The sequence below is a fragment of the Lytechinus variegatus genome, chromosome 2, assembly GCF_018143015.1.
Source record: "Lytechinus variegatus isolate NC3 chromosome 2, Lvar_3.0, whole genome shotgun sequence".
NCBI lineage: Eukaryota > Metazoa > Echinodermata > Echinoidea > Temnopleuroida > Toxopneustidae > Lytechinus > Lytechinus variegatus.
Genome location: NC_054741.1, coordinates 64,209,218 through 64,278,409, shown reverse-complemented (window position 1 = coordinate 64,278,409; position 69,192 = coordinate 64,209,218). Strand labels below are relative to the sequence as shown.

Genomic DNA, 69,192 nt, shown 5'->3' with positions numbered 1-69,192 from the left:
AAATCAAAGCTTGAGTTGGTAATAACAGACAACTGTTATTCAAGAAAGGCAAAACTTCAAAGTATATTTGGTGATATGCCAGTGATACCCGATCTGTTTCATGCATTTCAAAGGATCACTACTAAAATTAGCTAGCAGCATGAGTTCATTTACAGAACTGAGTTAGCGAACTCAGCAAAGTTTTTGTTATGTAAGTGGAGGAGGCAATAGAAAATTGACAACACAACCATCAGAGATAGTATGATCAGAAGTTCAGGAGTCAGCGTACCCGCAGCGCATGTCATAATGAGCGATCCGTGCGAACTTTATCTTCTGCATGCGGGAACTTTATTTAGTTCTCGGATGAGCGAGAAAACACGAAACTTCACGAGGAAAATGACAAAGCTTCGGATTTTGTAATACCACTTGAGAAACTTTTCAATTAAGTTGAAATGCTTGTTCTTCAGTTGTTGTGAGGATTTCAATCATACTGATGATGCTTTCTCCCTAGATGGATTACATAATTTAAATCATTTTGGAAAGTGTTTGTTCGTGAGTCATCTCAATGCATACCTAACCAAATTGACCACTCCAAAACCCAATTCAGATTTTAACAGCCATCCAAGAATTCCAAAGGAATTAAAACTGATCTACCCTCTGCCTTGGAGACAAAAAAAGGAGCCAAAGAAAGAATGGCAGATCGCAGATTTGGACTTGTACATTTAAAAGAGGTGAGAGAAATATGGATCACAAAGTACCTACACTAACAGTCGCAGAAAGAAGAACAAGTGGAATGCCTCTGGCCGTCTCACCTGCATCATGCGATTCCACATAGCAGCATTGCTGACTTTGAAAACTACTATAACTCGCACAAGATGTTCAGTGATACTTGGTTACTCTTATTTCCACGTTTTATGAACTAGACCAATACACTTACAGAGATAGGATGGTAATTCAACAAATACCCCCAACGTGGCCAAAATTCATTGACCTCACATGACCTTTGACCTTGATCATGTGACCTGAAACTTGCACAAGATGTTCAGTGATACTTGATTACTATTATGTCCAAGTTTCATGAATCAGATCCAAAAACTTTTAAAGTTTTGATCGTAATTCAATAGATACCCCCAAATCGGCCAAAGTTCATTGACCCCAAATGACCTTTGACCTTGGTCATGTGACGTGAAACTCATGCAGGATGTTTGGTGATACTTGATTAACCTTATGTCCAAGTTTAATGACCTAGGTCCATATATTTCCTAAGTTATGATGACATTTCAAAAACTTAACCTCAGGTTAAGATTTTGATGTTGATTCCCCCAACATGGTCTAAGTTCATTGACCCTAAATGACCTTTGTCATGTGACATGAAACTCTAATAGGATGTTCAGTAATACTTGATTAACCTTATGGCCAAGTCTCATGAACTAGGTCCATATACTTTCTAAGTTATGATGTCATTTCAAAAACTTAACCTCAGGTTAAGATTTGATGTTGACGCCGCCGCCGTCGGAAAAGCGGCGCCTATAGTCTCACCTGCTATGCAGGTGAGACAAAGAACAGAGGAAAAGAGCATCCATTACCGAATCTGAGGATGGATATTTCACCCCAAAGAAGGTCGCTCGCTGTTCAAAATCTCCTTTCCTGCCTCCATGTGCATGCAAAATAACCTACCGAAACATCAAGGAGGGGAGAAATTTATATCAACCCTCATCATGTCCCCTTCCTGGCATCAAGAAACCGTATGTTGTACACAAAGTGAAAAGGACGAGATTTAGAAGACAATGGTTGGCACAACGTAAAAGAAGAAGGAAAAGAAGGGTAAGGAATGCTTGTTTTACTTTTAAGTTAGAGATAATTTTTTAACTGTATCTTGCACTTCAATTTTGCAAGAAATATTTGACATTTCTTTTGATTCGTATATGGTGCTATATGAAAAGATGAGAATGAAACATGCAAGGTTGAGAAAAACGCATGAATAGACAAAATTTTAAACATAGTTTTCGGGTATCAATCATTCCTTCTTTTTTTAGTCGCATGCTATCAACATTTTTATTTTTTAGTTTGAAAGGAGTATGACAATTAATGAAGTCTGATGTACATGGAGATGTAGCAGACCTTTTAGGGAGGAAAATGCAAGGGAACCTTAAAGAAAGCAACTACATGAGTATCATGCATCAACTAATTGTAACACATGCAACTGAATGATAATTAATTTTTTTATTTCTTTTAATGAGTACAAGGACAATGGCAGCTTGCTTGTGCGAGTATTGTACAAACCTGGAATTGAAGCTCAGCATTCTAAATAAAATCAATAAAGCTGAACCAATCAAAAACATGTATGAACTGAATAAGCTGACATAATGCAAGAGACCCACTGACGTGAAATTCGATGCACCCAAGTGCTACAGAAGAGAATGTAGTGAATGTGGTGTCCAGCTTTTGAAGAACCATCTCCAGCCTCTGGAAGCCATGCTTGAGAAGACACTGGAATGGTCAAGATGGGAAATAATACCATCATCTACTGGTGATAAGAGGATGCAACTAGTCACCAAGAAGGGAACTGTGGGAGAATTGGTGGAAGAAATCCTGAAGGAAGCTCACCCACATGCTCGCCATCTACACAACTGGTGGGGGCAGCATCACCAGTACATGAAGCTAAGCAAAGACCCGCCTCCAGAATCTGTTGATGTCGTACTTGACTTTGCGGAAAACTATTCTTGCTTATCCAAGAATGAAGTACAAGTTGCTCACTGGTGGCATGACCAAGCGACAGTCCACCCCATTGTTGCCAACTACAGATGACCCTGCCATGACAGAGTAATCACGCACTCAATGGTCTATATAACAGACGACAAGAAGCACGATCAACATGCAGTCCAAGCCTTCTTTATGCACAGCTTAGAAAACCTAACTGTTAACCATGGTATAAACATTGGGAAAATCTACCGCTTCAGTGATGGATGTGCCCCGCAGTACAAATCAAAGGGGCCCTTTCTGGATGTGGCAAATTGTCACATCCCCACAGAGCACCACTTCTTTGGATCAAAACACGGAAAGGGTCCATCAGATGGGGAGTCTGCTGTGGTCAAGAAACATGCCACTGTGGCGGTGAAAAATGGCACTGCTGTCATCCCAACAACCGAGGTGCTCTTCCAGTATCTGAAAGAAGCAGTCACAAAGGGAGAGCAAGAATGTGTCCCTTTTTGAAGGGAAATATTCTATATAACAAAGGACAAAATCCAAAGAGAGAGACCTGTCCCCAAGAAGGCAGTGAAGGGCACACGGCTGCTGCTCCACTGCCTTAAAAGCTCAGGCATCGACTCACCAACCATCAGTTGGAAGTTCCTGTCGTGTTTATGCAATGCATGTCTTTCAACTGGACTCTGGAAGAGTGTGAAACTGGAATTCAAGGGGAGACCATGACAGGTAAGTGTAAAATTATATTTCATTGAATTGGGAAAAACATTCTTAAGATTCAGGGAACTTTCATACACACAGACATTTTTGTTTTATGAAATTATTTTTCTCTCAATTGACATGTCGTAGCATTTTGAAGGATGATATACCTGTTTTCACATTAGAATATGCAGACTTTCATTCAAGAGCATTTTTTTAAAGTGTTCTTGCTAATATCCTTTGGTGTACTTTTTGTTGTTAACATTAGCTTGTAAATAAATTATTTTATTGATTTCAGATCTCGATGTTCATCCAAGGCCAGGTTTCGAGGAAGAGAACTCTACACAAGCATCCGACGATGAGACGGAACACATTGATGAAGAGACAATGACAGGTAAAGAAAAAGTTTTGACTTTTATTAAGGAAAATTACAAGTAAGATGTATGCACACACAAACAATAACTCATATTGGTTCCCCTTTCCATAACTCCTCTTCCCCCTCCATGACTTCCTCATCATCATCATTCGATTTTCTTATTTTCTTTAATTCTGTATTTAAATGTTGTTCTTTTCAGCCTCCTGCATGTATTTTCCTATAATTCATTTGGAATTTTAATTGAATTATTAACTTATTGCAACCATAACAGTTGGATTATCATGATTATTGAGAATATAAAATAGATATTGTACAACTAAAATCACAATTATATATCAAATAAATACTGAAAGACTACTGGGAAATGCGTATTATCATATCAAGACAAACAGAAAAATGACAGAAGACCACCATCAAAGAGGAATTAAGGGCTCTATCAAAAAAAGATGGGAAGAATGAGCCAGTTTACCACAACATCGGAGACGATTTGATCTCCATTGGCTCTGATGAGCACAATTTGCTAATGTCAAAGGCATAGTATCTTGAAGCGTTTGATGTGTCGAAATGTGCTGAGGATTTAGTTCTGAAGCTTATGTCAATTCATTTCACCCTTAACCAATTGCATAAATGCAGTTTCAACGGTTCTGTAACAAAAGGAAAAGAAGCACTGAGGACAAACTACACGTTCAAGGCAATTGTTGCGCAAGCTCAAAATCAATTTTCTGGTATAACAACTGAGAAACAACAAAAAGAGCTGAGCCACTTCAAGGCACTTTTAAGCGCGCACTATGTAATCAGGATCCCGCAGCGAGCTGATTTTCCAGACAAGCGCGTATCTAGATCGGCGCCAGCGGGATCCCGCAGGCCATGATAATTTGGACGTCCTCCCTAAATGTAACAACAAAAGGTGTTGTATTAACACCTATAGGTGTAAAACTTTTAACAACGGTGTAAAATAACTGGTGTGGTCCTCTATGTATTACTCAAAGTATAAAATAACAGTAAAATTGTATATTTGGAATATGTTATCATTTAGCAGATATATTTCTAACTTGGACATGATTCTGAATTTTTCAGATGCTTGGTCTACTGCCCATGAACATAATTTCAAGCTAAGCTTTCTGTTGATTTGAAAATGATTGATTGGAATAGTTATTGTAAGTAGAGAGTATATTCCCGATATTCTTGTACAAGTTCTATACTCACAGAATGGGCAGAATTTTGTTTGGTTAGGGCAATTTTAAAACATTGGGTCTGCTGTCCAATCTTGTACTTCTTGTTCAAAATTCAACTTTGGAATGCTCCAAACAAAAAGAAGACTTTTCTTTCATTCTACATATGGTACTAACATGTAGACTGGATCCAGGGATTGACATGCTTGTCAAATAGGTCATTGATAATTTCTTTGAACAAATCAGATGTGATCTGGTATGGTGACCTCTAAGAATCAAGGTGCTCAGGACAAGAGATGTTCCAAAGCCTAAAAAATCTAAATCAATGATTAAATAGAAATCAAAATTCGCTACGCGTGATAGACTCCGTAGGAAAAAAAGAACAATGTAGCGAAATCCAATTCAATCACTTCATGTCAGAACCTGCCAGAACCTGACGATATATATAGAGGGAATTGGAATATTCCAGCCCCCTCTCACATCTAAGGCCGAGGAATGAGTACGTACCGAGACGTGCACCTCTTCCCCATGTGATTAACTCTAATCAGACCATGAAGAGCAAATTCATGTATCTCTAAAACAAAAATCCACTTTCCAGACGGGTGGAAAACCTGATTCAGCTTCTAAAATAAAGAGGGGTGGGAAAGGCAAGGTTAAGAAAAGCTATACCCCATCTAAACATAATTCCCCCAAAAGCCTAAATCAAAATTCGCTGCTCGTGATAGACTCCGTAGGAAAAAAAGAACTAGTAATGTAGCGAAATCCAATTCAATTTCTTTCTGTCAGAATCTGGCAATATCACAGGGAATTGGAATATTCCAGCCCCCTCTCACCATCTAGGGCCAAGGAATGAGTACCAAGACGTGCACCTCATCCCCATGTGAATTATTATCTCTCATCGGACGATGAAGAGCAAATTCATTCATCTCTAAAACAACAAGTGGAATGCCTCTGGCCGTCTCACCTGCATCACGCAGTTCAATATAGCAGCAGTGCTGACTTTGAAAACTACTGTAACTCGCACAAGATGTTCAGTGATACATGGTTACTCTTATGTCCACTTTTTATGAACTAGACCAATAAACTTACAGAGATATGATGGTTATTCAACAGATACACCCAATATGGCCAAAGTTCATTGACCTTTGACCTTGGTCATGTGACCTGAAATGCGCACAGGATGTTCAGTGATACTTGATTACTCTAATGTCCAAGTTTAACGAACTAGACCAATAAACTTTCAAAGTTATGATGGTAATTCAACAGATTTCCCCGATTCGGCCAAAGTTCATTGACCCTAAATGACCTTTGACCTTGATCATGTGACCTGAAACTCGAACATGATGTTCAGTGATACTTGATTACTCTTATGTACAAGTTTCATGAATCAGATCCATAAACTTTCAAAGTTATGATGGTAATTCAACAGATACACCCAATTCGGCCAAAGTTCATTGACCTTTGACCTTGGTCATGTGACCAGAAACGCGCACAGGATGTTCAGTGATACTTGATTACTCTAATGTCCAAGTTTAACGAACTAGACCAATAAACTTTTAAAGTTATGATGGTAATTCAACAGATACCCCCGATTCGGCCAAAGTTCATTGACCCTAAATGACCTTTGACCTTAATCATGAGACCTGAAACTTGCACAAAATTTTCAGTGATGCTTGATTACTATTATGTCTAAGTTTCATGAATCAGATCCATAAACTTTCAAAGTTATGATGGGAATTCAACAGATATCCCCAATTCGGCCAAAGTTCATTGACCCTAAATGACCTTTGACCTTGGTCATGTGACGTGAAACTCATGCAGGATGTTCAGTGATACTTGATTAACCTTATGTCCAAGTTTCATGAACTAGGTCCATATATTTTCTAAGTTATGATGACATTTCAAAAACTTAACCTCAGGTTAAGATTTCAATGTTGAATCCTCCAACATGGTCTAAGTTCATTGACCCTAAATGACCTTTGACCTTGGTCATGTGACATGAAACTCTAATAGGATGTTCAGTAATACTTGATTAACCTTATGGCCAAGTTTTATTAACTAGGTCCATATACCTTCTAAGTTATGACGTCATTTCAAAAACTTAACCTCAGGTTAAGATTTGATGTTGACGCCGTCGCCGCCGCCGCCTAGTCTCACTTTGCTTCGCAGGTGAGACAAAAATCCACTTTCCAGATGGGTGGAAAACCTGATCCAAATTCTAAAAGAAGAAAAGGTGGAAAGGAAAAATAAAGAAATCTAAAAACACACCATCAGATACAAACCAAGATGAGTCCCTCATTCCTGACTCTTCATCACCTTCCACTCCCCAGTTTACAGTGCCATATTCTGTACCTACTCTCTTTGTGACGAGGCAAAGATTCTCCATTCATCTGCCCCCATCATTCAAGAAGCCAGTGGTAAATCCCCCTATATGGAGAGGATAAGGTTTGAGTGGGCAATGGACTTCATCACAAGTAAGTTGGAAATGGAGGCCATTGTTACTGATGCAGTGATGCCCATCCTCAAATTGCTGCAATGATGAAAAGATCTGAGAAGTATGCAGGAATAAAACATCAGTGGGACATCTGGCACGGTAGCAAGAATTTCATGAAAAAAGTCAATGCTGCTAGCCAGCAGAAGAATTGTCAAGAACTCCAGCCATGGCTTCAAAAGATCAGTCACCATTTTTGGTTTTCAGCCCTGACCTGTGGTGGTGACAGTCATAAACTGACTGGGAATCTTGCATGGGTGCTCTATCATGTTGTCAACGAACATGACTGGCTTTTTACTCTGGATGGTAGGACTGGGGGTTGTTAACATGGTCCTCTGGAAGATCAGCAGGTAGCATGGCTTCTCAAGAGCAGCCCTGCTCATGAGAAGCCGGTTTCAACGTATCGTTAATTATCTGCTGCATGAGGGCGACAAATCATTTAAGAAGTCGAGGTCATCAACAATGATGAATACCATCCAAAATATTGAATTTCATGAAAACTTACCCCAGGACTTTTATACATTTACAGACAATGCAAACCCTACTCTGTTTGTAATCAATGATTTGATGGATGCTGCAGATGATAATAAAAGGGTGGCTGCTTTATTTACGAAGGGGTTAGTGTATTTTATATCACCCAGAACATATTTCATGATGTGAGATTCAAAAACTGTAGAGATAAAATACAAATATCATGATTAGCTGAAGCAGATGTATCCTGGCCGCGTTAAATATTTTCAAGAAGCTTACGCCGATGCAACCAAAGAAAATCATGGCTACCTTTTTATCGATCTGAAACTTGACACTCCCGGGGACTTCCATTTGAGAACGAATATTTTCTCCAGGGAAGGGCAATCTAGTTACTTCCCTAGAGTACAAATGAACATTCCACTTCAGAACCTGTTTTATTATCGAAAGATGTTTTGCTGTATCGGGACACACGCTGTCCTTCTCAAGATTCTGGCCTAGTGTGCAGGCAAGCAAAAAAACGTTATTGAAAGCAGCCGACAACGGACTTACAGACGCCATTTGCAAATACATCGTCAACCTGGTCAATGACAAAATCAAAATTTTCCCAGCTTATAAACTCTCCCTCGCAAAGCATAAACATAGACTGAGAAAGCTCTCTGATCATCAAACTTCACTGAAGCAAAAATAAAAAAGACTGCTGAATCAACGTGGAGGTTTCATCTTACCCCTCGTAATGAGACTTGTTGTTCCCGCTGTGGGAGCCATCGCCAAGTGTTAATAGGCTGGTTTACTAATGTATGCATACATGTAGATCTTTAATTTAAAGCCAATTTTGGTTTCATGTATGTATCATTTTGAAGTTTTCAGTCAATACATGTAGGTGTATTTCTGTTTTTTTTCTTCACATATACCACAGGGTGGTCTTTCTCTTTGCGATATTGGAAGGGAGCAAGTACCCCCACAACCCTCTCCAGCTAAAGATGATGTACGTATTAACATTGATAAATTTTAATTTCATTTTTAAAATTTCAAAAATTCACAATGAAGAGAAGATTGCACAATTATATTTTTTCTGAAATATATCAATATATTATCTTTCTGATTATATATCCTGCACAAAATACAATGAAATCACAACATTCCTGATGTATCCAAGATAAATCTGCTCGTCTTTGCTCTAATTTTTTTGGTATTCTACCCTGATATTATAACAAGATTCCTAAGATGTACCTCATGTACATTGATTTTTTACATGTATATCTGTTTATCTATTTATTTATTTGTTGTTTGTGTTTCAGGACAATGGTCCCTGGGTGCTAACCTTATCTGAAGAGTTCCTTTTAACACTGGTTCGGCCGCGGCGGGAATGGACAACACGGGCAACAGCAGATGCCTTTGGGATTACAAAGAGTCATGCCAGCAACATCTTCACCACTTGGATAAATTTCCTAGATCTTGAACTCAAACCTCTTCTCATCAGATGGCCAAGTCGGGAACAGGTGTTGAAACACTTGCCCAAAAGCTTTAAGCATTTCAAGAATACGTGTGCAATCATTGACTGCATCGGTACCTAGTCCACAACAAATTACTTGGTCCAATTACAAACATCACAACACTCTGAAGCTTCTTGTTGCATCATCTCCCAGGGGTTAGCGTTATCATTATTTATATCACTCAAAACTTATTTCATAAAGGGAGAGAATCAAGGGAGATTTCAATCAACATACAATATTGTTTATTCAAAAACTGTAGAGATAAAATACAAATATCATGCTTAGCTAAGCAGATGTATCCTGGCCGCGTTAAATACTTTCAAGAAGCTTACGCCGATGCAACCAAAGAAAATCATGGCTACCTTTTTATTGATCTGAAACTGGATACCCCCGAGGAATTCCGTTTGAGAACAAATATTTTCCCCACGGAAAGGCAATTTAGTTATGTCCCTAGAGTACAAATGAACATTCCACTTCAGAACCTGTTTTATTATCGAAAGATGTTTCGCCGTATCAGGACACACGCGGTCCTTCTCAAGACTCTGGCCCACTATTGAAAGCAGCTGACAAAGGACTTACAGACCCCATTTGCAAATGCATCGTCAACGTGGTCAATGGCAAAATCAAAATTTTCCCAGCCAATTATGATGAGCTGGCACAAAAAATGGCCGAGTGTGGAGTAAAGAAGACAAGCCAGCAAGTCGGATATAAACTCAAGTCTGAGAGCCAAATGGCAAAAAATTGTCCAGAACAATAACAAAAGAGGGGCACTTCCTTCAGGCAAACGGATAAAGCGAGCAAAAAAAAAATTCTATAAACTCAATGATTTTTGTAAATAGCTGCAAGAGAGAAAAAATGTATTGCCCCTTTTTTTCTCTTGAAAGTCAGACAACCGCAAAATTGAACAAAACGACTGAATTATAGTCCATCGCAAATAGCGCTAACTCGTCGAAAATAGAGAACGCCGAAATTCTGTAGAGCACAGAAATTCTGTAGAGCTGAGAAATAAAGTACAGCATGTCAAACAAACTGGAAATGAGAGGGCAATAGAGGGCGTAATAATAATAATAGATTTTATACGCACAAATTAACTACCACGCACGTGTATGATGCATACATGCGAGCGCGATCGAGCATGTGGTATGGCTGGCCGGCCTGGTACGGCATACGCAACGCTGTATCATAGGTGCCAGGCAGGACATCTAGATTCAGTTTTAATTGAATTGCTAACATTTAGTAATAAGATGTCTAATCTACGATGAAGTGAGGAGATGGCCAGGAACTTGTTAGGGGCACTACACGCCGTTCTTGACATGTTAGACCGAGGCCGAGAAGCAGAACCTCCAGCTTCTTCTTCTTCCTCTGTTAGCTTCGCCTTCGGAGATCAGCAGAGAGCTCCTGCACCCAAGCAGGCTCTGGTCGACAAAACGCTGCGGCGAACCCCGCTGCGGCCTCCGCCTAACCCATATCAGCTGGTCAACGACATGCTGCGGCGAACCCCATTGCGGCCTCTGCCTCACCCATGTCAGCTGGTCGACGACATGCTGCGGCGAACCCGCTGCGGCCTCCGCCTCACCCATGTCAGCTGGTCGACCCACTGCTAGATCTACTGGATTGAAGTAAGTAGAAACTAGAATCTCGAGTTCAAGTTTATATTTATTCTTTAAACAATAGGTAGACCAAAAGCTTCAGTCTCTGTATTTTGGTCGTTCCGCTGAACTGCGTTGGCTCTGCACTCACCAATAGTAGGATGATAGTAGTGTCACAAATTGTGAAATAAATCCCTAGAACGACGGTTATTCCCGTCTAAACAGCTGTCAGCTGTCTGTTTTGAGGAGTTTTTTAAACATTTTTTTATTTTTGTCTCGCCTGCATAGCAGAGCGAGACTATAGGCGCCGCTTTTCCGACGGCGGCGGCAACATCAAATCTTAACCTAATTCTGAGTTTGTCCTCATGACTGCATTTCTTTTAATTTCAAAGTTTTCTTTAATTATGTTGTACGTTTTTCTTATATTTCCGCAGATATCTCTATTTCCGAAGTTGCCTTTATTTCTGTTTTAGTTTTTAGATTTCTGAAGTTTTCTTTAGTTCTGAGGTTGTTATATTTATGAGGTTGTCTTTATTTCTCTGGCTGTGTATATTTTTGAAAATGTCTTTATTTCTGTGGAGTCTATTTTTCCTCAAGTTGTCTTCATTTCTGCGGTTGTCTATATTTCTGAAGTTGTATTTAATTCTATGAATGTCTTTACATTTCTCAAACTTTCTCTATAGATTTCTGTATGAACCTATATTTCTGTGATTGTGTTCAATTATATGGTTATCTATGTATTTTTTTATCATTTTTTATTTTTTTGCAATTGTCTTGTTTTTGTGTTTGTCCTTATTTCTGCACTAATGTTTGATTCTGTGAATTTCTATATTTTTTGTTATCTTTATTTCTAAAATGTCTTTATTTTTAGATATATTTCTGCATTTTAGTTTATTTTTAACAGTATATATATATATATTTCTCAAACTGTTAATTTTGGCCCTTTTTGCCGCCCATATATGAGGCCTATGGAAGCAGAACAAGATTATACGTCTTTACAAAAAAGAAGGTAAAAAAAATTAAGAGCCTTTATACTTTTCATTCATTAGCATTCCTGTCTTCCTTGAGCTAGAATAGAAATTCGAAACACATTTAGATAAAAACTTTATTTCTTTTTTGTTTAACATCATTGTTATAAAATGCCATTCTCAAATGCAAAGAAGGTGCACTGCTCAAAATGCAGAATTAGAATTATGAACATGTTTGAACGACATCATATAAACAACTTCCTGGTTCACCGGGAATGTCATGAGTGCTTTTTGCAACAATCCATATTCAATATATGCTATTATCTCCTTGCCTGTGGATTGGTGCATTGCTCTCACTGGAGCTTTCTTTTATTTGTTTCTCTTACTGTATTTTTTATTCAAACATATTGTGAGATTACAAGATTCTAATATTTTTTGAAAGTTAAGAAAGGTTGAAGGCAGACGTATTGGGGCTGTCTGTTTTCTTCTTATAATTGTTGTTAAAGGACCTGTATGCCATTCAAATACAAGTCGACTTTCTTTGATTTACAATACACTGTCATCACTTATGTGGCCAATCAAATAATATGTGCCCTATATTTAAAAGAGAGAGTATGAGAGACTGCTTTATTTCTGAAAGACTACATGTATTTCTGAAATACTACATTTATTTCTGAGAGTTTCTTCATTTTTTGAGATTGTTAATTTTGGCCCTTTTGTCTGCAGCCAAAAGGATCAAAATTCAAAATCTCAGAAATGAATTATTTTTGTGATAATAAATATTCCTGCAAAAGCATACAAATCTGTAATTGTGTTTATTTGAAGAAATGTTACTCCAAATTCGGTCAGAGGAGGCTGTGATGGCGGCAATGGACAATCCATCAGCAAAGCTTTACGCCGAAGTTGTTGGTAACCTTTGGGAAAAGGGAATTACTAAAGACAAAAAAACATGTGATACAAAAACCGAAATACTTGAAAAGAAAGTATCATGCGATGAACGAACATAACAACAAAAGTGGCAACGATAAGAAAAACTATTCCCAATTCTGATCTTATGGAGTCCATCTGGGTCACGAGGGCGACCACAAAACCCTGGAACATTGTTTCCAGCAGTAGGCGGAAATCTGAGCCCGAGGTTGAACTGACAGATCCTACCCACTCAGGGTTTCCCAACTTCCTTCAAACTGTGGAAATTATCCTTGTCTTGCCTCTTTCCACTGCGGCCTGTGAAAGGGGCTTCTCTCTCATGAAACGTGTCAAAACTGACTGGAGGTCATCCCTAGCAGTGCCAATGCTTCTTCGTCTAATGTGCCTTTCTCTTAATGCTCCAACGATTCAGGACTTTCAGTGCTGTGGAGTAGGAACTGTTGGCTCTACATGAGAGGATTCAGCATCAGGAAATCAAAGCTTGAGTTGGTAATAACAGACAACTGTTATTCAAGAAAGGCAAAACTTCAAAGTATATTTGGTGATATGCCAGTGATACCCGATTTGTTTCATGCATTTCAAAGGATCACTACTAAAATTAGCTAGCAGCATGAGTTCATTTACAGAACTGAGTTAGCGAACTCAGCAAAGTTTTTGTTATGTAAGTGGAGGAGGCAATAGAAAATTGACAACACAACCATCAGAGATAGTATGATCAGAAGTTCAGGAGTCAGCGTACCCGCAGCGCATGTCATAATGAGCGATCCGTGCGAACTTTATCTTCTGCATGCGGGAACTTTATTTAGTTCTCGGATGAGCGAGGGAAAATGACAAAGCTTCGGATTTTGTAATACCACTTGAGAAACTTTTCAATTAAGTTGAAGTGCTTGTTCTTCAGTTGTTGTGAGGATTTCAATCATACTGATGATGCTTTCTCCCTAGATGGATTACATAATATAAATCATATTGGAAAGTGTTTGTTCGCGAGTCATCTCAATGCATACCTAACCAAATTGACCACTCCAAAAACCCAATTCAGATTGTAACAGCCATCCAAGAATTCCAAAGGAATTAAAACTGATCTACCCTCCGGCTTGGAGACAAAAAAGGGAGCCAAAGAAAGAATGGCAGAACACAGATTTGGACTTAGACATCTACAAGAGGCGAGAGAAATATGGATCACAGAGTACCTACACTAACAGTCGCAGAAAGACGAAAAAACAGTGGAAAAGAGCGTCCATTACCGAATCTGAGGATGGATATTTCACCCCAAAGAAGGTCACTCGCCATTCAAAATCTCCTTTCCTGCCTCCATGTGCATGCAAAATAACCTACCGAAACATCAAGGAGGGGAAAAAATTTATATCAACCCTCATCATGTCCCCTTCCTGGCATCAGGAAACCGTATGTTGTACACAAAGTGAAAAGGAAGAGGTTTAGAAGAAGAAAACGGTTGGCACAACGTAAAAGAAGGAAAAGCGTAAGGAATGCTTGTTTTACTTTTAAGTTAGAGATAATTTTTGAACTGTATCTTGCACTTTAATTTTGCAAGAAAAATTTGACATTATTTTTTGCTTCGTATAAGGTGCCATATGGAAAGATGAGAATGAAACGTGCAAGGTTGAGAAAAACACATGAAAAGACACAATTTTAAACATAGTTTTCGGGTATCAATCATTGCTTTTTTTTTTAGTTGCATGCTATCAACATTTTTATTTTTTTAGTTTGAAAGGAGTTTGACAATTAATGTAGTCTGATGTACATGGAGATGTAGCAGACCTTTTAGGGAGGAAAATGCAAGGGAAACTAAATAAGAAAGCAACTACATGAGTATCATGCATCAATTAATTGTAACACATGCAACTGAATGATAATTAATTTTTTTGCAACTTAATGATAATTAATTTTTTTCTTTCTCTTATTTGATTCTTGTATTATCATAATTTAATTTTCAATTACAATTGATTCAAAATTGCAAATGTTAGATGATGGCCAGCTACACTACGAGTGACCTTCTTTAGAGTGCAGTAAAGTCTCCCGGACCCTCTGCTGGAAAGGAGCCACCCTCGAGTTCCGGCGATCACACTACTCCCCTCCCTGTGGCAACAGACCATCCATCTGATTGCCGTGAGATCCTCCCTGAATCTGTAAGTCTTAGCCTTTTTCTTTCTGTTTTTTTTTTAAGTAATTTAAAGGGGAATCCAGCCTTGGCCATAAAATGTTGTGTTGGGAAGGAGAAAAATAAATTATACAGAATGGTGAAAGTTTGAAAGAAATTGGACAAGCAATAAGAAAGTTATAGGTGCTTTAAAATTGAGATCACTAATACTATGTAGATTTCAAATTGGCAACTTGGGAAGTAAATTATGAAAAAGGGCAAGGACAACTTTCCCATAGGCCATGTACTTTATTATCAGGGATTTGTGGTTTTCTCCGAAGTACCCATTCCCCCTGGGGCAGTAATCTAAATATAACCCATGTAGTATATTGTTCTATGTCCTCATGAAAGAAAAATATAATTTGAAATAAAACTTTTGTGAAAATGACATTTTAGGCATAATATGTATTGGAGTACATAGAAGAGTAGTCCTTGCCTTACATCACTATGACATCCCATATGTGCCAATTTGAAATCTCCATGGGTATAGTGATTACCAATATTTACAACTTTTAAAAATTCATCTTTCTTTTTGTTTGTCCAATATTGTTCAAACTTTCACCTATCAACTTGTCTGATTTTTCTTTTTCTTATAAAAACAAGTTTTTATTTGGGTTGGATTCCCCTTTAAACTGTTAAAGGAATATCCTCTGGCCTCCCAGCACAATTTTGATTTCAGAAACTGATTCACATGCAATGTAAGAAAAACCTTTACCTGTGTATTTGTAACCATTCTTTTTCTCACATTCTATTTTTTGTCTGGATACATGTAGATGGAAACAAGTAGCTTCACTACAAGGAACCTTCTTAAAAGTTCAGCCAAGTCTTCCAGACCTTCTGCTGAGAAAGAGCCACTCTCGAGTTCAGGCAATTGGACTACTCCTCTCCCTGTGGCAACAGACCATCCCCCAGATTGCAGTGAGATTCCTGCGGAATCAGTAAGACTTCTTTGTTTAATTCTTGTATCTAGAATGATTGCATTGTACATTGTTAAAGTGCTAACCCTTGATTTTATTTAAATATGTTTAACAGACTTCCATTTCCCAAAGCTATAAGCATTTTCACATGTACTCATCAGTATACTTGCTGATTTCCTTGAGATACCAGGTATGTGCCTTTTTCCTGAGAATTGGAATCCTAGAGAACATTGGAAATAAATCATCTACAAGTAATACGGACCTTATTCTTTTACTTGTATTTTATAGTGTTAAAAGTGATAAATGTTAAACACTGACGAAAATTTTGTGTCATCTCTTTTCAATTCCAATTGAACCCTTAAGTTGGAAACTAGTTGCGTTTTGGTGGACTGTAATTACATTGCAACTGGGTCTCCTGGCCAGTCACGAGGAAAAGAGTCGCTCACCAGATCAGAGGATCATCCTCTACCAGTCCCATTCCCTACAGATCGACCCCCAGATATTCACCTTCACAAGTCATCTCATACCGTAAGATATACTTTTTAAATTTTCGTTTGATGTAAAAGGCAAGAAATTATACAAGATTACCATAAAAGTGTACGTAAAACGTGCTATTTCGAAATTCTTGACTGTTTTGGTGTTTGCCAAAGGGTACCTTTAGGAAATACTTGCAGCTTTAAGTGTATACATGCAACTTGATTCCAGATTCAAAATCCAATTGTTACATGTAGTAAAGTGGATTAGTGGTAGCATGTCTAATTGTACAGGATGCTTTTAATTCACTGATTTTTACCTAAAGAATATACAGATGAAGGTATATAGACCTTTGATTTTAATGTATCGTTTATGTGATTTAGACCCAGTGGGGTCACTCACCCGCAGAGGGGGACGCATATGACCGTTACCACAAATGCAAGTAACCCCCTATTGCAGTCAATTTCAAGGACATTTTGTGAAATTTACCCCCCCTATTTTCACGCAAAACAAGGACAAAATTGCGGTAAAATGGTACCTTGAAACACCCCTAATTATAAGATTGTAAGGACACTTTTGCCCATTTCGCAAACTTACCCCTATTTACCATATTTCAAGGACAGGGCATTTATACCCTTTCCTCATTAGAGGAAATTGCAACACAGGCGTCAGAGTGCTCAGTCCTTAAAGATGACCAAGAGCCATGTCATACTGATACAATAATAAAAACGAACTTTATTTTTCTTGAAAAATAAGAAAAGTAGAATTCTTTGTAAAAATAAATGTAGAGTTGTCCACATAAAGATACAGAGCATGATGAGCGCGCCCTCTACGGCTGGTGACTCGGAGACGGATTTTACTTGCTGTGATCGTTCTCCCCTTTTTCCTGACCCCTATTTCCATCAGATCGAGGACGGTGAGCACCCCTTTTTTCACTACTTCGAGGAGTGTTCTGTCCGCGGACGCTCCATGAAATTGACCCCTTTTCCCGCGATTTTGGTAACGGTCATGCGGTCCCCAAGTCATATTGAGTGACCCCACCGGGGATTTAGATAACCAGATATAGTTGAGAATGATGAATTGTCAGTCATTCTCATTACATTGCAGTATGATTGCACTCCCCTTTATTCCCCCTCCCCCTTCTTTTAAAAATTCAGATTGTGATAAAGGGCATTTCTGTGAACAGCTGTCAGTCTCCTACCCAGTCTTCAGGAGTGACGCCACCCATGACCACAGTCAACATCCTTTCATCTAAGCCTGAGTCGAATCGATTTTAAAATCGGTGTTCGATCGATGTCATCGAACACCGGTGCAGATTTTGCAAAATCGGTGCATCGAAAAAAAAAAAAAAAAACGTCGGCCGGCCGATTCGTTTGGTTTACACAATCAATCATCAAAATATCAGTAATGTCCAACTTTACTACTACTTACTTGATTTCTATTGCCCCCAAAATGAAACCGATTGAGTAATTATGATGCTATTCACCATTAATTTGAAGTTTATTTCGATCATAGTTCGAGTCTTACTCGTCTGCTCATGCCGAGATAATTTATGCACGATGAATTCATGAATGGAAGTCATGGCCATCGATCGTGCATGCGCAGTACTGTTCTTTAATCAAACCAGAAAATGGCCGGAAATTGACGCGATCAACGTAAAATAAATCTTGCTTTCATGAACAATATTAATATCATGACCATAGAACATTATTTAATCGTAATATTTAACAATAATTTGCATATGATAATCATTAATATGAATTTAGAGCTTGATGTGAAACGTTTGTATTTCGTTTCAATTTTCAATGGCGGGCATCTCATGACGATCGACTTGACTTCTTGAGTCGAGCTAGTGCACTTGTCTAAAAAAATAATCATCACGTCAGGATTGATTCTCGAACATTGTCTACATGCAAAAACTCTGTTCAAGTTCGTAATATCACCATATAATAACATTTTACATGACAAAACAGAGAAAATTGCGTTTGATTTTTTTTCCCATCAATTTGAAGCTAGTTTGTGCCCAACTTCGGGCTCTGATTTCATGAATGGGAAAATATGTCATACGTCATCGAACACGCATGCGCATTGTGCTTATTTTCTCGGAGCTTGGAGGAGACGTCCAGAAATGGAATCATAGAAATAATCCCAGTATTAATTCTTCCATATGAACATAACATACTTTGCTGACATCGTCAATATTCTTAGTATGACCATAAAATCTTGTTAAATCGTAATAATTTAGATGAATTTAGGGCTCGATTCGAACCATTCGTATTTATTTTGATCGCATGCTCAATTGCGCCTAAAAAACTGGATTGTCATCAGGATTAATTCTCGAACATCGTCATAACTCATATTCCACAATCTTTCCTCACAATCGTTATATCAGCATTGAATAGCAATTCAAATGACCATCCAGAGAAAATTACGTATTTATTCCCATAAATTTATTTGGAGCTCATTTTGGATCCAACTACACAATCTCAGGCAAGTTACAGCGCTCTCCGTTGATTGCACTTGTTTGCTGGCGCTGACGTCAAGCACGCCTGTCGTTTCGGGAGAGTGAGTGTACGGAGCTGCGGATGGGGCTGGTGAATGGACTGCGAATGCTAGTTGACCGAAAATCATTCGGATCGACTCTGCGTGATTCATGTCTTTATTATTGTTTCATTTTAAACTTATATGTTGTCATCTGCAAATATCATTGTTGAAGATATTTTGGGAAGAATTCTGCTTTGGTCCCCGGCATTTTTTGTGTGTTTTGTGATCATGAAAAATACAAACGAACTTTGCTCTGTCATCTGCTTGTGCAACGCTCACCCGGCCAACGCCAGCGCAGACCGTCAGTGCGTATAGTGCATATGCAAAGCGCATCGCATCGACGCAAAAACAAGACTAAATTTTCCCCGCCTTCAATATTCGATGCATCGATGTTCGATCGAATTAGAGCTGTCGAACACCGGTTTTCAAAATAATCGATATGACTCAGGCCTACAGTTTCATCCATCGCCATCTAAAATCATCCTCCTGCTCTGACAGAAGAAGCCGTGTCTAAGCCTGCTCCAAGGAAAAACCAGACGCTGTTGGGGTGAGGAAAGAGCCGCCATGCAAAAACAAGTGGAATTCCTCTGGCCGTCTCACCTGCATCACGCGATTCAACATAGCAGCAGTGCTGACTTTGAAAACTACTATAACTCGCACAAGATGTTCAGTGATACTTGGTTACTCTTATTTCCACGTTTTATGAACTAGACCAATAGACTTACAGAGATAGGATGGTAATTCAACAAATACCCCCATGTTGCCAAAATTCATTGACCTCACATGACCTTTGACCTTGATCATGTGACCTGAAACTTGCACAGGATATTCAGTGATACTTGATTACTCTTATGTCCTAGTTTCAAAAGTCAGATAAATAAACTTGTTATGATGGTAATTCAACAGATACCCCCATTATGGCCAAAGTTCATGGACCTTTGACCTTGGTCATGTGACCTAAAATGCGCACAGGATGTTCAGTGATACTTGATTACTCTTATGTCCAAGTTTTATGAACTAGACCAACATACTTTCAAAGTTATGATGGTAATTCAACAAATACCCCCAATTCGGCCAAAGTTTATTGACCCTAAATGACCTTTGACCTTGATCATTTGACCTGAAACTTGCACAGGATGTTGAGTGATACTTGATTACTATTATGTCCAAGTTTCATGAATCAGATCCAAAAACTTTTTAAGTTTTGATTGTAATTCAATAGATACCCCCAAATCGGCCAAAGTTCATTGACCCCAAATGACCTTTGACCTTGGTCATGTGACGTGAAATTCATGCAAGATGTTTGGTGATACTTGATCAACCTTATGTCCAAGTTTAATGACCTAGGTCCATATATTTCCTAAGTTATGATGACATTTCAAAAACTTAACCTCAGGTTAAGATTTTGATGTTGATTCCCCCAACATGGTCTAAGTTCATTGACCCTAAATGACCTTTGACCTTGGTCATGTGACATGAAACTCTGATAGGATGTTCAGTAATACTTGATTAACCTTATGGCCAAGTTTCATGAACTAGGTCCATATACTTTCTAAGTTATGATGTCATTTAAACAACTTAACCTCACGTTAAGATTTGATGTTGACGCCGTCGTCGGAAAAGCAGCGCCTATAGTCTCACTCTGCTATGCAGGTGAGACAAAAAACAGAGTGGTCCTTGCAAACTGTGTAATAAAAAGTCTTCCATGAAATAATTCCATCTTGCAACAATGCAGTCTGAGCAGTTACAAATGATAATTGAACAGTTGTTCAGTGATGTAGAAAAAAGTGATTGCATTTGTAGTGCCTGTAGGTCAAAATATCAGAAAAAACTGAAGTCCTCTACTTACACCCCAGAAAAGACCAGAAAAAAAGATAGAGACCCTTGCTTTTTGTCACATTATATGCTATGCTCTGATTTGTCTGATAGAGATTGCAACTGTACTCTAGATTCCTTCAACTCTGCCTTTTCTCTTAAATGTCTCTTAATACCAACAACCATTCCATTATGTCTTAAACATCGTAGAGATTTATCTCAATATGAAGAATCGCAAAGTTTTTCTCACTGTTCAGTTTGTGAAGGGTCAATTACCAGTAGATCAAATGGAAAAAAATATTCATCATCGGTGTTAAGTGAAAATGATGTAAAAGAATTACACCAAATAAATGAAAACTTTTCTCCATCAAGTAATACTGTACTGTGTCAAGCTTGTTATAGCTATGTCAGGCGAAATTCCACACGGCCCTTAAAAACATCATTGGAAACTTTAGAAAAAAAGTATATTTTAGAGGCAAAGAACGAAAATGATGATTCTGATGATGGATTATTGAGAAATATCCTAAACACGGTGTACCTTCACATATGCAAACTTTGCAAAAAAGATGGTGGTTTCTTGTTTTCTACTATTTATGAATACTTTATTGGTAAAGTCAATGCTGCATGCAAAGAATCAAGACAGCATCTCAAATTACAAAAAGGTCCCGTTTATCTATATTAAAAAAAGAATTCTTCATAATTTTGGAAACCTGTTGAACATTCATTCTGCTGCACGCAAAAAGGGCCTTTTTTTACTGTGCAGAATTGTCATCAGACGATATAATCAATTCATGGCACATGCTTCACTAAGGGCTTTGAAAAGTGGGGAAGAGGATTGTGACAAAGATGCATCTTCTAACACTTCTGGTCAAAATTTCCAGGTTGTTACTTCTCCTGATTGTGTCTTTCAGAGAGACAGTTATTGAATTTCAAGAATTACAATAAAAAGTTCAATGAGGTACAGCATAAATATTGCATATTCGATTGTTTCCTTCCTTTGGTTGTTGATTGTAAATTAGTAAATATATTTCCGTTTATTTTCCATCCGTTTTGTTCATTGGACAAAAAGCTCCCCTTGTATGTTGCAGTGAGCTTTTTATTGCTCCCCTCTCGCTAGATTACTGACAGACCATGGGCAAAGATTGGAACTGACCTTTTCCATCATTGCAATGAAACCTATCTCATCATGGTTTGTTATTACTCCCAACTTCTTTCAGGTGGAAAAGCTCCACGGGACAACTGCCCCTGCGGTCACCAAGAGACTCAAACATTATTTTGGGTGGTATGGAGTGCCTGACATCACTTAACCTGATAATGGTCTTCCTCTCTCCTCCAGAGACTTTGCAGAGTTTGCCAAGGAGCTAGGAATGGACCAAAATACCATATCACCAATCGAAAGGGACTTCAAATGTCATCCAATTATGGCAACTTAAAAGTCCTGTAGCAAAATATTGAGCGCATGAACCAATATTACTATTTGAATATTTGGCATGTATACATGAAGAATTACTCTGTTCAAAATTTGGTGTGAATGACATGGTCTTGGTTTTTAACCGTGCAACATCATTAAGCAGGGTGCTACATAACTTTTTAAAAGCACTTGAACAGTTGGGCAAGTAAATTTTTAAATAGTTGAAATATACTTGCCCGAAAAAATCCTTGAAAAAATAGTTTTACCTCTTTAAAAGAAAGTTTTGCAGTTTTATAAACCATTGACCTTTTTCTCTCTTTTGACATAAACTGATCTACCTTCGTATTGCATTTCTTTTTCCAAATTGATTTTATCTTGCCTGCCATGACCAAAATTAGGGTCAATATAATATCAAAACTAATTTTGGTCATTCTACTATGAGAATTTCGCTTGCCCAATTCGGGTAAGTAGTTTTGGTCTTTACTTCAAAACACTTGCCGGACTCTAACTTTTACTTGCCCCGGGCAATCGGGCAAGTGCTTATGTAGCACCCTGCGTCTACAGTATTATAGAATTGTCATGCTTACACAGCACGCTCTCCTGCTTATTGTGGGGTTATTAGATCACCTTCTTCAGGTCTCTACATTATGTTATATCATGCTAGTCCAGTGTTTTTTCTGATAGAGTAATAATTCCCCAAACTTAACAACTCATCAGTTCATAATATATGCCATGGTGTTTTTTTAAAAACTTGTTATATTTTTCTAAAACTAAAAAAGACAATGTTTCCTAGAATGGGCAATTTTATGGGTACCCCTGCTTGTAGGGAATAGATTCTACAATGTAGCTACACAAATGGGGCTTTAATTCCATAATGCAGACAGGTGACAGGACACCCGTAATTGACTTACAAAGGCCTATTAAATGTTTCTTCTCAGCCAACTGTAATATATTCAAATTTTTTCCCCATTTCAACAAAGGTAGTATGGATGCCTGTTCCGAGACTAAGTGGGGCTGTGACATCATGTCTAAGAAATCATCAGATTGACCGTTTGAGATTGGACCTACCTTCCTGACTGTGAAGCATAGGAATCAAAATATATAAGCTTGTAAATCCTTCTCTTATCATCTTTTAACTATTAGGAATGCCAGTTGGAATTGATCAGAGGGCCTGAAAATCACCTAGAATACAATATTTGGTACACAAAAATGCTAAAACTATGGCAAGATGCCAGAGCCTGAATTCAGGCTTTTGCCTGAAAACTGGCATCCCTGAACTATACTAACATGTAGTGGTGTTAAATAATAGACACTAATCTACTTTAGTAACATCGCGTTGGTACAAACAGAAGATCAGCAGTGGAGTAACAAGTTTGACCGCCTCTTTGCAATGGTTAACAAACTTGGCCAGCTAATTACATGAAAACCCAACAACCAACTAATCTTTCAGTGCTGTGGAGAAGGAACTGTTGGCTCTTCATAAAAGAATTCAGCATCAGAAAAAAAACCCTGAAAAAAAACCTTGTATATAGACCTTTCTGATTAATGCTGTATGAATACGAGTGTGAGTCTGAGAAAAAGCATCATAGGGTAACATAGGGTTGGTCCCAATCAAAAATCAGCAAAGGAGTATCAAGTTTGACAGCCTTTTTGCAATGGTTAACGAACTTGGCCAAGTAATTACATGAAATCCGACAACCAACTGATCTTTCAGTGCTGTGGAGAAGGAACTGTTGGCTCTACATGACAGGATACAATCCTGTCTTTCAATGTTATCTTTTTCAAAAGGAAGACAGAAATGAGAATGACAGATAATATCTGTGCAGCCAATTGTTTATTTTCCCCATGTTGTTTTAATTAGGTTGGGGAATTTGTAGATACTAAAGCATATCAACGAAGACACATAGAACTGGAAGGAGATGGGACCAAACTAGAAACAAAATAATCGGTGATTTGTTGACACTCTTAAAAGCTGCTGTATGTTCTTCATTTAATTTTTATTTTGGACATAATACATGGACATGTGATTTTAACAGGTATTACCTTTGTACCTCTGGGATGATTTAGAACTGGATTAACTGATGACATCATGCACTTTTCATCCTTTTTTTGATCAAAATATTCAAGTCTCTCAGCCATCAATGTTGTGTGCTGCCCTATATATTTGACTACATGTAAGTACTTTCGAATTCAATTTCTCCCCTCCTGCAACTCGACCATTCTGCATTCTACATTCCTCATTTCCTCCAACTTTCACATTCCTTTTGGTCATGGAAGGTCATAAGAATAAAAAGGTGGTCCGTGCTAGTACTAACACCGCTACTAGTCTCAATTCAGACCTGGCTGTTTCTCTGAAGGAGCTCTTAAATGAAGCTGAATTCGTCGAGGCTCTTGAGAAATGTGTTGCAAAAATCCTCAAAGCAAGGATTGAAAAGAATGAGGAAAGAATAGATAAGCAGGAGGGTGAGATCCATGACTTGAGGGTTAACCTAGCTATGAAGGAGGAGATAAAGACCCTCAAGTCATCTGTGGAAAAACTGGAATCAAGGATGGCGGCTTGTCAGACTAGGGCTGACGATCTGGAACAATACATTAGACAAAATAATGTGCGTGTTCTTGGAGTCCCAGAAGCACCAGTTGAAGACACCCACGATCAGGTGATCAAGATCCTGTCAAACCACCTTGGCTACAACTTGACCAAGGCAGAGATCGACAGATCCCATCGTTCCGGAAAGCCCCGTCCGATATTAGTGAAACTGTGCTCACAGAGAAGCTTGCACTGCTGAAAAATCGATGAAAGCTGAAGAACTCTGGCTTCTCCATCCAGGAGGATTTGACCAGGGCAAATCACAAGATTTTAATGAAACTGGTGAAACACCCCAAAGTGGCTGCTGCCTGGTCAGCTGATGGAAAGGTTATAGCTGCCCTGAAAACCTCCCAAGATGGTGTCCAAATTAAGAAGGTTTTTGCATCTCTGCAACAAGTTACTGCCCTGTGAACTGTTCTTGAGTTCATCTTTACTTCACATGTATATAGCTATAAACTGTTAAAGTAGAAGTATATAGATTATGAAACTTGCTTTGTTATGTATCAATGGAAAGGTTATGATATGGGGATAACCGTTATGTGATTTGTAATTGAAAAAAAATTGTAGGGTTGAAAATGCCAATCTGAAATATGCCTCGAATCCGCCTCTGAAAAGGATTAATTTTGATGACATGTATGCCTGGACAAGGGACGTGATTGGCCATCCCAGCATATCCCACATCAAGCTTCAATCGCGTGCAAAACCTATTGTGAAGGTACGTTTTCTGCTCACTGTCGCTGACTACATCGATAATGAAATGGAAGAAAACCCAGAAGTTTATTTAGATTTGGATTTTGAAATTGACGATTTTGAAGAAGGAGAGACTGATGATGAAGATTCCAGCTCGAGTGAAGAACAAAGTGCTGTGGATGAAGGTGAAGGAGAATACGCCGGTGATGGTGGGTCGGATGGCTCTGAGTCTGACGCTGCTGACCCGACTGCGGTTGGTTACGGAGCTAGAGCTGTGCACGCTGCCGCCGCTCTGGCGTACCAGCATGAACCACTTCCTCTCGTCAGAGAATTCGATGACGCGGAACATGAAGAAAACTGGTAGAGATTGCAACTGTACTCTAGATTCCTTCAACTCTGCCTTTTCTCTTAAATGTCTCTTAATACCAACAACCATTCCATTATGTCTTAAACATCGTAGAGATTTATCTCAATATGAAGAATCGCAAAGTTTTTCTCACTGTTCAGTTTGTGAAGGGTCAATTACCAGTAGATCAAATGGAAAAAAATATTCATCATCGGTGTTAAGTGAAAATGATGTAAAAGAATTACACCAAATAAATGAAAACTTTTCTCCATCAAGTAATACTGTACTGTGTCAAGCTTGTTATAGCTATGTCAGGCGAAATTCCACACGGCCCTTAAAAACATCATTGGAAACTTTAGAAAAAAAGTATATTTTAGAGGCAAAGAACGAAAATGATGATTCTGATGATGGATTATTGAGAAATATCCTAAACACGGTGTACCTTCACATATGCAAACTTTGCAAAAAAGATGGTGGTTTCTTGTTTTCTACTATTTATGAATACTTTATTGGTAAAGTCAATGCTGCATGCAAAGAATCAAGACAGCATCTCAAATTACAAAAAGGTCCCGTTTATCTATATTAAAAAAAGAATTCTTCATAATTTTGGAAACCTGTTGAACATTCATTCTGCTGCACGCAAAAAGGGCCTTTTTTTACTGTGCAGAATTGTCATCAGACGATATAATCAATTCATGGCACATGCTTCACTAAGGGCTTTGAAAAGTGGGGAAGAGGATTGTGACAAAGATGCATCTTCTAACACTTCTGGTCAAAATTTCCAGGTTGTTACTTCTCCTGATTGTGTCTTTCAGAGAGACAGTTATTGAATTTCAAGAATTACAATAAAAAGTTCAATGAGGTACAGCATAAATATTGCATATTCGATTGTTTCCTTCCTTTGGTTGTTGATTGTAAATTAGTAAATATATTTCCGTTTATTTTCCATCCGTTTTGTTCATTGGACAAAAAGCTCCCCTTGTATGTTGCAGTGAGCTTTTTATTGCTCCCCTCTCGCTAGATTACTGACAGACCATGGGCAAAGATTGGAACTGACCTTTTCCATCATTGCAATGAAACCTATCTCATCATGGTTTGTTATTACTCCCAACTTCTTTCAGGTGGAAAAGCTCCACGGGACAACTGCCCCTGCGGTCACCAAGAGACTCAAACATTATTTTGGGTGGTATGGAGTGCCTGACATCACTTAACCTGATAATGGTCTTCCTCTCTCCTCCAGAGACTTTGCAGAGTTTGCCAAGGAGCTAGGAATGGACCAAAATACCATATCACCAATCGAAAGGGACTTCAAATGTCATCCAATTATGGCAACTTAAAAGTCCTGTAGCAAAATATTGAGCGCATGAACCAATATTACTATTTGAATATTTGGCATGTATACATGAAGAATTACTCTGTTCAAAATTTGGTGTGAATGACATGGTCTTGGTTTTTAACCGTGCAACATCATTAAGCAGGGTGCTACATAACTTTTTAAAAGCACTTGAACAGTTGGGCAAGTAAATTTTTAAATAGTTGAAATATACTTGCCCGAAAAAATCCTTGAAAAAATAGTTTTACCTCTTTAAAAGAAAGTTTTGCAGTTTTAGAAACCATTGACCTTTTTCTCTCTTTTGACATAAACTGATCTACCTTCGTATTGCATTTCTTTTTCCAAATTGATTTTATCTTGCCTGCCATGACCAAAATTAGGGTCAATATAATATCAAAACTAATTTTGGTCATTCTACTATGAGAATTTCGCTTGCCCAATTCGGGTAAGTAGTTTTGGTCTTTACTTCAAAACACTTGCCGGACTCTAACTTTTACTTGCCCCGGGCAATCGGGCAAGTGCTTATGTAGCACCCTGCGTCTACAGTATTATAGAATTGTCATGCTTACACAGCACGCTCTCCTGCTTATTGTGGGGTTATTAGATCACCTTCTTCAGGTCTCTACATTATGTTATATCATGCTAGTCCAGTGTTTTTTCTGATAGAGTAATAATTCCCCAAACTTAACAACTCATCAGTTCATAATATATGCCATGGTGTTTTTTAAAAACTTGTTATATTTTTCTAAAACTAAAAAAGACAATGTTTCCTAGAATGGGCAATTTTATGGGTACCCCTGCTTGTAGGGAATAGATTCTACAATGTAGCTACACAAATGGGCCTTTAATTCCATAATGCAGACAGGTGACAGGACACCCGTAATTGACTTACAAAGGCCTATTAAATGTTTCTTCTCAGCTAACTGTAATATATTCAAATTTTTTCCCCATTTCAACAAAGGTAGTATGGATGCCTGTTCCGAGACTAAGTGGGGCTGTGACATCATGTCTAAGAAATCATCAGATTGACCGTTTGAGATTGGACCTACCTTCCTGACTGTGAAGCATAGGAATCAAAATATATAAGCTTGTAAATCCTTCTCTTATCATCTTTTAACTATTAGGAATGCCAGTTGGAATTGATCAGAGGGCCTGAAAATCACCTAGAATACAATATTTGGTACACAAAAATGCTAAAACTATGGCAAGATGCCAGAGCCTGAATTCAGGCTTTTGCCTGAAAACTGGCATCCCTGAACTATACTAACATGTAGTGGTGTTAAATAATAGACACTAATCTACTTTAGTAACATCGGGTTGGTACGAACAGAAGATCAGCAGTGGAGTAACAAGTTTGACCGCCTCTTTGCAATGGTTAACAAACTTGGCCAGCTAATTACATGAAAACCCAACAACCAACTAATCTTTCAGTGCTGTGGAGAAGGAACTTATGGCTCTTCATAAAAGAATTCAGCATCAGAAAAAAAACCCTGAAAAAAAACCCCTTGTATATAGACCTTTCTGATTAATGCTGTATGAATACGAGTGTGAGTCTGAGAAAAAGCATCATAGGGTAACATAGGGTTGGTCCCAATCAAAAATCAGCAAAGGAGTATCAAGTTTGACAGCCTTTTTGCAATGGTTAACGAACTTGGCCAAGTAATTACATGAAATCCGACAACCAACTGATCTTTCAGTGCTGTGGAGAAGGAACTGTTGGCTCTACATGACAGGATACAATCCTGTCTTTCAATGTTATCTTTTTCAAAAGGAAGACAGAAATGAGAATGACAGATAATATCTGTGCAGCCAATTGTTTATTTTCCCCATGTTGTTTTAATTAGGTTGGGGAATTTGTAGATACTAAAGCATATCAACGAAGACACATAGAACTGGAAGGAGATGGGACCAAACTAGAAACAAAATAATCGGTGATTTGTTGACACTCTTAAAAGCTGCTGTATGTTCTTCATTTAATTTTTATTTTGGACATAATACATGGACATGTGATTTTAACAGGTATTACCTTTGTACCTCTGGGATGATTTAGAACTGGATTAACTGATGACATCATGCACTTTTCATCCTTTTTTTGATCAAAATATTCAAGTCTCTCAGCCATCAATGTTGTGTGCTGCCCTATATATTTGACTACATGTAAGTACTTTCGAATTCAATTTCTCCCCTCCTGCAACTCGACCATTCTGCATTCTACATTCCTCATTTCCTCCAACTTTCACATTCCTTTTGGTCATGGAAGGTCATAAGAATAAAAAGGTGGTCCGTGCTAGTACTAACACCGCTACTAGTCTCAATTCAGACCTGGCTGTTTCTCTGAAGGAGCTCTTAAATGAAGCTGAATTCGTCGAGGCTCTTGAGAAATGTGTTGCAAAAATCCTCAAAGCAAGGATTGAAAAGAATGAGGAAAGAATAGATAAGCAGGAGGGTGAGATCCATGACTTGAGGGTTAACCTAGCTATGAAGGAGGAGATAAAGACCCTCAAGTCATCTGTGGAAAAACTGGAATCAAGGATGGCGGCTTGTCAGACTAGGGCTGACGATCTGGAACAATACATTAGACAAAATAATGTGCGTGTTCTTGGAGTCCCAGAAGCACCAGTTGAAGACACCCACGATCAGGTGATCAAGATCCTGTCAAACCACCTTGGCTACAACTTGACCAAGGCAGAGATCGACAGATCCCATCGTTCCGGAAAGCCCCGTCCGATATTAGTGAAACTGTGCTCACAGAGAAGCTTGCACTGCTGAAAAATCGATGAAAGCTGAAGAACTCTGGCTTCTCCATCCAGGAGGATTTGACCAGGGCAAATCACAAGATTTTAATGAAACTGGTGAAACACCCCAAAGTGGCTGCTGCCTGGTCAGCTGATGGAAAGGTTATAGCTGCCCTGAAAACCTCCCAAGATGGTGTCCAAATTAAGAAGGTTATGAAACTTGCTTTGTTGCATCTCTGCAACAAGTTACTGCCCTGTGAACTGTTCTTGAGTTCATCTTTACTTCACATGTATATAGCTATAAACTGTTAAAGTAGAAGTATATAGATTATGAAACTTGCTTTGTTATGTATCAATGGAAAGGTTATGATATGGGGATAACCGTTATGTGATTTGTAATTGAAAAAAAATTGGAGGGTGGAAATTGCCAATTAAAAAGTGCTAAAATGCCAATCTGAATTATGCCTTGAATCCGCCTCTGAAAAGGATTAATTTTGATGACATGTATGCCTGGACAAGGGACGTGATTGGCCATCCCAGCATATCCCACATCAAGCTTCAATCGCGTGCAAAACCTATTGTGAAGGTACGTTTTCTGCTCACTGTCGCTGACTACATCGATAATGAAATGGAAGAAAACCCAGAAGTTTATTTAGATTTGGATTTTGAAATTGACGATTTTGAAGAAGGAGAGACTGATGATGAAGATTCCAGCTCGAGTGAAGAACAAAGTGCTGTGGATGAAGGTGAAGGAGAATACGCCGGTGATGGTGGGTCGGATGGCTCTGAGTCTGACGCTGCTGACCCGACTGCGGTTGGTTACGGAGCTAGAGCTGTGCACGCTGCCGCCGCTCTGGCGTACCAGCATGAACCACTTCCTCTCGTCAGAGAATTCGATGACGCGGAACATGAAGAAAACATTGGAGATGCGAGGCCAAGGGGCAACCAAGATCATACAAGGCTTGATCCCAACAGCACTAATATTTGGTATGTACACTTCTACTGTGACAGATATGCTGATCATCTGTACATGATATTAAAACTTTGTTTGATGTAGAAAAAAAATGTGGGATCTTCAAAGTTCAATTTGAAAATGAATTTTGAAATTTGACGTGAGTCTGACCCATGACATGTAGATTTACTGATCCGAGTGACAGATACATGTAGACCCAACCATCATGACAAAGACTGAGCTGAAATATGTGACTTTTGTCAACTCATGACACACTGTCAAACAATTCAATATTGATAATTGAGATTTATTAACTTCATATCACATGCACGCGTTAGTGATGCCCAACTATTAAAACTCAAGTGTGAAACCTAATTACATGTAAATCGGATCTTGCCAATTTGTCTTTGCACTTTGGCATAACAGCTTCATAGGTATTTCCCAGCTGCTCCTTGTAATTTTTTTTGAGAACTAGAGTGTTCATTTTATCAGAATTTTTACAAGAAAATGAAAAATAGGAATTTCTAGACTGCCGCTAGTTATTTCTATTTTTAGTTTGGATTTGCCCCATTTTCTGTGTTGTAGCTTACCCATAACACATTTTTCTGCGGTGAAATACCTGTTGATTTTGAAATGAAATCTACATGTAGATGTGTATTGATGAATGCATTTTTCTTTTAATTTCCATCAAATTTATATTTACATGTAGGTGCCGATGCGGAGGATTTTGTCGGGTTCTTCCATCATTTTCTGTGGGAGACTGCATCTGCTGTCGGGAGATCGAAGAAGTTAGGGTTGAAGCAGATTTTCACGATGACCTATGCATAACTCAGGTACCTTCCTTTGATGCAGCAATTTTGGACCCGGTGTCCCTGTTTATTGCCTGGCAGCACTTTACTGAGAGGTGGAGACGACAAGCTCGATCATTTGCAGCGAGGAATAATGAGTAAGTACATGCAATTTCTGAGACTGGATACCCATAACACAAAATGACAATACATTGAGGTGAGGCAGGCCATGAAATGGTCTGGGTTTGTTATGCAAACAAGGCAGCTCAGTCTTGCGACTACCAACTCGCCTACATTTTTTAGAATTAGCGTGTGCATTTATTTGCATATGAAATACTTATAATCCATCAGAATTCACATGGTAGTCCATAGAATCTGGTCCTCCTTCAAGTTGTGACTACCCTACGGGATTCTGCTCTCATGATGATCAGACGGCTTCTGAAAATATTTCCGGCCGTTTACAAGGTTCTATTAGACAACAAGGCCAACCACTTGATTCTTGATGGTGAGGAAGTCGCAAAACTAGAGATGGTCCACCTACTGGAAAAGTTTGAGGATGCAACTGTGATGGTGAGCGCAGAGACCACCCCAATGGCAGGGCTGGTTTTGCCAATGATATTCCAACTGCTAAAGCACCTTGATGTCAAGGAGGAAGACTTGCCGATTATTCGGATTTGTAAGGACGCAATGAGATGAGATCTGGAACAGAGATATTCAAATGAGGAAACGAAGGGACTCCTCGTCAAAGCATCCATCATCTACCCAAAGTTTATGGGACTGGCTTGGGTCAGTGGTCAAGTCAGGGAGGATGCATACCAGGAGCTGAGACAGGAGGCATTGGAGATCGCAGGACAACGTGACCAGCAAGACCAACTTCCGACGTATTACGGTGACTCCAGCCCATGAAGGAAGGGCTTTTTTGATGAGAAAGTAACAGCAGTTAGAGAGATTGAGGAATTGACTAAAGAAGTTCTAATCCAACAAGAACTGGAAGCGTATCGGTGAGAGGGAGGTGCAACGGGCGACTGTATTGAGTGGTGGCGGAAGAACGTTGCGTTATCTCTCTCTAAGAAGTTGCCGCCAGATACTTAATGATACCCGCCACTTCTGCACTTTTCATGTTCTCCAAGCCCTCTGGTGCTACGTAAGGAACAGCATATGAGTCATCCTATGAGAACAAATCGTCATCTGATAGGGCTTGTGAAGAATACTCAGTTTGGTAGGCTCTAGTGATGATTTCATGATGTTCACAACCCAAACAAGTGGAAAACTACTATAAAATAATTATTCACAAAAAACACCATTCATATAATGATACAATACCACATTCATTGACATTTGACCTTGATCATGTGACCTAAAACTTGTCAGTGATACTTGATAACCCCTATATCCACATTTTATACACTATATCTATAAACTTTGAAAGTTTTGAGAGCAATCTAATAATTTGCTCTAAAATGGCCAAAGTTCAATGACCTTAAATGACCTTTGATTTTGGTCATGTGATCTGAAACTCGCATGAGATTTTCAGTGATACTTGATGACTCTTATGTGTGAAGTTTTATGAACTAGACCAATACACTTACAGAGATATGATGGTAATTCAACAAATAGCCCCAACATGGCCAAAGTTCATTGACCTTAAATGACCTTTGACCTTGGTCATGTGACCTGAAACTCGAACTGGATGTTTAGTGATACTTGATTACTCTTATGTCCAAGTTTCATGAGTCAGATCCATAAACTTTCAAAGTTATGATGGTAATTCAACAGATACCCCCATTATGGCAAAAGTTCATTGACCTTAGGTCATGTGACCTGAAATGCGCACAGGATGTTCAGTGATACTTGATCACTCTTATGTCCAAGTTTTATGAACTAGACCAATATACTTTCAAAGTTATGATGGTAATTCAAAAAATACCCCCAATTCGGCCAAAGTTCATTGACCCCAAATGACCTTTGACCTTGGTCATGTGATGTGAAACTCAAGCAGGATGTTCAGTAATATTTGATTGACCTTATGTCCCAGTTTCATGAACTAGGTCCATATATTTTCGAAGTTATGATGACATTTCACAAACTTAACCTTAGGTTAAGATTTTGATGCTGATTCCCCCAACATGGTCTAAGTTCATTGACCCTAAATGACCTTTGAACTTGGTCATGTGACCTGAAACTTTGGCAGAATGTTCAGTAATACATGTACTTGATTAACCTTATGGTCAAGTTTCATGAACTAGGTCCATATACTTTGTAAGTTATGCTGTCATTTCAAAAACTTAACCTTAGGTTAAGATTTGGAGTTGACGCCGCCGCCGTTGGAAAAGCGGCGCCTACATGTATAGTCTCAGTCTGCTATTTAGTTGAGACAAAAATGAACTCTCAAAATGAAGCATTTTGTGATGCAACTATTTCATGCAAATCACATTTCAATTAAAATCACTGTGAAACTAAAAAATGTATGAAATAAAATAATTTTACTGTCACGTTTATTTGCAGACACAAGGACGAATTTAAGACAGCGCTATCCCCCTCATTAGATTGGAAGGACATCAGTTCGTTAGAAATGCCCTTGGGAAGGAGGAAAAAACAGCATGTGCCAAATGTCAAGTTCTAAGTTTCGTACTAGAAGGACAATGTCATGACATGCTCCCCCGAAGAAGGAAAAGGTTTAGTGATATTCTTCTTGCATCTTATTTTGACATCAGTGGAAAGCTTAGATTCTGATTATTTAAATATCTATATAGAGAAAAAAAGTTTAGTATGTACATATATTTATTGCATATATATATGTACATAAACATATATAGCCTACTGCTCCCACTATGTGTGTGTTTGATCGTGACAAGCATTGCTCAATGGTATTGACAATTTTCATCAATTGCCGGAAAACCCACCTCACGTAGGTTGCATGAAACTCCGAGTTGCAATTAAATTTATATGTATATATATATATATATATATATATATATATATATATAAAACAAAATATGCTGAAGATAAATGGTAATGCTTTCACATTGACCGCTTGAAAGCCTACACAGGTCCGAAGGTGAAAAATTGGTTGGGGTCTAACCTAGGAAGGAGAAACCCTGCTAGGAAAAGGGTGATGCCAAATAGATATAAAGATTAAACTCATAAGGACTAAGGGTTAACCTGCACCTATTTATTTTCTTTTCTTCACTGCAGATGTCTTACTTGTACTGCCACATTTGTAAGAAGAGCATAAAGGGATATAAGTACAACCAGCATATGCAAGAACACGAGGCGACTATGACGCTACGATGTACATACTGTTCTTATGAAACAGAGGGAAGATCCGAGATGACAAGGCACTTTGGTAGAGTGCATAATAATAGGAAACAAGAGGCGAAGTATATCAACTACACAGCTGCCACGACGGCACATATTAGGAAACGTGAAGGGGAGAGGAGGGACAGGGAGGAAGAAGAAAGGAAGACAGAAAGGGAAAGCAGGGACAAGAAGGAGAGAAAGAGTGAAGGAGAGAACAGGAAGGAGAAGAAGACAGACAGGGAGGAGAAGACAGACAGGGAGGAGAAGAAGAAGAAAGAGAAAACAGAGGACAGAAAGGAGAAGCCAGAGAAGACAGATGATAGAGACCGAAAGGAGAGGAAGCATGAGGAGGAGCCTGAGGAAGAAGACAAAAGAACTCCGTCAGAGAAAGACAGTAGGGATGCACTTGACCTCCATCCTGATGAGAGCTCGGAGGAAGAGTCAGGGGACTCTGAGAATGAGGAACCTGAGGAGGAAGAGGACTCCAAGTCACAGAAAAGACAGCTAACTGTAACCACTGAGGAGGAAGAAGACATTAGTTTGAAGGTGAAAAAGCCAAGATTAGGTTACATCCAAGTCAACATAGTGGAGGTGTATACAACCACTTACGTCACGGCATACGGAGAGAAGAGAGTACACGAGGTAAAAAAGACTATATCATTTGGATCAAAAGGAGTAGTTTAATGATGTGAGCATCCTATTACTTTGTAAATACATGTGAATTAAAGTATACTGTAAGATGATTTGCTGTTGAAGGATAAATAATTCTAATTGTATTGATACTGTTTATTCAATTCTTAGACATGAATGTTTAAAAAAATAATTTGATGGATCTGTTAAAATTTGTATATTTTGGAATAGTGTTTTAAATTGAATCGCTGGGACAGCGATTTAGTAAGAGGGGGGCAGTGTGAAGAAATATCCCCAATTTTTTTTTTCAAATTCTCTTTTAATATTTTCTATTTATTCTGTGCTATTTCCAGCCAGCATTAATTATCCAAAATCTTCTCAAAATTTCACTTTAATACAACGCCAGCACTCACAGCTGTTGTTTGTTTTGAATCTTGAATGAACGTAGTAAAATCAGCTGAGTGTGTTTACTACAGCAGTCAATGAGCATAGTAACGGAGGCGAATTGTGCTATTTTTAGAACCACAGCAATACATAGGATTTAGTACGTGGGACAAGGTTAGGTTAATAGCGTGCACTGTGATGCACGGAGCGAGTTTTATCGATAAATTGTCACTTACCTTGTAAATGTCTTTTCAGTGAGGAGCTTGATGCTCTATTTTTCCCTTTTATGATAGAATGATGTCTTTAATGATCCTGTTTTAGTCACTAGAAGTGATTATTTCCTACTGGAAATGGTAGTCTGTATTTCATGTTTCGTGGGTGATGACGTCACAAACTTTTGGCCAATCACGTAAGTGGGCAAGTCAAGTTTCTGTCAGGCGATAGGGGCCCGATAGCCAGGGGTATAAAAGGGGCAGGGGGTGAAAATTTCTTCACTTTGCATCTTAGTGAGTTTTTGTTCAGAAGAAAACCTCAAGCCAGTTGAGAGCGAGTCTGACAATTGTTGTCTCAAGCGTTGATAGTAGCAAGAATCAAGTATGAAACATCGTAACGTTAGGGAAATCGGGGTAACGTGGGAAAGAAATGCAAGGGTACCTCGTCGTAGTATGTAGTCTAAGTTATGTACCTTGTAGTTTTTTGTACTTCGTAGTTGCCTAATATAAGTCTCTTACATCTTGTAAATATTCAGATGCTATTTTATGATGTGTCTATGAAAATGTTGTAGACTGTTTCAAGTCAGAGAAGTCGATTGAAATGAGAATGTGGAAGTAGATTTTATTGTATTGTGCATGGAAGAATATGAATCCCCCCTTCCCTTCGATGAAATTGACTGGCGTTGAGTACCGAGAGGTCTAGGGCAGCTCGAGCAAAGTCGATTGACAGCAGCAGAAATGAGAGGTTCGACAAGTGACAATCCTGAATAAGGAACGTCGCCAACAGTTACAGCAGTTGGCAGAAAGTCTAACATACCCTGAATAAGGATCGTCACCAATCCAGAACAATTGACAATCCTGCATAAGGAACGTCATGATGGATGAGTCAAGTTCAGTTACATCACTCTCATCACCGTGCATCGCGTACTGGGTACTCTGTACTTTCCATCGTGCATCTCGGTACTCTGTACTTTCCATCGTGCATCTCGGTACTCTGTACTCGCCATCGTGCATCGCGTACTGGGTACTCTGTACTCGCCATCATGCATCGCGTACTGGGTACTCTGTACTTGTCATCGTGCATCTCGGTACTCTGTTCTTGTCATCGTGCATCGCGTACTCGGTACTCCAAACCAGCGAACACTGGGCACCGTCTACCAACGTCCTGTCCATCTGAGATGACTTCATAGCTGCTTTCTTACATTTAATCCCGGATAGGGAACGAATTTAAGCAGTCTTCACCATGTTTTCTTCAGTGCTTTCTTACATTCAATCCCGGATAGGGAACGAATTTAAGCAGTCTTCACCATGTTTTCTTCAGTGCTTTCTTACATTCAATCCTGGATAGGGAACGAATTTAAGCAGTCTTCACCATGTTTTCTTCAGTGCTTTCTTACATTCAATCCCGGATAGGGAACGAATTTAAGCAGTCTTCACCATGTTTTCTTCAGTGCTTTCTTACATTCAATCCTGGATAGGGAACGAATTTAAGCAGTCTTCACCATGTTTGCTTCAATGTTTCTTCAATTCTTCGACAGCATGGAACCCCTCTTGACGTTTTGACTCTTACCCCCCCCCCCCCCTTCTCTCTCATTCTTCCAAGTTATTTATGCACACATACAATTATTAATAATTTGTATTTTGGTAGTGTATTAATTCTTATAAGATTATTTTTAAATATTTAATCAGAACATTACTTGATTGTAATGCAACGAGTTAGAATGGTTGGAATGTTAAGTTTTGTTTTGTTATGGACCAGGTTGAACATAGAAAGTTGTTGGTATAAAAAGGACTTTGTTAGTCTAATATTTGGGAGATAAAATCTTGAGGCCAGATATTACTAGGAGATGTAGTGGCAGGAAATAGGCTGGGGTGGAGAGACCTTGGAATGGCCATTGAAGTGGCGCGATGGGTTGGAAACAGGAAAGTTTAGGATGATTTTATAATTAGGAGAAAAGGATTTGATATCTAGATGCAGGCATTAGATATGTTAAGCAAAGTGATGGTGTAGAAACAAAGACACCTTTATACCAACTAGGAATGTTGTTCGGAAGACCGTAGAGAATATAGAATAGGCCTCGCAGCAAGGTTATGGAAATGATGAAATTAGATAGAAATATTTATAAAGTTCACACTTGTACTACAAACATAAAATCAAACTCAAAATTTTGTAGAATTTAAGATAATTTATTCAAAGAGTGACGAAGTGAGAAGAAACGTCTCATTTATTTACAGTTAGGGTTTATTAAATGTTCGGTGAATATTTATTTATGTTCAGACGTCAGCCATGTAACCTAGGACAGTGAAGATTTAATTGTTGAATTAAGACGTCAGCCATGTAACCTAGGAATTAGTTTTAAGCATGTAAATATGTCAATACTGTACATAAACGTTTGCTAAAATGCCACTTTTACTTTCCATGAATTTACAAGAGTTTGAATTGTTAAAGTTATTTGTTATTAATAAATGTTTTAGATCGGGTATAACTCGAATTTATAGTTTCCAAATGAGAAATTACTTAGACCTGGTTTAGTTGCACGAATGTCTGATTAGATCGAGTAGTGACCAGTGATCGTTGATGTGAATCATGGAATTTTATTAGTCTTAAGTCTTAGTAATTTATAGATAGAGTGTTCGTATATTTCGAACAAACGTCCCCGTCATCGACCCTCGACTTAATTACCATGCTATCCGTGAGACAGAATGTCGTTAGAGAGAAGTCTAGATGAACATGATGTATGCTGGGCATCTGTGGTTTGCAATTGGAAATGTTCTTGGATAGTTGTTTGATGTGTTTGTTGTGTGCTCGAGATTGTTGAGTGATTGAAGTGCTGTTGTTGTATTGACCAAAGTTACAACGAGCGACCTCTGTGCATGTGCAATGGCTAATTAATGTGCACATCATAACATGTGTCAACTCTTTGTAATTTGGTTGTGTGTACTGCAATGTCGTATGCATACTGAACAATGTGAATGTTAGAAGTGAGTGAAGTAGATTGATTGATTGTTGAGCTTGACCAGTCGAGAATAGTTTAGCTAATTAGTAGGGATGATCAGTTGACTATTATAGTTGACTTACCAGATAATTTCTTGATTGTCGTGATGCTGGTCTTGGTAACAAGAGTGGAGAACGAGTTGAATGTTTGGTCAGTCAGCTGAGCTTGGGTCTCTGGTCGTGTATGCTTGATTGTGGAGTGCAGAGCTTATGTGTGTAGTGTCGTGCACGTGTGACTGATTGAGGAGATTGAGCATGAGTCATGCCCTTCCCAGTCCTCATCCCCCCTCCCCCTGTCTACCCAGTATGAGTCCCAGCTATTGTTACGTCATGTTAGATTTCTATATAGGTTGTCTGGATTTCCCCGGAACAGCCAAGGGCTCATACCCCTAGAAAAGTATGTGGTGGCAGCATTTACCTTTTAGTAGGAGGGTCTCACGTTACATTTTCACGTAACATGTCCATACTACAGGTTTCTTCCTAATTATGGAGAGAAACAAATTAAACAAAATGTCCTTCCATACATAAGTAACACATTTTTAACACAATTTCAACCGGGGTAACAGTTTTCAAATTTGCTAAACGTACTGCCATGATTTCTATACATGTTTAAACAACAAAAAGTTAAATTATATAATTACTAAGTATTGTTTCACTTTATAAAACAATATTCACGATGGTACTTTGCTTCTTTAATCTTCCACTATTGATGCAACAAGAGAGCCGCCCAAAACCAAACCCACATCAGGACGTTTAGTAAATCATGGAAAGGGAAATATCACAAACTGTAGGATGAGAGAATTATAAAAGTGTCTCGGTACTTCCACTTTACAGAACACATTCTACAGAACTGTAGAATGATGTTAAAGAAAATTTATTACAAGTACATGCATCTTGCATGTCAAATTGCATGCAATTACATCTACACTTAATTACTTTTATCAATGTTTTGTGTTTGCAAACCAGTAGGCCTATAGTATTCGGTTAATTTCAGAGTGGAAAAATGCTTTTATGTGCAATGATGTGTTTTTGTAATTTCACTCAAAACACGAGTATGCATGCCTATAATTTCAGACTTGAAATGGCAAATGAACAGGGCTGTGCTGAATATGTGTAACCTACCAGCAGAACACAAAATTGGTGGCATGCAGTGATTCTTCTTCTCTTGAAATATTTCAGAATTAATGGGTAAAGATCGTGTACAAGTTTTAAAACTGGAAACAGATGAATACCTTGTAAAACTAAAAGTTGATAACTTTAATTCCTATCTGGACATTGATTCTGAGGATCCAGAGACCTAACCTTTTGAGGAATGGAAGTGCAGTGTTACTAGAGCCAGTTTGTTTATCACAATAAGAATCTTTGATTTCAACTCAACCAAAGTCCAGAAAGATAGCCTACATCCCCAGCACATACATTCAAACTCCACAGCTTCTTCAGCACACCCTTGTCACATAAGATTGTGGTCTTTAGAAAGATTCCCACCTAAAGGAAAGGACTCCTGTTCACTGTGACATTAAACTACACACACAACCGTCCCCTGTCTTGTGCTGATGCATTGAGAAGGAATAATGTATCAGAATCTGAATCCATGGAGAAGCTAAGAAGTCCATTTGAGCATGGTCACTCATCAAGCTCCCCACTGAACCTGTTCAAATATGATCTCCAGGAAGAACATAGAGACAATTACATCTACATCTCTGACGATAGGTCCATCTGCCCCAACATTCAGTTTAATACCAGTATAATCTAAAAAAATTTAAAGAAATAAATTGAAAATTGTACATTTCAACAATTTCTCCTAAACAAATCTTCTAAAATCTAAAGGGACTAAATGTGAAAGTTAGGTAACTGAAGGCATCACGGCAGGAATATTCATTTTCAGAAGAGCAGCAATGAATTGGTGCCTTATGATGCATCAGAAGGCAATAGTGCAGACATATTCACGCAATGTAACTTTAATCACCTTGCATCAGCTATTGAATCTTACTGTGAGAAATAAGGACACAAGAGTCCCTTGAGTTGAAATATGTACTCAAAAGTGCTCTTTACTTCTTGATAAAGAGTGCATGTAAAATATTGCAAGGTACTTTCTGAATTCAGGATGAAGACAAAAAAGCTGATCAAGTAGAGAAATTTGCTGAAGTTCCCTTACTCTTCGATGCATTCTCCATGTCAAAAAACTGATACACTGAAATTTGTATTTTGGTATTGCATTTTTGCAGATTCGATGTTCTGGATATTAGTGGAAAACAAAACCAGAAGGTAACATTGCTAATAAAGCCTGAGTGGGAGGATGCGATGCAGTTTCTGGTGAAGAAAAGAGAGGTGTGTGGTTTGAAACATTATGTACTTCTTTGCTGGGTTACTGTCACCTTGTTTAATTAAAAATAAAAGCTCAAATGTGCCCCCCCAAAAAAAAAATGAAGTTAAGACGTATGTCATGTCTTCTGTGAGAAGGCTATACATTGCATGTAAGGAAACTGACAGCGAATCTCGCTCAATCAAACACTCACAACACTCATCAGTAGATATGTTCTAGAGACCAACTTGGACAGATTTTGAAGCTATGTGCAACAGCAGCCATGAGGGAGAGAAACTGAAGTATGGGTTGAAGACAGGCTTGCATTATCTTGTAAAGAAATCCTGCAAGATACTCAAAGCGTCATGCTTGATGTCAGATGAGGAAGGCAAGTCCAGTGCAATAGATAAGTTTGTGGAGATATTATATCAAGTCAATCATGACTATCTGTTAGGATATGCCCAGTATCCAATTAACAAAAGTAGAAGGGAAAAGCTCAGGAAGCCTGAAAATCTTCTTGGTAAGGAAATATGAAGAACTACAGTGTCAAGTATCTTGGACAAGGATGAGTTTGAACTGTTCTTGGTAAACAGAACTGAGGGATCTGGTAGTCTGCTGTCTCACTCTCTTCAATGCAAGAGGAGGGAAACTTGTCGCTAATATTGGCAGAATAAGAAGCTACAGATAAAGACACATGAATCTTGTTCACTTAAATCAAGCAGAGCTGCTTCTTGCAAAGAAGCAAATCTACAAAGAGGGCAGATTTTCGCATTATTCCATGGAATAATGGAGTTATGAAGTCAAGATGTCTGAGTCAATGCACTGGTATTGGCTAGTCCTTGCAGGTAGATGAACAACAGACTTGGGTGTCTTAAGATAGAAGGAAATTTTTTTAATTTGAATTACTGTTTTATCATCCTAATGAATCCAAGGACAAGAAAGGACGCAGTAAAGGTGGCAACGCTGGAGCCCAAAATAAAATCAGCCAATAACATCAAGGCCATAAGGAACACACAAAGAAGGAGGATGATATTAGGTTATATATATAGTTTATAATAATGGAGGTATAGATTATATTATAGTACACGAGTCTAAGCTAACTTACTTTATAGCTAGTCAGAATTTGTCAGATCAAATTTCATTTTGAAATGTATTCCTTGTAAATATTTACACACATACATGTATGCATAAGACTATAAAAATTTCATAATTAGTAGTAGTCTTTTGGCAGAAACTCCTAGTAGACATGAAGATGACTCACATATATTTACCAAGGTAGGCCATAGAATTGTAACTATTATTGCATTGATATGAATGGGTGGTCTTGGCAAGTTCAGTATCACACTGGGTTATCTCAGATAGTTAATTCCTAAAGGGTTCACACAAAATGGACTATGCAGAAAAACTACCAACACAAATAAGCCAAATGTGGGAACATGTGATATTCATAACTTCAAGAAAAAAATCTCTGGATAGAATGCCATAATTATTTTGCTTGTTACTGAGCAGTTATCTATCTGTACTGTCTGGCACATACTTGTACATGCAAACACTTGAATGGCCATTTGACTGGGTTCTGTAAGAATTCATTGTGATTGTTACCACAAATGGGTTTCATTTTTAAACAGGTGGGTGTGTTAAATGTTCGGTACCGGTATCAATAAGTCAACCCCTTAACCAACTTAAACCAAGTCTTGGTGACTCAAAGGAATAAGATGGACCGCAAATACATTTAGAAAAATATATAACTGTTCCTGGTCAGTGTTTTGAACAAATTGCACAAGAAACAATGATCTCCACTGGCCCTCCTCAGTTAGTAATTGGATGCAAACCTTTGATTTTACCAAGCCCAAATCAGAGTTAGACCTGTGTAAGGTTTACATTCAGAGAATCATGCAGAAAGGTGAGTTGAACCTTAAACATGACTGACAAGTTAAGGAACAAAAAGATATCAAAGCTATGAAAAAAAACCAAGAAACCTTAAAGGTTTGATTTTACTTGATGGCAAAAGACTGGATGCTGCTGATGAAGTTTCCTCTACAGCTGCTACTCAAGTAGGGATGTCCTGGTAGAGGGCTTCTCTTTGGCCGCATATTTGGATACAGCATCAGTGATGGGGTTTCTCAACTGCTACAGCATCTCAGTTGGTACCGAGTTTCTCCTTCACTTTATCATCGATGTTGGCATAGTACTTAAGCCTCATCAGCAGCTCCCGTGCCTGAGGATAATTAGCTATGAAACAAATGACATTGCAAAAACAACCAAGAAAATTAATATTTTCAAGAAAAAGAGAAAAAACCTCATTCATATGATTACAAAATCCCAAGTTCATAAACGACCTTTGAACTTGACTTTGAAACTGATTTAATATCAATTGTATACAAGCTTCATGGAATAAGACAATGAATGGGTATGACAACTTTGATTAAAATATGAATTTTCATCCTAGTAGTGAACCTGAAATGACCTGAATTTTTTACAGCTGATACTTAATCCTACTCAAATATATACATGCTTCATGAATCACGAAAATGAATTCAGATGAACAAATTTTTTCAGAATTTGCGGGAAAAAAGCTATTAGATAATAAAACCCAAAGTTCGCTGACCTCAAATGACTATGACCTTGACTTTGAAAGATATTAATTCAATATCATTTGTGATATATTTCTCATGATCATCTCACACAAGTTTGATATGTGATTACAAGCTTTGAAGGCAATGCACAAATTTTTTCTGAAATTACCTTTGAACTTGACCCAGTGACCAAACATTATATAAATAATATCTGACACACATATCCACATTTATAAGAACAGAGACTTAAGATTACAAAATTATCTTTAAAAATTCAAACTTTATAACCATTATATTTAAGTTCATACTTTCATAATAATCTTGAAAATAAATTTAAATTCTTAACCTTAGGTAGCAGGGTAGTACAGGTTTTTATATTAATGCAAGAACATGCTCAAAGTTCATTAACCCTATGACTTTTACCTTAATCATGACCTGAAACTCCTGCCAAATGATCAGTGATACCTGAAATCTTATATGTCCAAGTTCCAGGAAATAGGCCCTTAAAACCATGATGTAATTTCTAAAATTTGACCCCGGTTAAGATTTCAATGCTGCATCATCGTTGTCGGAAAGTTGGCACCTATGTCTCGCTTTTGCAATGAAGGCGAGACAAAAATGACACCAAAACGTATAGTTGCCAAATACAGCACAGAAGTTATACATTAACTGGGTATCCACATTACATATCTTTTCTTGTGTATGGATGCACAGTATACCCATTTCTGCTTGTCTAGGTGCACTTATGAGTAATATAGAATATTCCATAAAAAGAATGAATTATTGAAATACCCGGTAATGAACAAATAAAAGAATATCAATATAACAAAATCTCAGCCCAGTCTCAGCGGTTGTGGCTAACCTATAAATGGATGGTTTTGAACAGAACGCTTTGCCCAAGTGTCCTTCCACATGCCGCCCACGGGTGTGAAAGAGATACGTCGATGACACTTTCATAATTGTAAATAATTCCGAAGCAGACAGCCTACTCGCATACATGAACAGCCAGCAACCGTCCATCCAGTTCACTCTGGAGACAAGGAGGGAAATTAGCATTCCTTGATACGCTAGTCCAAAGACACGAGGGCGGGAAACTTCCCACCTCTGTCTACCGCAAGCCCACTCATACAGACCAATACATACCATATGATTCTCATCACGACAAATCGGTCAAGAAAGGTCTTGTTAAATGCCTGTTCGACAGAGCAGCACGTATTATAACTCACCCGCCTGAACTCCCGAAAGAAAGAGCACACATATGTGGCGCCTTATACAGCAACGGCTACCCACGCCGTTTTATCAAGAACACTTTCAAGAAAAAACAACCACCAAGGGATCAGAAGGTTTTCAAGACTTGTACAGTCTTGCCATACATAGATGGCCTTTCACAACAACTTAAATGCCGATTAGAAGGTCACGGTATCCTAACGGTTTTCCGCTCGGACACCACCTTACACAAACAGCTTGTACACCCCAAAGACCCTATCCCTGATCACAGACGTGATGTCATAGTATACAACATTCCTTGCCAGGGATGTGACGGGTCTTACATCGGAGAGACAGCCCGACCGATAGTTGAACGCATTTCTGAACACAAGCGCGAAGTTCGTTTACAGCCAACCGACACATCCGCGGTGGCAGAACATGCTTGGGAGAAGCAACACCACCCAGATTGGGAGGGTGTACATTGCATTGCCAAAGAAACACATTGGTATACACGCAGGATTAAGGAGGCTATTAGTATTCGTCTTTGTCCCAACAACTTCAACAGAGACAGCGGGATCGACATCCCCGATTTCTGGATGCGAACCATCCGACAGCACAATACCCCCTTACCTGGCAGTGCACGCCGACCCGATCGTTCCCGGCCCCGATCGAGGGACCGCTCAGCTAGTCAACCCCGCCCACGGGTAACTAGCGAGCCGTCTCATTTGCATATTGCCGACCCACGGCGTATTTGCATATACCCCCAGCTTATTTGCATAACTCCTGACCAATCGCACAACGGATCAGTGCCCACCTATTATTCTCGCGTTCGTGCGTACGGTCTTGGAGGTTAGTATAAATAGAGTACGATATCAGATAATTTTCGTCACTTGATAAAGAGTTGCAGCGGCACTCGAAAGCTCGTGAACTTGTAAGCTAGTGAACACTTTTTGCGAGAGTGATCACAAATTTCCTAGAAAGCCAGTGAACACTTTTTGTGAGAGTGATCCCTAATTTCCTTGTTGACCATAGTAGATTGCAAGACAAATGAATACCCTCTAGCGATTATTTCAATCCGCAATAATGAACCTATTTAGTATTAACAAAATCTCATACATGTATATGTTTATAAAGCTCACCTTCATCAAAAGCCACTCTGAGTTTATCTAGATGGTCGTTCAAACTCACTGAAAAAGAAGAGGCAAATGTATGTTTGTAAAATTTGGAAAAGCGATTTCTGAATTGGAAATCATACTTTTATACAATTTGTTTCTGGGTATGTTGGCAACAATTCCTCCAATCAGATGGAAGATTGCGAATATAAGTTGGTGCTAAAAGAAAACAATTCTCACATTAATATATTGACTAGCAAACTGTGCTGAGCCTTTGTGCATTGCTCAATTTAGTGCTGTCTAAATTTCACCTTTTTAAAAACACCTTTTCAATATGCATTATATAGCCATTATACACACTCATTTGCCACAGAAAGAAATAAACCAAATATTTTACAAACTGCTCTTTTCTACAGAGTCCCACTCCTTAAAGATAAATGCCAGTTGTGGTGACGATTTCAAAATGAGTTCATACAGAATCCAATGAAATGACCACCAAAGTGTTTGTTTGTATAAATAAAAAACATGTGCCAAAGGATTCTGGAAGAAATTGTGTAATTGCTGAGAAATTAGCAAATAAGCACGGGATTCAGGTCATGCGTAGTGCCGACATTCAAAGCAATAATGATACACTGTCCCACGTGCGCTTATCTGTGTTGGTGATCTTCAGTGTGAATATTTTTCAGCGTAGATTTCTAGATTTCCCCAAGTTCAGTTTATGTAACTGTACCAGATCTAGATCCTCAATGATTTAGTGTCAATTAAGCCTGCTTTTACTGACTTTCTTGTGAAATCAGTGTCTACTGCAACTACTTTCATTTATCTTTAAGACTAAACTTACCTGCATTTTCTTTTCCTATTCGTCTGACAGTTTCAAGATCATCAGTATCAGCTAGCTCTTCATTGATTTCCATCACCTCCATGAGGAATAACGGTTCTATATTACTTTCTCCTTCTTCTATTGAAAACCCTCTGAGCTCAAGCTGTGTGTCAAAAAAAAAATAAAAACTGGATTTATCTAGTGCCTTTTCCAAAGGACAAAAACTGCTGCTTACAATGTTAAGTGACTAAAAATTTATCATATATGACTGTTTCCAAAACATTTTCAATAGATCAAGGAAATAATGCATAAAATTGGAGGGAGTTTGTTCAAAAGGCATGAGATAAAAAAGAATGGAAGCCAATCTGTTCACTATATTTGAGCATGACTGACATATAAATGAGCAGGTATAGAACAAGCATGTTGCTCTCTGTGTTGCTGACAGAGTGGAGAGTCAAACCTGTTCATAATCTTTTCACCCTTTTGAGTATTAAAATGATTATGCAATTAAACAAGAAAATGATGAGTATTAAATGACCTCCAGTAAATGTTTACATGTCTATTAATCTTAAGAAATATTGAATAAAGATGAAACCTAGCACTTCAAAGAAGAGTGGACCGAGGCTTATCATGGACTTAACTTGGATTAGCTGATACCACCCAAAGACTTTATCATAAACATTTAATGGATATGTTCTGTATCTATCATTAAAACAAACACAACTTCATGATATTGCAGCTACCCTCTGTATCATAGAAAAAGAAAACATTTAATTTAGTTAATTACCAAGTAGAGGCCTCTAGAAAGTGGTTTGAGAAGCACCTTGTAAGCTCGATTCACAGCCGATGACTGGGCAGCTGAGTAGTTCTGTTCTGTCTGGGTGAGAATAAATGAAAGGATAAGTTATTGACCCAGCTTCTCTAAGGTCTCTGCACATTGAATATAATTTTAAGGACAACATGGTAAGTTCTTGGAAAAGTGAAAATGAAATTGTGTATTTGAAAGAGATTCTACACAAATCAATAAGTATGTGTAGTAAGAAATAAGATTACCAGAACAGTTATTATGCACTCTATCTATGCATGATTTGATATAATTTTTGGCACAGATTGCTGGAATGTATTCCGTGTGCACGCGCTTTCTACAAAGTGATGGGTCCTGTCAAACTTAAGTTACTACTGTACTGTCATGGCATCTTTACCATCCGCTGCCAACTTCCATTGAAACAATACTTAACACCCAATCAGTATCCAGATACAATGGGATATTCCATGGCAAAGAGACCATTTTGCCCAAGTCTAATGTTGACATCTAATCCTGAACTCAACCAACTTTGCCCCGACAACCAAATAATGTATTTCACGATCCCATTTGAATGTATTTGAAACCACCACCTTTACATGAATTTAACCTTAGAGCTTTCAACTTCTAGTGACTTTCAATGCCATGGCTCTTCAGTAAACAGGTGCATTGCTATATCATTGTATATATAAATTTACTTTTGCTCTTGGAGCCCCTACCCCCCCCATATAAAAATTACCATGAAAACAATACCCAAATACAATGGTTCCATAGAGAACACTCAAACGCTCTTCTCTTCTTACCTCTGATTTATTGCTGAATTTGTCTGGGTGGAGCAATCTCTGAAGGTTTCTAAAGCAGTTGGTCAGGTCTTGAACTTCAACATCAAACTTCTCCTCCCTAATTATAATAACAAAACAAGTACCAAATGAATTCAGTGCAACAATTAACATTCATTCAAAGTTTCAAACTTAAAAAAAAAAAAACTTTACATATATAACGAGAAGAAAACTTAAAGTAAACTTCTTCCCATGGACTTTCCTCTTTGGGATAAAGTGTGAAGCTCTCTAAAGCCAGACTACCAGGGATGCAAAAAAAATTGCAATCGATAGCAAGCCAATCATATTTTCCCATTAATCATAAGCCTTGAAACTAATTATAATATTGAATGGCCTGAGGGAAACATCAAATATATTGCCCGCAAAAGAATCGCATTGGCAGAGTCGTTAGAGGGCAATATGGTTCTTTTAAAGGGCAATATATTTTATGTTCCCCGAAAGAAAAGCCAGTTATCCAGATTAAAGATGTAGAGCAAAAAGATTTGGCAAAGCTGATGCATCAATAGATTTATTACAAAACCAGAGTAACACTGCAAATAAAAAGAAATATGGCGCTGCCAACAGTATTAGTGTTCACAGAATTGACACTACTGCTGCTGTCTGTAAGCTAGTAATTACTTGAAATATAATCCCAACATTTCCTAAAATTTTTCGTCTTAGATGCTTATTCCCATTTTAAACTAGTAGTCCAACTTGTTAGACATTCAGGGCACACTCAGTATATAATGTGCGCAGTGGGTATGTGCCGCGGAGGGGACCCATATTTTTACATTAAGAAAGCCGCTCCAAAGCATATCATTTTCTTATTGAGAATGCAGGTGACCCTTCCGAGGACCGCCCATTTTCACAAACATTTGTAGTTCCGAAGCCTGTTCCGAGGACCCTCCTTTTTATAATAAGCCCTAGACAGCTGCCAGCCATCTGTTTCCAGGAGTTTTTTTAAACATTTTTTTGTTAAATTTCTCCTCGTACACAGACGACTCGCTATCGTGCAGCCACCATTAGGGGATTTGCAATGCAAAATCCCCCCGTCTGGGCTCTTCAATTTTTGTCTTTAATGAATAAAAATTTTGAAAGTTAACGCGACCAAAATGCAAATTAATATTCCCTCTTGGCATTAATTGCCAAAAAACAGAGAAAAATCAAGTTAAAAGAAAAACAGTGACTTACCTCGGCTGTCGCGCAAATTCACTTCCCCGTTTTATCCGATCTTAAGTACATAAACATATGGCCATTGAGTCCAACGTTCTCGCCAGGTTCACTTTGACGGTTGTCGGCGCGAAGCGACGAAAGCCGCGCAGCGGCCTCGGCGCGTGCGAAGCACGCACGGGGGGAGGGTTCGGGAGGGGGGTGTCCCCCCTCCCGCGCGAAAGCGCGGTAGCTATCGAAAATATCAATATCGACGAGCTTAGATTGCTGCTAAATGCACCACATTTTATGTCTGTTTAATGCTTCTCCGGCCACACAGCCGTAACTGTTGCGCGAATTGCGATTGAAGCAGAAAGGCAATTACCGGTACTGATATCTTAAAAAGGTGAAAGGAAATGTCAATCTCATTTTATACTTACAGTTAATTGATTTATTCACATTGATGGCATCGATAAATTAAGTCCATTATTTCAATGTTTAGATCGCTTCATCATTGTAAAAGTGCGATTAATTTTGTGAATGCGTGTTGCTTATTATGTCAATGACCGACTAAATCTACGGACCGCATGCATGCGTAGCCCTTTGAGCTTGCACCGCGTCACGCCCTTACGAAATCCAAAGATTGTTCCAACTTTATTTGGATGCCTCGGAAGATTTCTTCCGAGGCTTCCAAATAATGGACATCGGTATTCATGAGACGGGGTCCCCAATTAACTAATATAATTTGCATGAATGTTTTTTTTTTATTCAGATACTTACTGAAACTAACTCTCATAAGATTTCTGTTGATGATGTTTACTCTTATAATCTTTTATCAAGATTCTTTTATCACTGTCAATTATTGCTGTGTTTGTTCGTTACTCACCTATAAAATAATGCATGTGCTCATCAAGAGCGTGAGGAATATTTTTAGTCATTCATAAAACTTTAATATTACGATTTTGTTATCAATTGCGATTTATAATGTTTTGAAAGTATAGGTTAATTGATAGGAAAAAATATTTTTAGGTAATACAATATGTAGGCCTACAAATACAGCGTATGTGAAAGAGAGGGGAAGAGGGGGGGGGGGGGGGGTTGTAGATGTTCGACGGGAGAGAGCGATGGGGGAGTGGCCGTGGCCTGGACAATGACAAGGGATGTTGAGATCGTGTGTGTGGGATTGGTGAAGAAGTCAATATTCAAAGCGAATATATTTTTTTAGAATTCTACTGATGATGATGGCTGAATAATCTTTCTTTACATGTATATTTTGGTGATTTTAAATTCTAAAAATATTTTCTTGCATCAGGAGTGGGAAGATCGAGGTACGTGATTCAATAAATTGCATCACAATATCACTGTAGGTGTAGTTTTAAATTTACAGAAATTCACGTTTTAACAGTATTAAAATTAAAAGATTTTCTTAATTGTATAGCACTCAGCAGCGTATAAAACGGGCCAACATTGAATTAATCCCAAAATACATCATCATGAATGCTCATTCAAAGTCAAATAAGCTTTGTCTCGCCTTTGCGTATTTGATCTGACGGTATTTTCCACTCCCCCCCCCCCCCCCACACCTCCCATAGATCTAGAATGAAAACCCCAGACAACACAAGTATCAGATTTCTGATGACCATGTGCATGGTTCTCGATCAAGATTGCGCAATTTGTACTTTTCCGTAAACAAAATGGATGGGAGGAGGGTTCGTGAAAGGGGCTAGTCTACGTTTTCAGTCGGTTCTAAAATGTCAAACTACCACAATGCATATTCTTCAGTAAACTATACATGTATTTGAAATAAGGAATAGTTGGATGAAACTAAAAACGTTTGCATTAATTATGACTGGAAAATGTCCATAACTGAATTTTAACCACGACTGGTACTTTTATTAATCATATCGTGCTATCATTGATTTCTTGCCAATAAGGCAAGCCTCCAATTTAAGACTAGCAAACAAACTTCTTCTTTATTAGTACTCTTCCAAAAGAATGAGGAAAGCTGGAACGTTATTTTCTCAATATGGAAGAGATAAACAACTCGGGGGGGGGGGGTAACTCTGAAATAAAGTGTATACAAGGATATGAAATTAAAAAATATATAGCATGTGAAGTGAAAACAGATTTAAAGAAATAAGATCAAAAGTGGCAAAATATGTCATGCTAAATATATTATTCAATTATATAGTATCCTGTTCCAAACTCTATTAATAAAAGAAGTACAACTTGTTAGAACAGAAATAAAGAAAAATAGTAGAGGAATATTCATGAGGAATATTTGAGGTCACGAAACCAGCTGGTTCGCACTCAAACAACAGGTTAAAAGGTCACACACGGTGGCACACATTCCAGGGGGATCGGGGAAACCCGTTCAAGCACAATGATTGGCTCAAGCCCAAGATAATGAATACTAATTAGATCACGTGCCATCGGTTTTGGGGCGTCTCGTTCACATTCATGAATATCATCCACTCGCAGTAATTAGGCTAACGACGTTGTAAAGCTAACTGTATAAAAGCACAATGCCGATAGAAAACATAACAGTGAAATTGAAAAATTCATCCAACGATATTCAAATTATACTAGCAACTCATTGTGGGCGTAAACAACGAAATACATATCCTCTAAAACGTTCACACAATCCGTACTTAAAATGAATATCTGTGAATGAATTGTCAATCCTCTTTTTTTTTTGAATGTGTGTACTTCTATCGAAATCTATTGAATCACGTAACCCTCCCGACCCAAGGTGGATTTTTCAATCGCCATAAAGACTATGCAGCCACAATGATCAATCACAGTAGACACATCCATAAATGAATATTAATTTCATTCGCTCCGAACATTGACTTCTTTTCTCCAATCCCCTCCGACCCCCATCATAAAGTCACAAACATCCCATAATTTTATACATTGCCCACGACCACCCCTCCCCCCTTTATTCTTTCTTTCTCCTTCAAACAAATCAATTTTTTCAAATAATATTTTATTTTAGATCGTAGTTAAGCAATTGTGCAACAAATTCATAAAGCATTCACCGTGATGATTAAAAACATTTCTCAGGACCGTGACAGGTGCGCTCATTATTCAATTGGCAGGCCATTAGCAATAAAGAACAATACAAATGAAAATACACTGTATATACGTATAATTCACATTAAAAAGATGAGTTGTAATGATAACAAATGTGAATGATATTAATAAAGATAATTACTTATGAAAATTGTAACAGATTCATTGAATATCTGAAAAAAAAAACATTCAAACTGAATTAGTTTTGGATCCCATCTAATTCTGGAAGACTCGGATCCCCAGATCAAGGATTTTGATGCCATGTGCGATTTGTTTCCTGAATGTGGTCGTTGCGAGCGCTCGTGCGGTGATACAGAACTTGGTAGACACACCGTCGCGAAATTAATCAACACTTTCAAAAGATCGATGTAGAGATCAAGACTTTGGAAATTATGGAGTAAAATCGGAATATAAATGTGATTGAATAAATCATTATGCTGTAAGTAAATGAGTTGGACATTATGTCAATCCATTTCTTTGGCTTTGTCATTATCAACGTGATCTTTGAATAATTTTCTAAATTCGCTCGATCTACGGGAGTGTCATCAGAAAAGCATTCAATGAATTCATGTAGTCGATGTAGCCCCGATGTAGCAAAGGCTGGGACGAGTAAAATTAAAATCCGATCAAATTTTGATATTATTTTTGACACTTTACTTTCGAAAAAGAGAAGTGATAATATCAACTGAAAACTGAAATTCGTAATAACCTAATAATTACATTGCCTAACCCAGTAACCTACGGTACCCCTCTCAACTCACTTTATTTTTTTAGCGTATTTACTACCATTTTAAAGACGTAAATAATGTGAGCAATGCGATACGCAAGCGGGTAAGCATCTTCGCGCTTCCCACAAAAGAGATTGGGCCTCGAGTCGAGGTCGTATCGTATAGCGTAGCGTAGTGAAGTGAGTGAGTCAAAGAAATCCCGGGAAGAAATCTTGGACGAAATAATCGTCAAGTTTATTTTAGGATCTGAAAAGCAGATTAATATATTCATTTTTTTGTAGATCTAGGCCTGTTTTACAGTTGTCGGCCACGGTTGTCGGGGAAGTTCACGGTTGTCGGATTTCCCCTGAAAATTTTCAGGGTTGTCGGCGCCCGACAACCGTGACGCGTGGTAGCGAGAACGCTGATTGAGTCCCCTGTAGAGATCGCGCTAGAACTTCGGTCTCTGTATTTGGTGAGTGAAGCCAACGGAGTTCATCTGAACAACCAACATAACAGAGACCGAAGCTTTTGGTCTAAATAAGCCCCCTCAAAGCCCCGTTTTTTGTCTCGCCGCTGTACATATATGATATACCTACCACTCTTTTGGTCGAGTACCCCCCCCCATTGCCTGTTGCTTTGGCATTAATATTTCGATGGCCAGTTCAACTTCAACTTCAAGCCTAGCCTTCCTCATCTCATGCCCATTATTATCAATCTATTCCCAACAATTTAGATCAAAGCACCTGATCATTCTTTTATTTAAACTGAACATCTTATTAAAATGTTTTGTGAAGCAATTAAAGAAGCATACATTCCCATTATCTGAAAGTGGTTCAATCCGTCCTCCAGCGGCTGGATCATATTGCACGAGGCACAGAACAAATCAGCGACGCGAGGTCCTCCACTGGACGTCGCAGACCGGGAGAGTTCTGCGTTGCAGTTCCAACAGCGTTTCGTAGAAGAGCAATACAATCGCTCTGTGACGATGATCATCGTGCTTGGTTGTCCTTCATACGATTTTTTAGTGCATGCACAATTCGACAAGACTGATTTCATGTTTTGTCTCCTAGAGTATGTGCATAGTGAGCTGGAGATGAAGTTTCTTGAAGATATTCCTCTTTTTAATCTCACAATACTATTTGCACGTGACAGAGCCAGACGACAAGAGTTTATCCACGAAGCTGCCATGTTGCAATTTGGTTATGCAGCGCAGCTAGCTAGCTCTCTCAGTATGCATGACGTCCGATATAAAATTGTATCCAGGGTCGACATCGCAGGGGGGGGGGGGAGGGAGAAGAAAAGGGAAGAAAATGGAAGACGACAGACCCCTGGCCCCTGGGGCACCAATGAAAATATTGGGGGGACAAACATATCGCTTTGCCTCCCCCCAATAATGCCGGATGTGCAAAAATAAAATAAGATTGTAATGTTACACAGAAATCGGCAAGCGAGATTGAGATACACAAAAAGATCGTTTTTATTCAAAATCGTGGTCAAAATGTCCACTTTTCAGATTGGAATATAAGAATTTTAAGCTCGCTCTTTGCGCTCGCATCATTTCTTTGGCAAAAGCCCATGCTTATCATGATTAAATAGGTGTAAGTAACTCCGTGTAAGAATGTCCCATTTTCAGTTCTAAGCCTCAAATGAACTCCCGTTTCGCTTTGCAAATCTTTTGTTGGATATATATTTTGTTCTTTATTAAAAACGTTCATTAAATTGTCAATTTTTTTCAGATCGAAATATCATAATTTTTGCGCTCACATATATTGTTCTTTTAGATACCCATCGTAATCAATGGTACCAAGAGTGCTTAGAATATCCGAAGCTTTCAGGTCAGAATCATGATGAAGAAATTTCAGCTCGCTCTCGGCACTCGCATTATTTGTGTATGTATCCTCATGAGTATCTACAAAAAGTCCTAAAGACCTAAACATTTACCTTTTTCCTGTTTTCAGGTCAGTATACTAAACAATTTTCAGCACGCGCTTCGCGCTCGCATTAATTTTTTTGTGACTATGTGTCTCTTTCTCATGAGTCATATAGGCCTGTGTGTGTGTATGGATGAGTTTGTTTGTTTGTTTGTGTGATCGAGTGCCTTTGGAATGATAATTTTGCCCCCCCCCATCTGAAAAATGGATCGACGCCCTTGGTAAGTGGTTTGAATTCTGACCACCATCATCTTTCCTTTGTGATAGGCCTATATGCTATGCACTGTAAAAAAAAAATACTGGGCAAAATTTTAACCAGCACGGTGGTAATTATGTATCCAACCAATTTTAGGGCAGTATTTTACCCAATGCGGGAAACATATTGTCCAGTAAGGTTAAAAATAAGCAGCAAAGTACTTTAGAATGAACAAAATTTTCATCACACTGGATAAATAAAAATGCCCAACGTTGGTTGGATATAAAACTACCCTCATGGAGCATTTTTACCAATTTTTTTTAGTGTGTTATAATTTTAGTTCACCTCTTGTTTAATTTTAACCCTCAAAGGTATTTAAGTGTTGCCCCAAGCTGAAACCATACACTCAAAGGAGCAATTCTCCGGGCTGAAAATAATATGATTTGGAGAGATAGAGTAGAAGATCAGATCCGAAAGCACTAAAATTTTCATTAAAATTGAGCTGCTATCCACTCGTTTACGCGTAGCTGCTACTTCCACATGTGAAAAGATTTACACACGTATTTCCATATATACCTTTTTTTCTTAAAAAAAGATCGCATATTGTCCACCAAGTTTATAAGACTTCTCGTGCAATTCAATATTTGACTATTTAATTTCATTATTTTATTTCGTCTGTTAATTTTATTTTCATATTTCTCGTTTACATCGGATTCACCTATATAAAAAGTAGCAACAATAATGCAAAACTATTAAATTATAAACAACAGAGAAGTATACAATAACGAGGTATAATGATGCACTCAAGAAATATGATCGGACCTACATGAAAGCAAGTTTGTAAAAAACTGCAGGCCACGGTGAGATAAGTTGTAATTGATAGTTGAAGACGGATAATTGATTTTGAAACATGCAGATTGGAATTTTCAATTAAAATATACAGAACAAATTAAAGAAAAATATTAAAGAATATAAAATTGAAGTGGTCAAGGCATTACAAATTATATTAACACATAACCAGATACGCATACATTCGTAATTCCGAAGCTTCGTAATTCCGAAGGTTCGGTTATTCCGAAGGTTCGTATTTCCGAAGGTTCGTAATTCCGAAGGTTCGTCAATCCGAAAACGAAATAAGGTTCGTAATTCCGAAGGTTCGTTAATCCGAAAACGAAATAAGGTTCGTAATTCCGAAGGTTCGTTAATCCGAAAACAAAATAAGGTTCGTAATTCCGAAGGTTCGTTAATCCGAAAACGAAATAAGGTTCGTAATTCCGAAGGTTCGTTAATCCGAAAACGAAATAAGGTTCGTTAATCCGAAAACGAAATAAGGTTCGTTAATCCGAAAATTAAATAAGGTTCGTATTTCCGAAAATAAAAATAATTCATTTTGGTAACAAAAACGATGTTGTCATTACAAGATTACACGATATTATGCAATGATAGTAATAACGATCGATGATACATGCGTGTGTTGGGGCCAAAGCATGTATTTCATTAAGAATATAGGCGCCCTGATCAAGCATAGGCTAATTTCGATTTTATCTGAGCAATTGTTGCCTATAAGCAACCTCTGTTGTTATTATGTTGTTATAGAGCAACCTCTAGATAATAGGATTTGTATTGGAGGGGATGTCATTTTTAATAACAGCTTCTGCTGGTAATAAAAATAATACTAATAATGATCCTTGTGAGATGTTGAAAGCGAATCGCAAGCTCAAACTAGTAGACATTTCATGTAACAAGACGTGAAGTCACTGAAGTGAGCATTCGGAGCATTTTTGTAATCGTGAGAAAGATGTGTATCTTTCTAAAGAATTAATGCGAGGGCGAGCTGTAATTTGTTTATATACTGACCTGGGGCCCGTTGCATGAAACTTTTTACCTGAGAAAACTCAGGTTGTTTTTACAGGAGTTTTTGCCCTGTGCTAAAGTCAGTGGCGGAAATCAGACTAACCTTAGTTTTCATTTTTTACCAGAGTTTTCTCAGGTAAAAAGTTTTATGCAACAGGCTTCAGAAAGTAATCTTTTAAGGACTGCATTAAGTGACTCATGAATAGAATATATATCTTACGAACTAAATAATGAGAGCGCGAACCGCAAGCTTAAAATTTGTGATATTCCAACCTGAAAACTGGACATTTCATACTTCTTTTTTGTAACCAGGAATAGAATGAGTTCCTCAATAAACAATACTTGATGCGAGCGAGAAACGTGAGCCAAATTTTTCCGATTTTCCAACCTGAAAACTGGACATTCTAAGCATTCTTGTAAAAAAAAATAATAATAGCTGGGAGAATAGTTTTCAGAACTGAAGTGGCTTCCCTGGGAAAATAATATCTATATCAATATTATCATTCTAGGCCCACATGAAATTTCCAAAAGTTTGAGCACGTGATTCGCTCGCAACATCTCACAAGGATGCCCTTTTAACAGTAATTGACCAAAAAGGTGAATTTTACATCTTCAGATTTGACTTTTTCCCCCAAAACCGCTTGCTCTCTACGCTCGCAGAAATGAAACGTAAATATATAACTTTAGTGACCACTTTAAAAATTGTGCTCAATTTAGTTACTACAAAACACACAACCTCTTTACACAGATGATAATCTAATGGTGAAAATATCCGTTTGCACCAAATTGCCCCTATTGGCCCCTTTTTTTTGCTTTGCCCCCCCCCCCCAAGAAAAAAAAATACGTTCCGCCGCCATTGGTTAAAACACGCATCGTCTTCATGGCTAACTGCAAAAAGTTCTTAAAATGTCCCCTTTAGATCAGGTCGGGAGGGAGGCAGGGGGCATCAAAAATGAAATAAAAAACATGGGAATTAATATTTTCCAAAATGGGAAAGTTCCTTCTTCAAAATAAATATGCCGTTTTTCATGTTTTTTCGAAATAAAATGCTCTTTTAAAGTATACAAGTTAAGTTAAGTTTTCAGGCTGGAATATTGAAAATTTTCAGCTTGCGCTTCGCACTCTCATTCGATTGGTGAAATATGCATCCTAAAAAGGTCACTAAATGCTTTCTTTAACAGGTTCCTTTTCTGGTCAGTATGTTTAAGCTCGCGTTTTGCGCTCGTGTTAATTCTTTAGTTAGATGCACATCTTTTTAATGACAGCAGAAATCTGCTCGGATTTTTAAAAACTAATTTTAATTTTTTTATTGAAATAACCTAAAGTTTTAGCTTGTGATTCACGCTCGCAACACCTCGCAATAATGCCATTTTAAGAATAATTGACCACAAAAAACGTTATACAACTTCATCTTTGAATTTGTTTTACCAAGCCGCTCGCTCATTATACTCTCTCCCGAAAAATAAAGCCTAAATATACATTTTGCCATAATAAGAAGTCACTTCAAAAAAGGTTTGTCTCTACTTAATCACTATCAAACACGCAATGACTTCAAGCAGATGATAATCTTAAGGTGAAAATATCACCAAAGTGCCCATTTTGACGTATGAGTTTCATTTTTTGGCTTTACCCCCAACGAAAATTCGTTCGGCCGCCCTTGCCTTCCCATCCTCATAATAATTGAACGGCAAAAGTGTCCCCCGCCCCCCTCCCCTTGCCTCTGCCTCTGCTTTCCCGGTTTTCATTTTTCGGATTAACGAACCTTATTTTGTTTTCGGATTGACGAACCTTATTTTGTTTTCGGATTAACGAACCTTATTTCGTTTTCGGATTAACGAACCTTCGGAAAAACGAACCTTATTTCGTTTTCGGATTAACGAACCTTCGGAAAAACGAACCTTATTTCGTTTTCGGATCAACGAACCTTCGGAACAACGAACCTTATTTCGTTTTCGGATTAACGAACCTTCGGAACAACGAACCTTATTTCGTTTTCGGATTATCGAACCTTCGGAATAACGAATCGTCGGAATTACGCCACAAATGTTCGGATTAACGAACCCCTTTTCGTTTTCGGATTAACGAACATCGAGGTATAGGCAATTTACGTGTTTCGGAATTACGAACCTTCGGAATAAAGAACCTTCGGAATTACGAAGCTTCGGAATTACGAAGCTTCGGAATTACGAAGTGTAACCTGTATAGATATACCTTTCCATGACATTGCAAGTAGGCCTACGAACAACCGTATAGGCAACATGATATATGTACATAAAATAATAAAATCATTACTGCCACAATGTGCGTATTACTCAGCTGATGGTATACTGCAAGAGAAATAAAGTTGAAACTAGAGAAACAGCAACAACAAAAAATGACAAAATAAAACAAAAGACAACAGAAAAATTACGAGGTATGACTTAATCATGGAGATCAAGATAATGAACAAATAGTAGTTCCTTATAATAAGTTTGCGTTTTAAAGAAAAAAAGGAGGTATATCTGGCGGAGAGTATTCCAGTATTTTGGTCCTGCGAATATATTTTGTTTTTGTGTAAAAATTGTTCGAGTTCGAGGAAGATGGTATTGATTACTCTGACGCGTATATGATATGTGTGATGAGATTGACTTTTTTTTAAACATTTGTGATTTTTTTTTGTAATTCGTTTTTAGATAAATGATACATGAATGTACCAATGGTATATATATATATATATATTGTAAAGAAATGGATGAAGAGAACAATGGTAGGCGTAGCTTAAATCAAGGTTCCCCAGAGCTATCTACCCTTTGGAAAAATTGGTGATGCCGAAAAAATGTCTCTGCCGGGAATCGAACCCGGGCCCCAGCTTTGAACGCCGGTGCCTTAACCACTAGACCACAGAGACGGTTAGTAGCTAGGGCGAGCCCGATCCGATTGACCGTCAGATAGACAGATTTTCGACACTATACCAATTCCTTTGTCGGGTGAAGGTGAGTTTTGAACAATGACAAGCCGCCATGCCTCAGCTGGATCAAAGCTATTGCTTCGATACAGTACACATATGGGAGAAGAAATACAAATGTGTAAAGTTATACATGTACAACAGCTTTTGGCAACTCTTTTATTTAAATATTGTAAAGAAATGGATGAAGAGAACAATGGTAGGCGTAGCTTAAATCAAGGTTCCCCAGAGCTATCTACCCTTTGGAAAAATTGGTGATCCAGCTGAGGCATGGCGGCTTGTCATTGTTCAAAACTCACCTTCACCCGACAAAGGAATTGGTATAGTGTCGAAAATCTGTCTATCTGACGGTCAATCGGATCGGGCTCGCCCTAGCTACTAACCGTCTCTGTGGTCTAGTGGTTAAGGCACCGGCGTTCAAAGCTGGGGGCCCGGGTTCGATTCCCGGCAGAGACATTTTTTCGGCATCACCAATTTTTCCAAAGGGTAGATAGCTCTGGGGAACCTTGATTTAAGCTACGCCTACCATTGTTCTCTTCATCCATTTCTTTACAATATTTAAATAAAAAAGAGTTGCCAAAAGCTGTTGTACATGTATAACTTTACACACACATATATATATATATATATATATACAAGCCGCCAGGGGCGGAAATCTCTCCCAAAAGGTAGGAGGGACAAGGGTCTGGAAAACCCACCTCCACCCGACAAAGGAAATTATAATTGGTATAGTGTCGAAAATCTGTCTATCTGACGGTCAATCGAATTGGGTTCGGCCTAGCCACTAACCCGTCTCTGTGGTCTAGTGGTTAAGGCACCGGCGTTCAAAGCTGGGGGCCCGGGTTCGATTCCCGGCAGAGACATTTTTTCGGCATCACCAATTTTTCCAAAGGGTAGATAGCTCTGGGGAACCTTGATTTAAGCTACGCCTACCATTGTTCTCTTCATCCATTTCTTTACAATATTTAAATAAAAAAGAGTTGCCAAAAGCTGTTGTACATGTATAACTTTACATATTTGTATTTCTTCTCCCGTACATGTACTGTATCGAAGCAATAGCTTTGATCCAGCTGAGGCATGGCGGCTTGTCATTAATCTAAACCCACCTTCACCCGACAAAGGGAATCCATGACACATGCTCCAGCGACGATTGCTCCGGTGACAAATGCTCCCCAAAATGCGACATTTGCTCCGCGACATTTGCTCCTCGACATTTGCTCCGCCGACATTTGCTCCGCCGACATTTGCTCCGCCGATATTTGCTCCGCCGACTATTGCTCCGCCGAAATTTGCTCCGCCGACTGTTGCTCCGCCGAAATTTGCTCCGCCGACAGTTGCTCCGCCGACAGTTACTCCGCCGACAGTTGCTCCACCGACAATTGCTCCACATTTAGCGACAAATGCTACCCGAACGACACATGCTCCGGCGACAATTGCTCCGCCAATATTTGCTCCGCATGTAGGGACAGTTGCTCCACCGACATTTGCTCCGCATGTAGGGACAAATGCTCCGCCAATAGTTGCTCCGTCCACAATTGCTCCATCGACAGTTTCTCGGCATGTTGCTTTAAAAAATAAATATAAGACCTAAGTAAAATACCTGTGACAAATGCTCCTCGAATAACAATTGCTCTGCTCACGATTGCTCTACTTACAGTTACTAGGCCTAAAAGAAAACAAGACACTTGCTCTGACGAAAATATTTGTTATATTCTTTTGCGTTTTAATACTTTTTGTATTGTTTTGTTTTACCATTCAAGTTGTTGTGCCACTTTATATCATAGGCGAATCCAAGGGGCGAGGGGCCCGGGTCCCCCCTTATTGGCGGAGCAAATAAAGATAAAAAAAAGGGGGAAAAGAAAAAAAAACAGAGAAAAGAGAAAAAAGAAGAGAAAGACAAGTGAAAGACTTGGAAAATAAAAAGAATCTCTCATATTTCACTATATAAAATTTTCGCTCGCACTTCGTGCTCGCATTGCCTGTTAGTTGATTTACGTATCTTGTTTAATATGGAGCTTAAATATCAAGTTTGGAAGTCAATATGCAAAAGATATTTCGCCGCGGAAATCGAACTTTCATTATTTTGTTTGATTTACAAATTGATAATTGTTTTAAAGTGATTTTTTTTTAAATGTTAAGTTTACGATCCGAACATTAATATTTTCTGCTCGTGCTACACGCTTGCAAATGTTAACTTATCAGTTACCTTTATTATTTTCGTGTATTCCATAAAGTTTTCAAAATATCCCTTGCAGATCTGACTGTCAAAACGTATCAGCTAGCGCTGCACGCTCGCATTTTGATTGGCAAGTAATGTATGTATCAATATTGATTATACATCAAACTTCTTAAAATCCACATTTCGTGACAGTCTATCAAAAGTTTCGGCTCGCGATTTGCGCTTGCATTAATTGTTAAAAATGTATTTACTCATGCATCTCATTCATTCTTGAAATGTCCAGTTTTCAGGCCATAACTTCGTGCCCTATTTAGGCATATTAGCTTAATAAATAAGATAAATAATTTTATAATTAAATTGTCCCTTTTGTTTCATCTCGCACTTAGCAAGAGGAATAGGAAGATCATGTGATGACTTGTCCTAATGATGTCCCGGTCTCTTGTCAAAACCTAAAGTAATAATAATGAAAAATGTTAGCTGTTTTTTAAGTACAATCCATATCCACCTCACAATTTTCCTACAAATTGCTTGAAATATAGAGCTGAAATACACCTTTTTTATTGATTTTCATGATAAAAGATATATTTAGAATGCCTAGTTTCTAGGTCTAAATATGAAACACACGCGAGCATGTTTCATCAGATAGTTACGCAACTTGTTCTCTATTTAAATCATTATTTAGTTTCAGATTAAAATATCAACAATTTTCTGCTCGTGCTCTGTTCTTGCATTATTAATACAGGAAGATCCCCTATTACTCATCCTATTCATGATTTACAAAACATGAATAGAGTGTCCCGTTTTTAGGACTAAATTTCGAATTTTGTCGCTCGCGCTTCGCGCTCGCATCAATCGTTTAGTTATATAGATATCCTGTTCACGATTAAAGAAATTGATTAAAATTTTTCATTCTATATATGTAGAAAGGTAAAAATGTTCAGCTTGCGCTTCGCGCTCGTATTATTTGATTGCTGAAATATGTAGAGTCTTCATGGCTAACTGCAAGCATTTCTTAACAGGTACCTTTTCAATCAGTTCAAAACGTATATAAAAAAAAATTGCTTGCGCTTTGCGCTCGCATTATTAGCGTTAGAAAGATCCCCAATTACTCATCCTTTACATAATTTACAAAACATGAATAGAGTATCTCGTTTTAGGTCTTAATCTCGAAATTTTCCGCTCGCATTTCGCGCTCGCATCAATTGTTTAGTTGTATACCTATCGTGTTGAAATCACAAAAAGTGTTATATCCATTTTTTAGAAATGTAAAAAAAATTCAGCTCGCGCTTCGCGCTCGCATTATTTGATTTTTAAAATATGTAACTCCTTCATGGCTAACTGTAGGCAAATTTAGGTACCTTTTTGATCAGTTCAAAGCGCTTCGCATTTGTAGTTTTTATCCAGTTGCATACACATCTTTTCATGATATCATTGTCCAGAATGTTCAAATTTTAGGACAAAACACATACAATAAAAAAGAAATTGTTCGCGCTCGCGATTGCATTATTCAAATAAGGATTATGATATCATATATTTATGTTGATTTATAAGAATAAAGCTAAGAAATGACTATTAGGACTACCCCTTCAAAGAAATGTTAAACAATGATAATTCCACATGTTCAGGGAGAAATAAGACTTTTTTCACAGGAAAATGAGGAGAAAATTTGAATATTGTATATTTCTTATAATAAAATACAAAAGAAATAGTGAGTGATGTCATCATTTCTCTCATTTGAATACCGACCAGGATGTGCATATAACTATTTTGTGAAATTAAGCGAAACTTAAAAATATCATAGCTTTCTTATTTTACATCCGATTTCGATGAAATTTTCAGTGTTACGCTTGTTTGATTTTTCTCTTTTTATTCAAATCAACTTTTTCTTGGGGTGGACATGTCCTTCAAGAGGAGAGTTGTTTTCACACTGCACGTAATTGAAGGGAAAAAATAATGAAAAAATGGAGTGAAAGTGACAGGAAACACCTTTCTAACAAGATTGTAAAACTTTATTAGTTTTCAATTCCATTAGAGGGGGTAGGAAAAAGTTAAAAGAATAAACAGTGAAAACAGACCAAAATAGCATTAGAGCGAGAAAGGAGAAGAAGGGAGAGGTTGTAAGAGAAATAGGAACAGAAGTTACTAGGAATGCAGACAGAGAGAGAGAAAAAATTAAAACAGGAGAGAGGGACGGGGGAGGTGCTTTTCAAGGAAAGAAAGGGAGAAATAATCGGGATAAAAGCGCTGATGAGGAATTTAATTTGAGCCAAACTATTTCTTTCCGCTGAACAATTCAATTAGGAATGTTAAAAATATATAGAATAATGATAATGACCATACAGCTTTGGAGAAGAAGCGTTGTTAGTTTTACAAAAAAACCAACAATAATTTTTCGGTGGATGGCATTTTCGGCGGAGCTATTATCAGCGGAGCATTTGTCCGTACATGCGGAGCAAATTTCAGCGGAGCAAATATTGGCGGAGCAATTGTCGCCGGAGCATGTGTCGTCCGGGTAGCATTTGTCGCAGGAGCATTTGCCGCTTATTGTGGAGCAATTGTCGGTGGAGCAACTGTCGGCGGAGTAACTGTCGGCGGAGCAACTGTCGGCGGAGCAACTGTCGGCGGAGCAAATGTCGGCGGAGCAACAGTCGGCGGAGCATATTTCGGCGGAGCAATAGTCGGTGGAGCAGATATCGGCGGAGCAAATGTCGACGGAGCAAATGTCGAGGAGCAAATGTCGCGGAGCAAATGTCGCATTTTGGGGAGCATTTGTCACCGGAGCAATCGTCGCCGGAGCATGTGTCATGGATTCGCCCGACTAAACCTAGGCCGTGGAAGCTCTGCCATACTGTAATTAATTGGAATAACTCGTGGAGAGAACATGGGGAAATTCACGCTACACGCGCGAAGCTCAACCGGTGCGGAGACCGGAGCAGCGCAGTAGTTGCGCAAAACCCGACAGCTTTCTTAGAACATTATATGTTCATACAGTGGCGTAACTACGGGGGGGGGGCATGGGGGGCACGTGCCCCCCCCCCCAATCGGCTGACAAAAAAAAAAAAAAAACGGGGAAAAGGAGAAAAAGAGGGAGAAAGTAAGAGGAACGTAGTGGGAAAGAAGAAATTATTAATCAATATAATGGTACATGTATATTACATTATAATCATGTTATGTTATATTACATGGGAAACATTTTTATCATAACTTTATGAAACATAATTTGCTCAGGGCCTATGTTGTCATTGTTCCTGGTGCTCGCATTGTCTGTTTAGAGATATACATTATAAACCTGTTGTACGAAAAACTCCCGTTTCAAGTCAATATACACCAAATATATTATTGTTTTATGTAGTGACATATGCTTCTTTTTTAATGACTACTTAAAATGATTGCCCCATGTTAAGGTCTTAATATAAAACATTTCCTGTCCGTGATTACGTTCGTATCAGTGGATTGGTGAGATAAGTCTGCTCTCCGTGAATTCCTAAAATCAGTCCTTAAAATGTCCCCTTTTCTGATCTGAATATAAAAAATTTTCAGCTCGCGCTTCGCGCTCGCATCATTTGGTTAGTGAAATACGTATGGTCTTAGTGAATTCCTACAAGCAAGCCTTAGAATGCCCCGCTTCAGGTCTGAATTATCTAAATTTTCAGCTCGCGCTTCGCGCTCGCAATATTTGCTTAGTGAGATGCGTATGGTAATCATGATTACAATGACTACACAAAGTGCTTCATGTGTTCAGATATAATTCTAACAAAATCAGCAAGCGCTTGGCACTCGCATTAGATGACTATGGTGAGATATGTATACTATTGAGGGATTCCTTAAATATAGTCCTTAAGATATCCCTGTTTGAGGTCAATAAATACAAAAATTTTGGCTCGAGCTTCGCGCTCGCATTGTTTAGCGAGACAGGTACGTTTTATGATTACAAAATCGATTATAATGTCCCTTTTTAGGTCTAAATATCAAAAATTTTCAGCTCGCGCATTGCGTTAGCATTATTTGATTGCTGAGATGCGTATTTTTATTAATGATTACAATGACTACAAGTGCTTCCTTAAAATGTCTCTATTAGGTCAGTATACCTGACAATTGAGCGCGCTTCGCGCGCTCACTCAGTGACTCAAATTTTTGCTGGTGCCCCCCCATGCCGTGACCCACGGTACGCCACTGTGTTCATATCCAGAGTAGATATGAACACATTCTGAAACAACAGTCAGCTCTTGCTGCTGTAACCAACAGCGCAAAACACACACCCAGCAAAAAAAGATGTTCCCCTTCGTTCTGTGAATCTCCTGTGCATGCACAGATACTCCGACCTTTCTTCGACTATAAGCAAAAAAAAAAAAGACACACTCATTGTTTGAGCCTGTCACTCAAACAAATTGTTTAATTGTTTGTAATTATCTAAACTTTTAGACAACGTGTTTGAAAAGTATAGTTGTTTAAAAGTTTAAACAATAGTTGTTAGAGTGACGGGCTTAAACAACGTGCTTAAACTTTTAAACAGCGTTTTTATGCTGTTCTCCTAGAATTACTCGAATAGTTATACTAAGCATCACCTCTTTGTTCTTCTCTCCGTATGTCACACTGGTCATAATCACACTCATAACCTATATACTTCACCATCCTCCTGCATGTGTCCAGGGGGGCGTTTCATGAAAGGACTTGTCGGACATTTTATCTGACAAGTACCATTTTATCCGACAGTTACCACAGGAACAGAGCCTCTCAGCCAATCAGAATCAAGGAAAGATGTCAGATCTGACAACTTGTCGGATGAAAATATTGATGAAACGCTCCCCAGATCAGAAACTCCACCTTTCCGACCTCTATACGACCGCCTATACGACCTAAGACCGAGCCAACGAATGGATGGACTTCTGGGCCCCGTCTTACAAAGAGATAGGATTGATACGACCAACTACACTTTTTTTGCCCCCCCCCCCCTCTCTCTCTTTCTTTTACTCTTCTACATCAACTTTTCATTTCATTTTTGGCCATAGTTGTTGAACTTATGTAGTCAATCCAAACAGTGTTGGGCTAATTCTGTGCTTTACCTTATGAAAAACAATTATCATGAAACTATTTGTATTTTTAGGGACCTCAGAAATACAATCATTATTTTTAATTTAGGTTCCATCACTATTGTTTTTTAGAAACCTTTTCAAACTTAGTAAATTAAGAGGCTTTTTTTATAGGAGGAAATTATAATTTGTTTAACAAATTTTCGGCATTACTCCTATTTGTTTTAAGATCAGTATGCTCGATCCGTAATGAAAATCATAAGATCAGTATGCTCGATCTGTATGAAAATCATAAATCATAAGTCAGAAAAAAATTGAACCAGTGGGATTCGAACCTGCCATCTACTGCTTTCCGGGCAGCGACTCAACCACCAGGCTGTTCTTTTCAAACTTATTGTACATATATAGTTAGTGGATATATATTCGCCGTTTCAAATTTAAATTGTAATCCAATTATTCTTTGTTTATCATGTATGTATTATTATGAATTATAATTATAATTTTTGTTTAACTTTGTATGTTTTATTATGAATTTTGAAGAAAACAAGAGTGAAAAAAAATAAATCAAATCAAACTACGGAAAACCAGCAACGTCAACATCTAAATTCCATGTCTGGTCAAAGTACACTGCAAAAACCGCGGTGTTAATTTAACACCAGTCCGGAATCTATATATGACCACACCAGAGAAGTGTTGAAACAACACCGGTTTGAAATTAAATCGATGCTGTTTTAACACTAATTGGTGTTCAGGCGCGCCGGAACACTTTCAGTTTTTTTTTGGGGGGCAAAATCCCGAAGGGGGCACAATATATTTGACAGCGTGAGATACCGAAGCGATCGTGCGGGAGAGGGGGTTGGACCCCCCGTAAGGACTTTGTGTAAAAATGGAGTATAGTTGTGTTTCTAAGAGAATTCAAAAATAAATTTCTTGAGAATTAAACATAGAATTCACTACGAAAGACTATACTAAGAGTTTATGAGAACCTATAAAATCTACGCGCAAAATGTGATTTTTGTGTCTGATCCATTAAATTACGTAATACGCTTATATTGACTCAAAATACCAGAAATTTTTCATGCATTATCCTTTCAGAAATATTTATTTATGTACATTTACATACACGGACGACGCGATCGAGAGAGCACAATTATCATAAGTTTCAAGGAGTGTATCAAGCAGAAGAAGCGTAACAACAGAAACAACATACATTCTAATGAATGTCTTTTCAAATTCAAAATGTCATACTGTTCTGACGTGGCAGACGTCGATAAGCACTTATATCCCCACTTTATGCAAATCATTTCTGAACTCAGCATTGGAGATAGTCAGTCCCTGATTATCCATGC

The 69,192-nt window shown here is 38.3% G+C and overlaps 2 protein-coding genes and 1 long non-coding RNA gene across 3 annotated transcripts; 2 read left to right on the top strand and 1 right to left on the bottom strand.

The window, feature by feature from the left end:
* Positions 1-13,288: 13,288 nt before the first annotated feature.
* Positions 13,289-17,729, top strand: LOC121408638. The gene is made up of 4 exons (XM_041600168.1): positions 13,289-15,015; positions 15,800-15,964; positions 16,307-16,471; positions 17,575-17,729. The coding sequence occupies exons 2-4, from the start codon at positions 15,800-15,802 to the stop codon at positions 17,692-17,694; spliced, it is 450 nt and encodes a 149-aa protein (XP_041456102.1). The 5' UTR covers positions 13,289-15,015; the 3' UTR covers positions 17,695-17,729.
* A 10,361-nt stretch (positions 17,730-28,090) lies between these two features.
* LOC121408637 lies at positions 28,091-35,101 on the top strand. Its single transcript, XR_005969069.1, has 3 exons — positions 28,091-31,776; positions 34,124-34,293; positions 34,814-35,101. It is a non-coding gene; the product is annotated as an uncharacterized LOC121408637 (long non-coding RNA).
* Positions 35,102-37,331: 2,230 nt separating this feature from the next.
* LOC121408635 (iron-sulfur cluster co-chaperone protein HscB-like) lies at positions 37,332-54,902 on the bottom strand. The gene is made up of 6 exons (XM_041600167.1): positions 54,521-54,902; positions 48,761-48,857; positions 47,943-48,032; positions 47,177-47,318; positions 46,363-46,410; positions 37,332-43,673 (listed from the first exon to the last, which is right to left on the bottom strand). The coding sequence occupies exons 1-6, from the start codon at positions 54,895-54,897 to the stop codon at positions 43,582-43,584; spliced, it is 846 nt and encodes a 281-aa protein (XP_041456101.1). The 5' UTR covers positions 54,898-54,902; the 3' UTR covers positions 37,332-43,581.
* Positions 54,903-69,192: the final 14,290 nt, after the last annotated feature.

Coding starts and splice junctions, on each gene's coding strand:
- LOC121408638 (XM_041600168.1), top strand. CDS start 15,800: ATGGAAACAAGTAGCTTCACTACAAGGAACCTTCTTAAAAGTTCAGCC. Junction 15,965..16,306: donor GTGAGATTCCTGCGGAATCA/GTAAGACTTCTT, acceptor TGAACCCTTAAG/TTGGAAACTAGTTGCGTTTT. Junction 16,472..17,574: donor TTCACAAGTCATCTCATACC/GTAAGATATACT, acceptor TTAAAAATTCAG/ATTGTGATAAAGGGCATTTC.
- LOC121408635 (XM_041600167.1), bottom strand. CDS start 54,897: ATGGCAGCTTCGTGGATAAACTCTTGTCGTCTGGCTCTGTCACGTGCA. Junction 48,858..54,520: donor CACTTTCAGATAATGGGAAT/GTATGCTTCTTT, acceptor TATTATAATTAG/GGAGGAGAAGTTTGATGTTG. Junction 47,319..47,942: donor TTTCTAGAGGCCTCTACTTG/GTAATTAACTAA, acceptor TTTGACACACAG/CTTGAGCTCAGAGGGTTTTC.